A 70,904-nucleotide genomic window follows, 5' to 3' on the forward strand; every position below is an offset into this window, starting at 1 on the left:
AGAAAAAAAAGAAAAAAGGAAAAAATAAACCTTTTCACTTGACCCTATCATCTTGACCTTTATCACTCCTTCCTTTGACATCTCAGTTCTAGGAAAAGCTATTGCTTTTTGCCTCCACTTTCTCATCTCCTATTTAGTTCTTAACTCCAATATGACTTTTGCTCCCACTACTCAATTGAAACTGTTCTTTCCAAGGTCAACAATAATCTATTGCTAAATACAATAGTCTTTTCTCAGTTTACCTCCTTCATGACCTCTCTACAGTAGGTATCTCCATCCAATATTCTCTCCTTCCTGGGTTGTCCTGACCCTGTTTCATCATGGTTCCTATCTGACTACACCTTCTCCTTCAAAGGAAGAACATTCATGTTCTACGCTATGTGTATGAACCCAGCAACCTCTCATATTCTTTCTGTGTGTGTGTGTGTGTCTCTGCTTCCATTGATATCAATTATCTTTTGAAGATGACTCCCAAAGCTATCCACTTAGTTACCATCTCTCTTAGATCAAATTTCATATCTCTAATTGTCTTCTGGGCATCTCCATTTAGTAACCATTTTGTTAGCATCTCAAACTCAACATGTCCAAAACATGTATTCATTATCTGTCCCCTTGGTTTTCTTCAAGTTTCTTTCAAGTTGTTTCTGAGACTGTCTCCAATTTATCCTGCTTGTTTATGTGTATATCTCCTATTTGTACATAGTTGTGCATATGTTGTCTCCCTCATTACACTGTGAGTCCTTAAGAACTGGGGCTGTTCAACAAGATTATGCAATGATCAATTATGATGGTCATAGTTCTTTTCAATAGTGAAGTGAATCAGCACTTATGATGCAGCCAGCCAGCTGCATCCAGAGAAAGGACTATGGGCACTGAGTGTGAATCACAACATAGTATTTTCACATTTTTGTTGTTTGCTTGCATTTAGTTTTCTTTTTTTTTCTTTTTGATCTGATTTTTCTTGTGCAGCAAAATTATGGAAATATATATAAAGAACTGCACATGTTTGACACATATTGGGATTACTTGCTTTCTAAGGGAGGGGTTGAGGGAAGGAAGGGAGAAAAAATTTAGAACAAGGGTTTGCAAGGGTGAATGTTGAAAACTATGCATATATTTTGAAAATAAAAAGCTAAAAATGGTTTAAAGATGAAAAAACAAAAATAAAATAAAATACATGACAAGAAAAAATTAAAAGAGAAAAAACAGGAGAACAACAGAAAGAATATTCTAGTTAGCAAGGAAAGGAATTTTAACAATTAACAATGGAAAAGACAAGTTCCTCATAATTAAGAAGGAAAAAGGGAACATGCTACAAGGTGGGAATACACCATTGACAGGTAGGCTAAAACCACAGAAGGGGTTAGCAAAGGAAGGATATACACCATTGACTAGGAGGCTAACTCTAAAAGGGATTTAAGTACCTTAAAAGAACTCGCTATATGGAGCCTCTGGGTGTCCCCAGTAGAAAGAGTACAAGCCTTTAAGTCAGGAGGAGCTGAGTTCAAATTTGACTTCAGACACTTAACACTTCCTAGCTGTGTGACCCTAGCAAGTCACTTAAGCCCAAATTGTCTCAGAAAAAAAAAAAAAGATATCATGAAGTAGAATACCATAGTGGGCTAAAAAGAGATTTTGGCAAAGAATTGCATAGGCCAGGGCAGATTTATCCCTTTATCAATACTTAATTTATACTAACTTACATGTTTTTAAGACCCTATGGGTTGAGGGCATTTTTTTTTCTTATTGTTGTTTTTGTCTGCAAGAAACTAAAAGAACCAAACCAGTATTCCTCTTAATATTTTAAACATATTTATTAAATAAGCATTTAAATCATTTAAACGTTGAATTGCTGTCTTTTATTGGGCATTTCTTCCTCCAAAATTGAATTCATCCTCTAAAAAAGAAAAATAATTTTAAAAAACCAACAAATATAATTTTTATGTCTGACAACTCATACAACATTCCATCCTGACAGCCCCACCCTTCAGGGCTCCATAGACAGGCAGGAGCCAAGTATCTTTCACCTTCTGGTCCTCAGGCCCATCAGTGATCTTTGAGTTACTCAAAAAGAGTTCAGCTTCCTTTTAGTCACCTCATTTACATTTTATAAAAGTATATACTAAGTATCTGTGATGAGGTTAGTGGCAGTCAAAGAATTGTTAAAATCCCCTTTTGGTTAAGCAGGATTTTCATGAAAGAATTCAGGAAACGCCAAATTATTAATTGGCAAAAATGAAAGTTTATTGTTGGACAGAAAGCCAGTTTTGCTAAGAGATTGACTTCTTTAGTGGCAAAGTCTTGTTAGAGAAATGGAATCTGGCACTGAGAAGAGAATGCCTTTTCAGTGGGCAGGGTCCTAGCAGCTAAACAAGCTACTTTGGGCCTCTGCAAGGAGTAAGTTTAAGAAAACTTGTTATATGGTTAGCTCTTGGTGGGGGGCTGGGACAGCCTGAGCTGATCAGACCAGGATTTCTCAATTGAATGAGAATTAAAATTTCAAAAAGATAAATGGGAGTTGCCCTTAAATAGTGTTGCTTCTCTCATCCTGGGAGGATAGGCCCTCTCTCTAGACAGGATCCTTAGAGCCTGAGAGATCCTGATCTCTCAAATCAAAAAGGGGACACAATTTAATTTTAAAGGGAACAGTTTCTCTCCCCCTTCACCTGCAATTAAATAATATTGTCAGGCAATAATACAAAAAAAAATTTTTTTTAACTCAAGAAGCTTACATTCTATTCAAAGAAAATACATATCCATAAAAATAAATACAAAAAAATATGCAGACACATATACACATATGGAGGAGGGAAGAAGAGAGACCAGGAGGACCAAAACAACCAGAGAGTGAATCAGGAAAAGCCTAACTCCTGTAGGAAGTAACATTCTATCTGGAAGAAAACTGGGGATTAATCATAAATTTGGGCTATGATAATCTGTTCAAGGAAATGGTGGTGGAATGTCTAGAGCACAGTCTCCTCTACCCTCCTCAACCTGAACCTGCTCCATGGACATACTATACACAACTTCCAAACTCATCCAACTCTATTGAAACCAGGAAGGTACTGACCAGAATCAAACTCCCACTTCCACCCCAACTTAGTACAAAAGAATGTTCATTGACCAGCCAACAGAAATTCAGGAGTTCTTGACTTTGACCTTGACAGTGGCTGGGTCAGACTCATGTCCTTTGTAGGTGTTCAGAAAGGCAAGACTGGCTAGGCCCCGCCAGAACATCAAGTCTAAGTCATCCAAGATGTCTGGTTTTCTCTACAATATGGCAGAAGGTGGAATAGAAGGGGTATAAGATGGCTGAGGATGGAGTTGGAGGAGTTTTGGGGGGTTCTTGCCTCTCAGGGTGGATGTAGAGGACATCATGGGGGAAGAAAAACTGGACAGAAACAAGCAGAGCAGAAAACCCTCGTGGGCAGATTTATAAAGGAAATTTAACCTCATGATTTGACATAACAACTTGGCTTTCTGATTGGATATAGTATTATGGGGTTTCCAAAGAGCCCCACAGGGGTGGCACCATAAGGAAACTCCACTTGAACAAAAGATTTACTTAGGGCTGAGATGATCCTATCTGTGCCTTTCCCTACTTGCCTGAGGGAATATTACAATTTTATCAGTGCTTCAGCTTTTCTCTGCTAACTGGACTAGGATCTCTTCACCTATCCTCTCAATTAGTCCTAGACTATTATACTATCATCCTAATTGGCATCCCTTTATCTAGTCTTTGCCCTCTCCTAGCTTTACATAACTATCAAAATGATATTCCTTAATCACACATCTGATGATGTTATTCCCCTGCTCAAGAAACTAGTTTCTCCCCATTGCTTGTAGCATAAAACATAAATTTAATAGGCATTTATAGCCTTACCTACTAAAATATCCATATATTTTGACCCAGAACTTCAATTTGAAGTGGCAACAGGCAATCACAATGTCACAAAACTTGTGTTTCATCACAAGAGAAATTAATATGCATGTAGAACTCAAAGAATTCACAATCAATATGAAAATCTGCATTTTTATAATAGCAGGACAAAGCAAAGAGATGTCCAAAATCTCTACCTAAAGAGGCATGGCTTAGGAAAGGGAAAAGGTGTAATAAAAGTAGGGAAAGGATAAAATCCTTCCCCAAGGGAAGAAGCAAGGTAAAAACAAAAACTAGCATTCTTTTCCTGTAGGAACTGCTAGACTATAAAGATGGGATGGTTTGCTTATCTACAAGGGCCTCAACTGCACAAGCAATTTCTCAGTCTAGTGTAGACTGAATGGCATCTGTCTTGATCCCCAAGATACAAGGGAGTCCAGCTTGGGATGCAAACAAAAATTATGCCATCTAGGGGGGGAGTGCTTCAACCTTGATATATTTAGGGCTTCCTGTATTATTTTAGTCCTGTGTTTCTGGAAAATATGGCATTTCAAAAAAATAAGTTCAGGAGATCCCTTAAACAGTCTCTGAGAACAAAAGATGAACAACAAGCTATGTGCTAGTCACAGCACTCCATGCTGGGGACAAAATACAAAACAAAAACAGTTCTTACCTTTAAGGAACTTATATTCTATAAGAAGATGCAGTATGTTTATGCCAGGGCTTCTTAAACATTGTCTACTCACAACCTCTTTTTGCTCAAGAAATTTTTATCAAAACTAAAAAGAAAATTTTACTGATCCTGGATATATAGGTATTATAAAGTAAATATACAAATGAAACATTAATGATAATCATAATTTCATAATCCTACATTCAGTTATGAGATCCCTACTATGGGACCGAAAACTACAGTTTAAGAAGCTGGGATCTATACTATGGGTAGGGGATGTTAGGTGGTCTAGTGTAAAAAACACTATGTGTAAAAACACCAAGCCTGGAATCAGTAAGACCTGAATTCAAATGTGACTTCAGGTACTTACTAGCTGTGTAATCTTAAGCAAGTCACTTAATCCAGTTTGCCTCAGTTTCCTCATTTGTAAAATGAGTTGGAAAAGAAAATGGCAAACTACTCTGGTATCACTGTCAAAAATAAAAATAAAAAACCCCAACCCTAAAGAGGTCACTGAAGAGTAGAAAACAATAAAACAGTAATACGGGTGTCAATAACTGCTAGTAGCATTCTGTAACATCTTCCCCTCCCCCCTTTTCTCTCCCTTCCTTCCCTCTATCATGGCCATCGCCTAGTTTGAACAAAGTCAATTCAATAGAATTTCAGAACTATAAAGAACCTTAGAATATATGCCACAATATAGCAATGCTAGAAGGGACTTCAAAACTTGCCTAGTCCGGGTCTGTCATTTTACTAAGGAGAAAAAAAAACTTGAAAGGGACACATAGAAATCTATAGCTAGTTGCTAATGGCAAAGTCAAGGCTAGAAGATAAATTCGGTGCCAAGTCATTTACTTGCCTGAACACCAATAACATCCATAGTCATTTGCTGCCCAGCTAGTGGCATTTAGGGCTAGGTTACTTTAAGATCCCTTATGGAAGAGGGGAACTCAGGACTCCACGTGAAAGCTAGAGTAAAAATTCAAGATCTAAATCTTTCTCCTCCAATAGTAAAACCAGTATTGGCTCTAGCAGTAATTCCTGAAAGGACCTAAGAAAAATGAAACTTTTTCTGCCCTGAAAATCCACCCCTTATTCTATAGGATTTGTCTACAAGTTCTTGAAATGCTTTACTTGGCTTCTAAAATATTCATTTAATGTATTTGCTGTCTAGGGGAGGAGGGAAGTAGGGAGGGAGGGAGAAAAATATGCAACACAAAGGTTTACAAGGGTGAATGTTGTAAATTATCTTTGCATGTGTTTTAAAAAATAAAAAGCTATTATAACATTTTTTAAATAAAATGTGTATTTAATGACTGGTCCTGTTAATATTGCCAGTTACTCCACAAATCACTAATATCTTGAACAGATCTTTATGCCTCAAAAGCCTTAACTCTTTTATCTATCAAGCTTCAATTCTGAGAGGATGTGGAAACAAAGCTATTGATAGTGATTATTAATCATGTTATTCGGATAAAGGGCCTTGTCTTCAGTCCCAAAGCTGGCTTACATTAGACTACCAGTGCTGGACAACATTTGCGAGCCTCCATCTCATTTTAGGGGGCAACCAAGCAGGACAGAAAAGGGAAAGGGCTTGCTCAAACCAACCAGGTCTCCTGGCCCAAAGTCCTGGACTTTTTCTGGTGCTCTCCAAGGTATCTTAAAGACCACCTCAAATAACGCTTCATTTACAGAGGAGGACGAAAAGGCCCAGAGACGGAAACGGACTAACTCAAAATCATAAAGCGACGTTTTTATCGGTGGCCGCAGGCGCAGGGGAATTTTAGGGTCTCTCGTTTTCAAACTAACAGACTGCCCCGCAGTTAAAGCTGGAGCCTGGGGATAGGGGTCTCATCAGCCACATCCTCCACGGAAGCCTTTGTCGTGACACCCATCCTATGCTGCTCCGGGTCCCAAAAGCCGCCCTCTCCCTCTCTACTCCTTTTCTCTTGCTCGGCAGCATTCCGTTCCCAGCTGCCAGCCCGACTCACGCCCCGCTCGGTTCCTATGGCAACCCTGCCGCCTACCGCGTCGCTCTTCCGGGGGGTGGTACGGCGCGAACCAATGACGTATGACGGACTCGTTTCCGGCCGGTGGCTGAGGGGCTGGGCTGGACCACCGGCAGTATCTGGGAGAGCGGCTGGCTTGGCGGCGGCGGCCTGGCCGGGCACGGGAGGGAGGGACGATGGGGGCCACTCGGGATCCAGAGCAGCCGCGGGGTCCCAGTGGAGCTGAGCGGGGCGCTCCCGAGCCGGGGGACGAGGGCTCGGCGGGGCAGCTGGTGGTCACGGTGAGAATGGGACTCTTGGGAAGGTGGGCACTGGCCCCTCGGGCTGGGCCAGATCGAGGCCTGCCGGGGCAGGGGGCTAGGTTAGAGTGGGAGGCTAGGACTGAGAAGAGACCCTTGCCCAGCCCCAGCCTCTCCTCTGTCGTCTGGGATCGGGGGTTCAAGGGGCTCACCAGCGCCTTGGTTCCCGCAGAACCCCTGGAACATCATGATCAAGCATCGGCAGGTACAGCGCAGGGGCCGCCGCTCCCAGATGACTACAAGGTGAGCCTGCTGGGCCCGGGAAGGCTGCCCCGGGGCCTCCTGCTGGGAAGACAGGTGGGGGTGAGGGGAGAGGAATGGGGAGTCTTCCCTGTTACAGACTGGAGAGTGACCTTCGAAGAAATCAGGAGGGCAGACCTAAGTCCTTGTATGATGTTTAAAAAAAAAAAAGCACAGGTTTAGAATGAGAAAATCCAGAAAACAAACTGCCTCCGTTTCTAAAAATGCAAAATAAAAGGGATTTCCCTCCCCCAAGGTAACCTCCAAAAATCCTTCTAACGCTAAATTATATAATCCTGTTTGTATCTTTGGACAAGTCCCTTATATTCTCTGGATCTTGGGTTTTTTCCTTTGTAAAATGAAGTTATTTGGAATAAGGTACATATCAGTTTTACAGTCTCTGACTTTAGGCAAGTCAGTTCCCTTACCTAGATCTCTATTTCTTCCTGTGTGAATTGAGAATGACATCTGGGGCATTAGATAGATTCTAAAGACATTTTCTACTTTAACAAGCCCATCTGTCCCCTTTCCCCTACTCCTCAATCAATGTTCCAAAAAATGGAAGATTATAAAGTAAGCAAGCAAGGGTTAGTTGTTGGCTTGCTGGTGAGTTAGCCGAGTTAGTCTTAGTCTTTCCCATGCCAAAATCCTTCACCATACCATAAATCTCCTGGATGTTTCTAAGCTGTTTGTGGTAATGATTGCCTAGTCTTCAGAACTTCACTTGTATATTTGAGGTTTTTTGAGTTTGGGAGAAATCAGAGCCAAACTAGGCTGTAAAGCATAGTTTATTTATATTTTAATACCAGTTCCCTTCGAAGATAGATTCCAGTAACACTAATGAGTTGATAGTTGGATATAAACCCTAGACTAATATAATACATCTGTTTTTTATCTCATAAACCAGATTTTAATTTATTTCAGAGCAAGCACTGTATCTTAAACTAAAAATGCCTTGAATGTCTCTAAATGTTTCTTGATTGAATTTTTAAATGACAGTTTTGGAAGTTTGAAAGGACCTGCTTCTTTTAAAGTTAGATACTTATTTCAGGAATATTTAATGTAAGGAAAGCCATGACAAGAATCATTGACCCTGTTAAGACAAAGATGAATCAAGCATTTGGAATCAGGTTTACATTTTCACCTTTTAAAAATTCAGCTTCACAGACCCTGCCATCTCTATGGACCTGCTTCGAGCTGTCCTACAACCTAGCATCAATGAGGAGATTCAGACAGTCTTCAACAAGTACATGAAAGTAAGTGGTGTTGGAGGGGAAACAGGCAGAGAAATCCTAACAGACTCACCCTGTTTCCTTGGATCTAGTCTTCTACATTAGAATCATGGAATCTTGGTACCCCCAAATCCATCTAATCCAATCCATATAGGTAAAAAAAATTTCTCTATCCACAATCCCAGTAAGTGATTATCAGAAAACATGAGGATATTAACCACTGTCTCACTGGATTAGATTCAAAGTCTGAACCTATTATTACACTATTATACTATATCCCACTATTCTGTTGCTAAAAGCCCTAAGGAATGTTCCATGGGAAGCTTTGGTTGTCTTCTCTGACAACAACCTTAAAAGGGTATCCAATAAAGGTGATGTCCCATACCCTTCTTAGATGATATGTGGAGTACCATATTCAGTTCTAAGTGGATCACATTTTAAGAAGGATATCAACAAATTGGAGCACATCCAAATGAGAACAGTCAAAGTGGTAAAAGGACTGGGATTGTTGTTGTTCATTCATTTCAGTCTTTTCTGACTCTTCGTGTCCCTGTTGATGTTTTCTTGGCAAAGATACTGGAGTGGTTTTCCATTTTCTGCTCCAACGGGACTGGGGACTATGCCATAAAAGAAAAGATAAAAAATCCTGCAATTTTTGCTTGAAGAAGAGAACTCTTTTGAAGTAGCCTGATAGATAGATAGACAGATGTCTTTAATTGTTTGAAGAGTAGTTATGTAGAAGAGAAATGTTATATATTTTGATTAACCCCAGATGGCAGAACTAGGAACATCGTAGAAACTGCAAAAGCAAATTTGGGCTTAATATAAGGGAAAAGTTCATAAACAATAGAGCATTCCACATATACAGTAGACTTCATTAGAAGGTATATAGTGAAATTCGTGTCACTGGAAATCTTGGAGCTATCATAGTGAAGATTCTTATTCAGAAAGAGGTTATTGTGTGAAATGGGATTTAAGATTAGAGAATCTCAGATTTTAGAAGTTGCTGAATCTCAGAATTGAAAGAGACTCAAACTGTCTAGTCTAGTCTATCCCTGAGAAAGAATTTACTCCTAGCTCTCATTTAAGATCTCCATCAAAAAGGAACCCAGTTCCTCCAAGACAGCCATCTTCATTTTTTTTTTTTTTTTGGGGGGGGGGGGGCTTGAAGACACTATCACAGTTACCTAAATCTTTGCTTTTTCAAACTAAATATCCCCCGTTCCTTCAGTGAGTCTTCATGTGGCATGAACTTGAGGTTTTTCACTGTTCTGGTTGCCCTCCTTTGGCAATATCTAGCTAATTAAATTTTCTAAAATACAGTACTCAGAATTATACATAGTATTCCAAATAATATCTGACCAGGATATAGTACATATATATATATATATATATATATATATATATATATATATATGTGAATAAACTCTCTCTTCCTTTGTTCTTTGCCTTTGCCCTTTATCTTAACATCTGGTGTCACTCCCTTGCCCAATGCATAAGTTCCTTCTATGATATCTCTAACCATTCCGCCTAAGCCTGAAGACCTCCAAGAGATGCATCACCCACTGCCTAATGTCAAATTAAAAACGATAATACTCTACATTTTAAGCACAAGACAAGCACAAGAAACAATTTGCTTTATCATTATTCCATATTCATGCCATTGCTAACTTAAAGAGTGCTCCAAAATGACATAACTCCTCATACCTTCTGACATTTTCTCTATGTCAAAATAATTTGAAATTACATTTCTAGGAATCTTGAACAAGGAAAAGATTAAAATGTGATTTGGAGTTAATCTTCCAAAATAGTCAATACTCAGTTCCTTGTTTGACCATTCCCCTTAAATAGTAAAAGGACTTCCTTCCTAGGATCAGTATCTTAATTCCTGAATGAAAAAAATCATCACAGCTTTTAAGTGATTTTAAGATTAGCTTTTCACCTTGATATAATTGCTAGAACCTTTGCCTTTTTTCTTTACCTGTTTTTCTAAAGGGAAAGTCTGGAAAGGGTTTTTGGCTGAAAAAAATATTGTTTTTTAATATTTTCAGTTGAAGTATAAAAAGAAAAATTTTAATATGTGTCCATACTAATAAGGCAACTGGTTCTTCTGTTAGCACATTATCTGAGGGTTATTCAACAAATATTTATAAAGCACCTGATTTGTTCTAGGCTCTGTGCTACAAACTGGAAATATAATGATAAATCTGGTTTAATTATGGTGATGTCAGGGCCCTGAAGGAGTTTGCAGTCTAGCAGATAAGGCAACATGCACATTAATAAATAACAAAATAGTTACAAAATAATTTGAGGGACAGAAAATAGCAGCTGGAGGTTTCAGGGAAGGCCTCTTTTAGGAAGTAGTGTATGGACAGAATTTTGAAAGAAACTTAAGGATTCTGAGAAGTAAAGATGGGAAAAGAGTATATTCTAAGCCTGGGGAATAGCTTATGCAAATGCATAGAAAGAAGAGATGGGAGTGTTATGTGTGAAAAACAACAAAGCTAGTCTGGTTGGATTGTGGAGTCTGGGGTGGAATAATATGTGCTAGGCCTGGAAAAGTTCCTTGGGAATCAGTTGTGAGGGCTTTAAAAAAATTACTAAGAAGTTTGTATTTGATCATAAAGGTAGTAGGAAGTAGCTAGAATTTACATGTTCAGGTCTGTGCTTTAGGAAAAAAATCCCTTTAGTAGCTCCATGGATGATGGATTCAAAGGGAGAGAGACTTGAAATAGGAGAACAATTAGGCTATTGCAAGAGTCCAGGTGATGGCCTTGAGTAGTGAGACTCAACTTGAGTCTTGACCTAGGGTGATGGCCATAAGAGTAATGAGAAGGGAATAGATGCAAGAGATGTAGAGGTAGTATTGACAAGGTTTAGCAACTGAGTGGATATGTGAGGTGAAAGAGAGTGAGAAGCCAAGGAGGACTCCAAGGTTTCAAATCCAGGTGACTAGAAGGATAGTGGGACCCTCAACAGAAACAGGGAAATTTGAAAGAGAGGGAAGTTTGAAGGGAAAGATAATGACTTCTGTTTTAGATGTACTGAGTTTCAGGGCTACCCTACATCTGGCCTAAAACCCACTTTATTATTATTTCCAGGCACTGGTTCTAGTTGCACATTTAGAACTATACAGAATGGCAGTTTCCTTTTTCCCCTTGATAGCCTATTTGGTATTTGAAAAGTTGTCATATACCATCTCACACCTTTCCCTCCCTATGCTTTTTTTTTTAAACTTCCAATTCCAAATTCTCTCCCTCAGTCAAATTGAGAAGGCAAGAAATATGTTCATTATACATATGAAGTCATGCAAAATATATTTCCACGTTAGCCACATTGTCGGGGGCAAAATATATGCTTCAGTTTCTTTTTTTTTTTTTTTTTTAATACTTCATTTCCTTTATTGCGTAGCTTTAGGATACTCCTGGAATTCAATCAATGAACATTATTCTCATTTATAATCCAAGAAAAAGTAATTATTAAAACACTTTGATTGGAAGAATTAAAATTGGGAGATCTACTTATTGTATCTTTTGGATAGAGATAAACATTGCCATGAAAAAAGCCCATTATACTTCTAGTATAGCCTTCCTCTACCTTTGGATAAATTACAGGTAAAATGGGAAAAGTAATGATTGATGAAGTAATCATATTATGCTTCAGTTTCTATCCAGAGTCCACTGGAGTAGGATCTGCACGTTTTATTATGAGTCCTTTGGAATCGTCATGAATGATTGTATTGATCAGAATGGCTAAATCTTTCATAGTTGATTATTGTTACAGTATTGCTCTTGCTATGTCCATGTTCCTATTCTGCTCATTTTACTTTGCATCCCTAATTATAAAACTTCACAAATTTTTCTGAAATCATCCTCTTATAGCAAAATAGTATTCCATCATAATCACATACTACAACTTGTTCAGTCATTCCCCAATTAGTGGATATCTTTTCCATTTCCAGTTCTTTGCCACAACAAAAAGAGCTACTATAGATATTTTTGTACAAATAGATCCTTATCCCCCCTTTTTAAAAAAATCTCTTTAGGGCACAGATCGGGTAGTGGTATTGCTGGGTCAAAAGATATACATAATTTTATAGCCCTGTCAGCCTAGTTACAAATCATTTTGTTGGGCCACTTCACAGCTCTGTCAATAGTGCATTAGTGTCCCTGTTTTTCCATACCTTTTCCAACATTTGTATTACCAATATCAAAAATGAAAAAAGAGAATTTGTTTTAAATGAACAGGAAATAAAATTATTTAAAAGTTTTTAACAAAAAAAATTAATCATTTAAATGGCTCAATCTCAGATAATGAAATTGAACAATTCATAAAGGAACTCCTAAAAGAAAAAAACCCAAAGTCTACTCCACTGTATCTCTGCTTTCTGTCTTCTCATTTTGCTACCAGTTTTGGTTCAAGACCTCATCATTTCTTATTCATTGTTGTAATCTCCTGGCTCATCTTTCTGCCTCCATGTCTCCCCTCTCCTTCATCCTCTATGTAGATGCCAAAATCATCTAGTCTGACTGTATCATTTCTCTACTCAGGAATCTTCATTCAATGTTGAGTATGAAATACCAGTTCCCTTCACACTCTGACCCCAACATCATTCTGTAGCTTTTCTCAGAACTGGATGTGTCATTTTCCACTTCCTAGCATTCAGCAAGGTCAATCAGTCAATAGACATTTGTTAAACACAGTGTGTTAGGTAGTATGCTAGAAATTAGGGACAAAAAAGACAAAAGATAACCCCAGCTCTCAAGGAGCTTACAATGTAATGAGGGAGAAAACATGTAAATAAATATATGAAACAAGCTATGTATATGATAAATAGGTAATTAATAGAAAGCAAGAAGGCTCTACAATTAAGAGGGGTTGGGAGAGCTTTCCGTACAAGGTAGGATTATAGGAGAGAAGTCAATGAAGGCAATAAATACAAATGAAGAAGGAGGACAGCCAGAGAAAGTGCCCTGAGCTCTTTTCAGAAGAGCCAAGAGGTCAGTATGGAAGAGTATATGGGAAGTAAAATGTAAGAATACTGGTAAAGTAGGAAGAGGTTCGGTTATGAAAGTCTCTGAATGCCAAATAGCACTTGTATTTGCTCCTGGGTGCAGTTTATTGAGTAGGACAGTGACCTAATCAGACCTGTGCTTCAGGTAAATCACTTTTTTTTTTTTTTCTGAGGCAATTGGATAAGTGACTTGCCCAGGGTCACACAACTAGGAAGTATTAAGTGTCTGAGACCAGATTTGAACTTAGGTCCTCCTGACTTCAGGGCTGGTGCTGTATCTACTGCAGCCCTCGGTAAATCACTTTTGTGGTTGAACCAACCAATCTCACACATCTTTGTTTGAACAACTTTAAGGCTGATTGCAAATGAACTTATTTTTACCAAAATCCCCAGTAAATCAGAAAAACCCAAAATCACAAATAAAATTACAAATTTGAATAAGTAGTTCAGAAAGATTTTGGTAACATTGGTTAGTCTAAGTACCAGCTGATTACTTCTCCTTTATCCCTGCATCGCTCTCTTTTTGGTATTATGCTGTAACTCAGTTTTCAAGGCTGTTAGTGGACATCACAAATAAAGTTTATTTAAGTCTTCCTATAGAACATTATTATATTTATTATCACATTTGGAATTTCATACTAATGGAATCATGTTCTCCCTTTTACTGAAATATTCATGTTCTCTTTACATATGAAAATGGATATAAACAGATTGTTATCCCACCTTTTACTTATAGTAGGAGCTGCTTTTGGCAGCACAAACATTAAAACTGGAAGTATAGAAAATTATTAAATTGGTCTGGAATGCCCACATCACAATAGGTCACAATTCAGTGTTATGCAAGGTCTCATCTTGTTAGTAAATATGAAGAATAATGAAGAGTCTAAGATGATTCCCAGGTTGTAAGTATTAATAAGGAAGCTAGGAGTTAAGGGGAAATATAATGACTTGTATTTTGAATAAACTGAATTTAAGATGTCCAGTGGACATTCATTTCAGATGTCTGAAAGCAGTAGGAGATTTGAGATTGAAGGTCAGCAAAGAGTTTGGGACAGTATAGAGATGGTGATTAAATCCATGGGAGCGAATGTATTATTATTGTGTATTATTATTCTGTATTATTATACAGAAGGGGGATTGAAAAGGAGGCCCATGACAGAATCCTGAGAGACATTCACAGTTAGAAAGTATGATCTGAAGGAGGATGCAGCAGAGGAGTCTGAGAAAAGCAGTCAGATAGAAGGAAAATGACCAGGAGAGAGAGTAGTGTCCTGAAAAGCTAGCGATCTAGGAGATCAACCACTGAGGAGAGTTCAAGGAGAGTGAGGATTGAGAAAATGACATTGGATTTGGCTACTAGAACATCATTAATCACTTTGGAGGGAGCAATTTCAGTGGAATGATAAAGTTGGAAGGTATATTGTAAAGGATTAAGAAGACATTGAGAGAAGAGAAAGTGGAGGCACCCACTGTAGAGGGTCTTTTTGAGGAATTTAACTACAAAGAGCAGAAGAGATAAAAGACTGATAGCAGGAATGGAAGGATCAAAGGAAGGATTTTTGAGAATGAGGGAGATTTGTGCGTGTATGTAAGCAGTAGGGAATGAGCCAGTAAAGAGGGAGAGATTGAAAATAAGTGAAAGATTGGGTATAACAGAAGGAAGCAATTTGTTGGAGTAGATGGGTTGGAATGGGATCACTTGAACCAGCAGAAAGGTTATGTTTGGTTAAGGAGTAAGGCCATTTCATCATGTGAAATAGGTAAAGGAAGAGAAAGTGGCAGAAGTCATCTGAATGATGGAAAATGACAAAGAGTGGAGAATAGGGAATTCACTGCAAGGCATCAATGTTTTCTGTAAAATATAGAAGGCAAGCTTCTCAGCTGAAAAAATGGTGATAAGGGATGCCATAGGAGCCCCAAGGAGGGATAAAAAGATTTGGGAGAGACACTGTAGAGATAATGAGTTGATAAAGCGGAAGTGTGTAGTAGGATTGTCTAGCAGTACTGAGGGCCCAGTTGATGTTGTGTAACATAAATTTGTAGTGTATCCAGACAGAATGATTGCATGATTTTCTCCACCTTCATTCAATAGCATGTGTGTAGAAGTGAAGGCAACAAGTGGTAGGAGCGGTCTAAGGCTAGGGCTTTGCTGTGCATAATTAGTCTTATGATCAGGGGGCTAGAGAGTCAAAAGAGGAAGCTTGTGCAGAGTTGAATTAGTTCACCAAAGTGTCAAGAAAGAGTGGCTAATGTAGGGGAAAAGGCTTAGGAGAAAATTGAGGGGTAAAGGGATTCTAGGTCACACTACAGACAAAGAATAGGATTTTTGTAAGGAAAGGCAGATTGTGGTAGGACAAGATTATTTCAGAGTTCATTAGCATAGTGGCAGTACATTTGTGGATGATGACAAGACCAAGGATATGACTGTCTTTGTATATGATTGAAATTGCGTGGAGGAGTAGCTCCTGAGAGATGAGCAGGTTGAAGAACTAAGTAGTTAGGATATTTTAGGGAAAATCAGTATGTATGTTGAAGTCCCTTAGTTTGAAGACAGGAGTTGGGAGAAGAGAAAATTTATAAGGTGTTAGGTATCAAACTCATAGAAGAAAGAAGGGCAAGGGGGTGCATGTCTGTAAGATAGTATCTACCAGAATTTTGATTGGGTGGATGGAAGGATGGAGAGAGATTACAAAGTGATAGAAATGGGGGCGGGGGAAGAACCTGAAAATGGTAAGGGAGAACAAGAAGAATTCCAATGCTCCTTCCTCTATTAGTGAGACAGAGAGAATGAGTGAAGGTTCAGTTAGTATTGGAAAGAATGTGTCATCTGGGAAAAGTAAGTTTTCAATAAGAACTAGTAGTTGGAGTGAGAGAAGAAAAGATTGTTGCTTAAGGAATGGCCATTCCTGAGGGAATAGGGGAAGAATTCAGAGTTAGAATGATAATTGGAAGTAAAAGTGTTGAGAGAGATGAGAATGATGAATCAAGAGGTGTGAAATGAGGTTTGGGTAATAATCTGCAGGAATTCAAAGTCACTGAGATGTGAAGAATGTGACCAATTATGAAAATATTCTAAGGACAATTGAATTAGGAGATGGGAAAGCTGCTTTTCCCTGCAATAGATTCTTTACATCCCTCTTGGAATATTGGGATATTGATTACCCCTTATGCCTTTAATGTGCTACTTGATTTTATAATCCTTCTCTTACTTAAGGGCCAGGTCAGGTGCCACTTCTTCCATAAAGCCTTCTTTGAATCCTGAAGCTAAAAGTTCCTCCTAAGATTTTCTTAGAATAGTTTGGCTTTTTCCTTTATTTCCATTATACTCCACCTAGTATTAAATGAAAATCTCTCTCTCTCTCTCTCTCTCTCTCTCTCTCTCTCTCTCTCTCTCTCTCTCTCTCTCTCATCTCTGTCACTATCTCTATAATCACAATGCATAATACTGTAACTTGGTTATAATAATCACTTTAGGGGCAGCTAGATGGCGCAGTGGATAGAGCACCAGCTCTGAAGTCAGGAGGACCCGAGTTCAAATATGGCCTTAGACAGTTAACACCTCTTAGCTGTGTGATCCTGGGCAAGTCACTTAACCCCAATTGCCTCAGGGAGGAAAAAAAATTTCAGAGATTAATAATCACTTTTAAAATATCTTTTGAAATTTGGAGAATCCCAATTTCAATTTGACTTTATAGAAGATCAAGCCTCTTCTGATGTCACATCACCATTCATGACTTTGTTATGTTCTTGAAATAGTTGAACAGAACTGCTCCATCATTTACTGTTGTTAATCTAACTGATGATAGGCAACAAGGTACATAGGTATGATGGCATGGCCTTTGACCTTTTCTTCGGTATTCTCCCTAGTTCTTTCAGAAAGCAGCATTTAATGTCAGAGACAATGTCGGGGAAGATGTTGATGCAGAGCAACTGATTCAAGAAGCCTGCCGAAGTTGTCTGGAACAGGTAAGAGCCTAAGTAGGCAGTGGCTATATGGTCTGAAACCAAAGCTGTCTAGAGACTTTCTGAATGTTGAAATTTCATCTGAGAACTTTGTTAATACCCACCAAAACTTTAATCCAATTCAGAGTTTAAATATTCTGAAACAGCCATCAAAGTACTAAACTTCAACTCAGAATAGCTGAAATCTTTATCATCTTTGCTATTGTTTAGTGAATAAAACTGAGATGGTCACCTACCCTGTCATTGCCTCAATTTCTGCCATGCTGTCATAAAACATTGAGTCTTAGTGGCACCTTGGAAATCATAAGCCAGAATTTTGAAACTAATGTGGGTACCACTAATGTGGAATTGAAAATGTTGAAAAAACAATTTGGACATGCTAGAGATGTAGAATACTCCTGAAATAAAAGTCAGGTGAATGTTGACTCATAATAGAAGAAATTAAGCCAAACTTCATATTGAGAAATTGCCATACAGGATAAATACTTTTGATTTGTGAATAATTTAATTTTAATATATTAAAGAAGAAAATGGTGTCATAAAATTTTCCAGTAAAGCACTTGTTCAGTGTTTTTTCTTTTATTTAAATTTAGTTCTTTTTGTTTTTGTTTAGTTTTTCAACGTAATAGCATTTATTGTTCTTTCCTCGCCTCCTTATTTACAAGTTAAACATGTGCAAGTCTTCTAAATATATTTCCACAATTATCATGCTGCAAAAGAAAAATCAGGTCAAAAGGAGGAAAAAGTAAGGGGGGAAAACAAGCAAACAATACCAACATCAAGAAAATACTATGTTATGCATCGTCATTCAATCCCCATTGTCCTCACTCTGGATTCAGGCAGCTCTGTCCATCACAAGTCTATTGGAATTGCCCTGAATCACCTCATTGTTGAAAAAAGCCAAGTCTATTACATTTATTGATCAGGGTTCTTAGTTCTTAAATGTTTGTTTGATTTTATAGTGTGATGATGATGATGATGATGATGATGATGTAAATTTTTTTCTGGTTCTGTTCACCTTATTTTGTATGATTTTATACAAGTCAATCTAGCTTTTTCTGAAATTGTTCCTTTCATCATTTCTTATGGTGAGATAGTATTCCATTACAATCATAAATCATAATTTTTTAATCATTTCCCAATTATTGAGCACTCTTTTAGTTTCTAGTTCTCTGTCAGAACAAAAAGAGCTGATATAAATATTTTTGTATATATCAGTGCTTTTCCTGTCTTTGATTTCTTTGAGACAGTGCCCTAATATATTGCAAAGAGGGAGTACACAATAGTTACTTTCCAGAATGGCTGGATCATTTTCATAGCTACATAGTGTACTAATGTTCCTTTTTTCTTGTAGTCCTTCCAACAGCTGTCATTTCTCTAATGTTGGTGATTTTAGAACACTTTTTAATATGGTTCTTGATAGCTTGGAATTTTTTCTTTTGAAAATTGCCTATCCATATTCTCTGACCATTCATTTATTGAGGAATAGCTTTTGTTCCTATAAATTTGAATCCATTCCTTATGTATGCTGGAAATGAAAATCATTGCTCTTTAGAACCCTTTAATACACAGTTTAAAAAATACTGATATGGGCCAGTCTGTTTATTTTACAGATGGAGAAACTGAGACACAGATAAAGAAAATAGTTTTCACAAGCCACACAGGTCATGAAACACAGTATAAGGAAGAAGCTAGAGTTAGAATCAGGAATTTGATTAAAGGATTTTAGTCCTGGTTTTTTTCCCCACTAACTGTTTCACATTGGACAAGTTATTTAATCTCATTGAGTTTTTTAATCTGTAAAATAGAATGGTAATACTTGAACTACCTACTTCACAGGATTGTTATGGGGAAAATATCTTCAAAATAGTAACTTGCTATAAAATATGGAATGTTCACAGCAACAAGATTATGTGATGATCAACTGTTAGGATTTAGCTCTTTTCAACAATGAGATGATTCAGGACAATTCCAATAGTTTTGTGATGAAATGAGCCATCTGCATTCAGAGAGAGGGCTATTGGGACTGAGTGTGGATCACAACATAATATTTCATCTTTGTTGTTTGCTTGCTTTTTTTTTTTTCTTTCTCATTTTTTCCCCTTTTGATCTGATTTTTCTTGTGTGACATGACAAATGTGGGGATCTGTTTAGAAGAATTACACATCTGGGGCAGCTAGGTGGTGCAGTGGATAGAGCATCAACTCTGAAATCAGGAGGACCTGAGTTCAAATCTGGCCTTAGACACTTAACACTTCCTAGCTGTGTGACCTGGACAAGTCACTTAACCCCAATTGCTTCAGCAAAAAAAAAAAAAAGAATAATTGCATATCCTATATTGGATTACTTGCTGTATAGGGGAAGGGAAAAAAATTTGGAATATAAGATTTTGCAAGGATGAATGTTGAAAACTATCTTTGCATGTATTTTGAAAAACAAAAAGATATTTTTAAAAAACCTGCAAAAGCAAAACAAAGAACAACAAAAATGCAAAGATCTCAAACACGTCCTTTTTATTCGACTATGGATGAAAATATTTCAGAGATTTTACCTAACTGTACTATTTGGATACTATTTGGCATAAGGTAACAAATACAGTCATAATGAATCATGGCAGGGGGAAGAATGTGTATTGTTGTTATTAATAACAGAATTGAAACTAGAACTATAGGACTCCCAATTCTAATTCAAGAACCTGTTATGCTAAATTTCTTGAGGCCTATAGTTCCCTCCCTTTTCCTCTCTCTTTGGAGTAAAAGATGACATCATGTCTGCAAATCCTTTCATGTTCTTCAGAGAATATTTAATCCTGATATTGTTATTAATAGTAATCAAAGCATCACCTATTTTAGGACATTAGCAGTCAAAAGTAGAGAGTTCCAAAGAGATGAGTGTTAACATCCAAATGCTACAGCATTAGTATAAATCAAACAAGGAGCCAGCTTCCCCCTACCACTTAACCTGCTAGATTTTTTTTTTTTTTAACTTTTGCCATCTCCCTCTTAGGCTAAGCTGCTGTTTTCAGATGGTGAGAAAGTGATACCCAGACTGACTCATGAACTTCCTGGGATGAAGGTCAGAGCTGTTTTATCCTAGGAGCATAAATGGGTTAGGGTGGTCTAATTTGAGGCATGGTTAAGCATCTGGGAATTCAATCTGACCACTCTTTAGAAGCTCTGAAGCTGAGTAGCATAAGATAGACGAGTGAGTGGGTCTTTCTGGGGCCTAGGAAAGATGCCATCCTACTCCTCAAAGAGAAGATCTTGATCATTGACTTATGCTTATGAGATAAATCCTCTGAAGCATTATCCAAATTTCTAGACTTCATGCCTCCCTGACTTTTCACTCTTTTTTCCCAGCGTGGTCGACAAGCAGATGAGGAATGTGCTCATCGTGGAAGCCCCATCCCAAAAAAGGTGAAAAAGAAAATACATACATACACACACATATATTCATAGATTGTTTATATCTCTATTCTGGTGGCCAGGAAGAAATCAGTTAGGCCTAAATGGGAGGTACTAGGCTTCCCAGAAAATCTGGATCTTCTCCTTTTGCTCCACCCTTTTCCCAGTAATAATGTAGTCATACCTTCAGAGATATGACTTCTACCCAGCTCATCACAAACACCATCTAGTTTCTGAAGTTTTAGTTTCTTTTAAAAACAAAACAAATAAATAACTCTAGTATTAGTAGATGACTCAGAGTATGATACTGGGCAAAGGAAATCTCAGCTGACTCAGACTTTAGATCCAACATTCCCTTCTGACAAGCCATTTTCTCTGCAGAGGAAAGGACGGCCTCCAGGACACATCCTTTCAAATGACAGATCAACTTCAGGCATGGTGTAAGTAGTCACTGGGGTCTGGGGCTTTCAGAAATGAGATTAGTGAACAAGAAGGAGCTTACTGTATAAATGAAGGAGAGGGAAACTGTTGTATTCTTAAAAGAGCAGTGGATTTATTTGTGTTTAGGTTCCACCTTTGTCATATACTAGCTGTGTGACCTTGGGCAGATCATTTTATCTGAACTTCAGCTTCCTCTGTTTTCTCTGCCTCACAACATAACTTTGGTGATCGATTCAGATTGTGAATATGAGCCACCTTGCAAATCATCAATAGTAATCACAGTCTGAAGCAAATGAGGGAGATGAGGTGAAGGTTTTTACACAGTTGAATTGGATTCGAGGGGCAGTACTGGTGAGAATCCCAAATGTTTTAATTAACTGGGGAGGAGAGATAATCAAGAAGATTAATATTCACCTTTGACTTTGTGTGATAACATTATTTCAAATAACAAAAAAAATTTATGCAGTATACAAAAACCACTAAACACAGAATTAACCTTTGATTCCCCCAGTTCCTGAAAAGTCATGAAAAACATAATTAAAAAAGAGAGAGAGAGAGAGAGAGATTATTAGTAATGGTACAAATTATGTTACACTTGAATAATTTTCTATTTGATAAAAGAAAGGAAAAATAAATACTTAACTTGAAAAGATTAATAGCAACATTGTCAATTATGTTCGGTGTAAATTTTGTACTGGGATTATACCTCATTTTACAGAAGGGGAAACTGATCGTATACAGCAGTTTAGCCAAGGCAACATGGCTAGATAAGTAATATTGTAACCAGTGGCAGCTAGTCTAACTGCTCTGAGCAAAAATGAAGTCTTGACCACTATCTTGCAACCTCTCTGAACAGTCACTTCTGTCTATTCTCTATCAGGTGGAAACCAAAATCCTGTGAACCGATTCGGAGGGAGGGTCCTAAGGTATAGTATTTGACTATGACAGTGATGGTTGGCTCCCAACGATTCTGAAGAGTTACTTTCTGTCTGCTATACATTAGGAAAAGGAAGGGATCTTGTCTTCCTCTGCGGGTATCCCAATTTCTGAGGTGAATCAACAGTTCGTGTTTTTATTACAAATTGCTTTCTTCAAAAGAAATTTGAGGTATAGGGAGCAGGGGTATTGGTGTAATCATTTTGTAAGTTAGATAGTAAAATCATGAAAGGAGAAGTCAGTTGACTTTCTGTGATTTATTTTAATTCTCATTGATATTCTTTACTTCTGAAGAGGAATGTTATCTCTTACCTTCATCTATAAACTAGGAGTCTTTACATCTAGCTATAAGCTGCCTGCTATTGTTCATCTTTTGTCCACTGAAACTAAATTCCTTGAGGACAAGAAACCAAAATATTTATGAATCCTTATTCACAGAGCTGGGCACATGGTAAATGATCAAAATATACCTGTTGGTTAAGTGGTTGAAAATTTGCCTTCAAATCCCAGCACTTATCTAACCTAAGGAAGATGAGTTAATTGGACTCTATCTATACTTTTTAGTATTAAAAAGAACACTTGATCCACCTTATCTCACATTGTTTTAGAAGCAGTTTTCCTCTTGCCTCTTGAAAGTAGCTTTCAGCTAGAAATATCAAGTATTCACCCCTTCTTTGATTCAAGAAGCCCAAGACTTAATGAAAAGATCACTAGATGTGGATTCCAATTTTCAACTTGGCCACTTCATAGCTGTGTGACTGACCAAATCGTTTCCTGGTTCTGAGCTTCAGTTTCCTCATCCACAAAATGTGGACAGTGATAACTCTTTATACCTTCCTGCTTCACAAACATGTGATAAAAGCAGAGAGTGTTGCAATTAATTAGAGGTCAAGGTGGCATTTGTCCTGCCCAGCCTGCTTACCTTCTACTTTTCTGCTCTTTACACAGTGGGACCCAGCTCGGCTGAATGAATCCACCACCTTTGTGCTGGGCTCTAGGGCCAACAAGTAAGAAGTTGGACCTTGACACTCTGGGGGGGAGGTGAAGGGGGAGAGTGCGGCACAAGGGTCCCACAACCGTCACCCTGCTGGGAAAACCCTGACTCAGTCCTCTATTGATTATTGTTTCAGGGCCCTTGGCATGGGAGGTACCAGAGGGAGGATCTATATCAAGCACCCACATCTTTTTAAGGTAAGTGGCATAACTGCTCCAGAACATTCCCTTCTGGAGTAGCAGGGAACAGTTGTCAGGAAAGGTAGCCTAAGGAGCTGCCCATGGAGTGACTATCCTGTGCTGGCTGTGCAGGGGAGAGAAAACTGAGCGGGAAATAGAGGCATCCAGCTTCTAGGCCTCAGCATGGGGTCTTGGGCAAGCTGGTTCATACTTTGGGCCTCTGTTAACCTTATTTGTGAAATTCAGCATTGGACCTCCAAGGTCCTAGCTCTGATGTGCTAGGATTTCTATGAAAATGTGAAGAATCAGAGCCAACTTTTTCAGTCCACCACATGCCACAGCGGGACACATAGTGCATGCACTTCTCCACTGCGTTCCTGCCTAGTCTCCCTTCATTAAAAGCTCATTCTCAGCCAGACTCATTGTTATTATCTTTTCTCCTCTTTTCCTCCTTTCCTTCCCTCCATCCTCCCAATCCTATCTACAACCTAAAAACCTAGAATTCAGGTGAGAATCTGGTGCCATCAGAAATGTGGGACAAAGGAAGAACTTAATTGTTTAGAAAATCTTTGTTATTTTGCTTTACTCTAATTGGGTTTTGTTTTGTTGTGAGTGGGATTATAAAAGGCTGAGGGGATCCTAGGGAAAGAATGAAAAAGATCAAGAGCTACAGGGTTGGCACTAGCATCACCTCATAGGAGATACACTCACCAGTACATGGTAAGTTCATGTTCCCATAGAAATCTAGCAAGAATGGATGAAAAGGCAGCCTAGCCTGATGATGTAAAAAGAAAAATGTGGAATTAAGAGATGAGTTTAGATCCTACTTCCCACCTTAGCTATGTAGCTTTTTTATATTTGAGCATCAGTTTCCTTATCACTAAAAATAGATTAATCATACCTACTCCGGCCATGTCATAGAGTTGTAAGCTTTTTATGAAACTTCATACTATAGAAATAAGAATTTTTAAAAGCTAAGCATATTCCCCTTTTTAACCCTCTCCCCCAAACTATTTTTCCTCTAAATTTATTTCAAAGTTTCCTGTTTGGCCAAATGACTTTAGAAGAACACTTTACAAAGATAACAGTAAGGATTTGTTTGGACTTGGCATTGCTTAAGCATGGCAATCCAACCCACCTAGCCCTGAACACACCCTCAAAGAGACACAGCCCATGACTTCACCCTACCCCAATAGCCTGGTCTTGAGACCACCTGTGCTTTAAAAAGTTAGGAGGGCTGAGGGAAGGATGTAGCCTTGCCCCTGGGAGATTCTCTGCTTAAGAGGAGTTGATGGGAACTACTGATGTAAAAGACCCAAGGATTGCCTGTGGCTACCTGAGACCAGAACAAGGCTATCTTTCTCCATGAGATCTGCCAGAGAGAAAATAGCTTGGGGACATGGATCAGGAAAAGGTCAGACCAGGCTGAACTCTCTATCCTGTCGTTCCTTTCCTTACAGTATGCCGCTGACCCACAGGACAAGCACTGGCTAGCAGAACAGCATCACATGAGAGCCACTGGTGGCAAAATGGTGAGTATCCTCTCCATAGGTTGCTGAGAAAGGGTCCCTTGGGATCAGGGGTCAGGCTTTGTGGTGTTGAAAGAAAAGCTCATTTGTCAGGTATGGTATGGAGGATGTTAGGGAAGGGCTTCTGACCCTGACAAAGAAACACACATATCTTCAGCTTCCATACTGTAAATCTGCAGGTCATCAATCTATAACTAAAATTATCTCATCCCCTCCTTTTACGTTTACTAAAGCACAAAATAATCAGAAGTGGGATTGGAACTCAGATCTTTTGTCTCTAGAGTTAGTGCTCTTTTAACTGTTGCATAAATGGTTTAATTCCACTCTTAAATTGTGGTTCTTTGTTGCTGGAAAGCTTTGGACAGGTCACTTAACTTCCTGGAACCTCAGTTTCTTCGACTATAAAATATACTTCCTATTTCATAAGATTGTTAGAAGGAAAGCTCGTTAAAAATTTTAAAATACTAAAGACCTACTTCATACTGTTTCATAAGTGTGTTAGGAAGAAAGCTCTTTGAAAACCTCAAAATACTAAAGAAATGAGAGCAGGAACACCTGCTATTTTCTTGATATTGTGTTCAAGACAGGGACAGAAAATGAAAGTACCTTTGCCATTGAGGAATTTAAATTCTTTTGAGGAAAACATCCTTATATAAGAGAATAGCAATAAAAATAATGATAGTGCCAGGCACTGTGCTGAGTGTTTTACTAATATAATCTCATTTGGTCTTCACAACAACCCTTCTGAGATGCTATTATTATCTCCATTTTACAATTAAGAAAATCAAGTCAGAAGGTAAATGAGCTGTCCAAGATCATTCAGCTAATAAATATCTGAGGCTAGATTTGAACTCAGGTCTTTCTGACTATAGATTCATTATCCTATTTCCCACACCTAACTGCCCTTAATACAGAAAATGCAGTTTGTATACCCGAAGTATCAGAAGAGAATTCACATAGGAATAGTAGCACATGACATTCATGTTGAAGGGTGCTAGGAATTCTAAGGGACTCATAGGAGGGGGAATGTTTTAGCCATTGGTACCTAGCTACCTTTGTAAAGACATAGAACTGGAGATAAAGAGTGTTATGTGGAGCATAACAAGCAAGTCAATTTGGCTGAAGTTTCAAGTGTGTCAGCACAAACCCAGAAAGAGTAAAATCAGACCGTAAAAGGGTCTGAATGCTGGATGGAGGGGTTTGTGTTTGATCCTAGGGATAAGGTGGAATCACCAGTGCTTGTTCATCAAAAATCTGTGTTTTGGCAAGATCACTATGGCAACTGTGTAGCAGCTTTTAGAGAGAAGAGACTGGCAGCAAGGAGACCCGTAAGAAAGCAGTAATTTTAGGTGAGAGACAATGGAGATCCAAAATAGGGTAATAGAGATAAGAGAATGAGTGTGTAAGACTTGGAAGGAAAATTAAGATCAGTAACTGGATATGGAAGTCTGAAGAAAAGTGAACTATCAAGGGTGATTCTAAAGTTGTGAGCCCAGGAGATTAGAAGAATGACAGCACTCTTTTGGAAAATTGAAAAGTAAGAAAGAAGCGGTTTGGGAGGGGGAAAATATTGAGTTTTCTTTTACAGCTGTTGAATTTAAAATGCTTATAACCAGGGCAAATAGTCACGACTAGAATTCAAGAAAGATACTGGGGCTGGATATTTCCATCTCGGAGTCATCTGCATCACAATAATATTGGAAACCAGAGAAGCTGTTAAGATCACCTCTAGAGAGCAGGAAGCATAGAGAGACTAAGAAAAGGCCTAGCTTGTGATGGAGAAAGCCGTCTGCACCCAGAGAGAGGACTACGGGGACTGAATGTGGATCACAACATAGTATTTTCACCTTTGTTGTTGTTTGCTTGCTTGTTTTTTCTTTCTCAATTTTTTTCCTTTTTGATTTGATTTTTCTTTTGTAGCATGATTTATGTGGAGATATGTATAGAATAATCACACATGTTAAACCTCTGTTGGATTACTTACTGTCTTAGGGGAAGGAGAGAGAAAAATATGGAGGTTTGGCAAAGATGAATGTTGAAAACTATTTTTGCGTGTGTTTTGAAAAATAAAAAGCTATTATAGAGAAAAAAAAAAGGTCAAGGACTGAGTGTTGAGCTACACATATTGTTAAGGGGTGAGATATGGGTGATGATCCAATAAAGGAGACTGAGAAGAGGTAACTGAGAAGTGTCAAGAAAATTCAGCTATGTGGTACAATGGATAGAGCACCAGTCCTAAAGTCAGGAGGACCTGAGTTCGAATCTGGCCTCAGACACTTAATACTTCCTAGTTGTGTGACCCTGGGCAAGTCACTTAACCCCAATTGCCTCAGCAAAAAAAAAACAAAAAAACTCAGGAAGGAGGGGAGAGTGGTCAGTGTTACATTTTACAAAGAGATCAAGTTGGATGACTACTGAGGAAAGACCATCAGATTGCTGGTGAAGAGATATTTTGTAAGTTTGGAGAGAGCAGTTTCAGTTGGTTGATGTCAGAAGCCAAATTGCAAATAGTTAAGAAGTGAATGAGGAGAGGAAATGAAGTTAGCAAGTATAGCTAACTTGATCTGGGAGTTAAGCCGTGAGAGAACGGAGAAAAATAAGATATAGCTTGAGCGGGTAGCAGAGTCAGGTAAGGACATGTTACAGTTTGGAGAGAAGAATCTAATAAATAGGGAAAGACTTGAAAATTAGAGAAAGGGGGATACCCTAGTTCTCTTAGCTTTTCCTAATTCTTCTAGACTCTTAGGGTTAGAAGGGACCTTAGAATTCCAGCCCCTGTCTGAAGCACATCCTGAACAAGTAGTAGCTTAAAATCCCTCCAATTGCAGGAAAGTTGCTACCTTTGGGAGAAACATTTCACTTTCAAATAGCTACAGTATGTTAGAAAATATTCTTTATATTGAACCAACATGGACCTCTAATACTCCACATTGATATTATTGTTCCTTCTGGGATCAAGAAGAATAAATCTAATTCCTCTTCCATGTAACAGCCCATGTGACTTTTCTGTCCCCCAGTCTACTTGTTTTTGAGACTGGGCACATCACTGGACTAAAATTTCTCCCAAGCCTCCCTCTCCCATTCTGGAAGCAGTGAAGGAAGCTCAAGACCCCTGATAGCTTTGACCATTCTCCTTTCTTCTGTATTTATAGGCCTATCTCCTCATTGAAGAGGACATTCGAGACCTAGCTGCTAGTGATGACTACAGGTGAGAAATCCTTAGTCCCAGCCACAGAATCCTCTTGGTGTTGTTCCCAGTGGCAAATCCCCTTTAAACGTGGCCCCTCATCTTTACTATCCTGTTCTTCTGTCCCTTTCCCTCTCACCCCCAACCCTTTCCTCCCCAGGGGCTGCCTGGATCTGAAAATGGAAGAATTAAAGCCCTTTGTCCCTCCTTCCTGGATGGCAGAGAAGATGAGGAAATACATGGAAACACTGAGGACTGAGAATGAACAGCGTCCTAATGAAGTGCCTCCTGAGACATGATGCCTAGCTCCTTGGTTGTCCCTGAAACCTTCAAGTGTCCCTCAGACAGGACTCAAGGCCAGGTGCCCCGTCTTCTGACTTTTGGTACCTGCCTGGGGGAAGCTACACCGCTGCTCCTGAGCCTGTTCTCCAAGAACATCTTTTACACAGGGCCCAACCTGGTTTGCAGCTGGTCACTGTTCAGCGCCCCTAAAGAGTCATACTTGGTTTTGTGTTTTTGTGAATTTATTGGGTTGGAAAGCAGTTGAATGCTTTGTAATAAATACAGATGGTAGAACCTGCTATGGAGACTAGTATGTCTAAATGAGAGCAGCCAAGTGCTCTGGAGAAAAGGTGGGTGTTGAAGGCTTAGGAGGCCCTAAGCTCTCCAGACTGAGACTAGTAACAATAGTAATAACAACTTACATTTCTATATTGCTTTACATTCATTCAATAAATATTTCTTAAGCACTCCCTATTTGCAGAACACTGTAAGAGTTAGAGAAGATATATTTTTAAAATGCTCATTCTTTATAATCTTTATCTTACTTCAAGACTTAAAGTATCACCTTATCCATAGAGCCTTCCTTGATCCCCACCCTAAATCCCCCAGTTAATTTGGTGATTTTTCCCTCCTCAAATTATATGCTTTTCTATGTAGCATGATACAATGAAGTGACTACTAGATTTGGAATCATCAAGAACTAGGACTTAATACTTTACTAAATCATAGATAGGTCTCAGCACTTACCCACACTGTATTGATATCAAAGATCCATCATTATTCATATGCATCTCCCCAGAGAGTGTCTAAAGTCTTTTAAGGCAGGGGTTTGGTTTTTTTGCTCTTTGTACCCCAGCATATTTCCTCAACCATAATTGTTTAATTCATACACAGATAAAATCAAATTACAGCTAATACTTAAAACATACAAAAGTCAAGAGCTGTGTCAGGTTGAATATCCTTTGTGAAGTAGGTAGTAGAAGTAGCATGTATTTCCATTTTACAGATGAGGAAGCAGGTTTGGAAAGACATAACTTGAAAGTGATAAATGGGACTCACATATCCTGGCTCAGATATTTTATGCTTTTTGCACTGTTCCAAACTGCAATTAAGGAATGGCCTACTTTGTCTCTTCTCACTTCTATGAGAATGCAAGCTCAAGAGGGAGGGCAAATGGTGTGCTTTCTTACCCTTAGCAACCCTTTGTAACCTATATACCCCAGACATTGGACAAACGATTTCTAATTCTTCCAATAGAGGACAGATACAGGACATCCAGATGCCGGAACTTGATGGTCACATAGGTCCATGGAATAATTGTGGGTATCGTGATGGGCTGCCCCACATTCTAACAAGAGGGTGATTCTGTGTTATTAGAAATGGTAAATGAAGATGAGATGTTGCCTTTATAAAGAGCTATGAGCCCCTTTTGCCCCTCTTCTTCCCTCCCCTTTTCTATCTCCATCCTTTTTCCTTCCTCACTTCTATGGCCTAGACAGTGCAGTGATGGAGGCAGCCAAGGAGGCCATGGACATGACTGTGCCAAGAGATGTTCTCCCAAATGGCCACATGGCTAACCGCCACCAGTGAAGACACAAAACTTTTGGGAGATATGAACAATCTAACATCTGAAATATTTAGAAATTAAAGATATTGTATTATACATAAGTAGAAACCTAAAGGACTTAAACCAGAAATAGTACTTCAGCCTTACTGAATCAGATCACTTTAATTGAGGAGTAAGCAGCCTACAAATTGGATGCACATTAAAAAAAAAAAAAAAATTAGCAAAGTACAAGAAATTAGAGGCAATGAATTCTTTTTTTTTTAATTTTTTAATAATTTTTTATTGATAGAACGCATGCCAGGGTAATTTTTTACAGCATTATCCCTTGCATTCACTTCTGTTCCGATTTTTCCCCTCCCTCCCTCCACCCCTTCCCCCAGATGGCAAGAGTCCTTTACATGTTGAATGGGTTGCAGTATATCCTAGATACAATATATGTGTGCAGAACCAAACAGTTTTCTTGTTGCACAGGGAGAATTGAATTCAGAAGGTATAAATAACCCGGGAAGAAAAACATAAATGCAAGCAGTTTATATTCATTTCCAGTGTTCTTTCTCTGGGTGTAGCTGCTTCTGTCCATCTTTGATCAATTAAGGCTCTCTTTATCAAAGAGGTCCACTTCCATCAGAATACATCCTCAAACAGTATCGTTGTTGAGGTATATAATGATCTCCTGGTTCTGCTCATTTCACTCAGCATCAGTTCATGTAAGTCTCGCCAGTCCTCTCTGTATTCATCCTGCTGGTCGTTCCTTACAGAACAATAATATTCCATAACGTTCATATATCACAATTTACTCAACCATTCTCCAATTGATAGACATCGTTTCATTTTCCAGCTTCTAGCCACTACAAACAGGGCTGCCACAAACATTTTGGCACATACAGGTCCCTTTCCTTTCTTTAGTATCTCTTTGGGGTATAAGCCCAGTAGAAACACTGCTGGATCAAAGGGTATGCACAGCTTGATAACTTTTTGAGCATAATTCCAAATCACTCTCCAGAATGGCTGGATGTGTTCACAATTCCACCAACAATGTATCAGTGTCCCTGTTTTCCCACATCCCCCTCCAACATTCCCCATTATCTTTCCCTGTCATTCTAGCCAATCTGACAGGTGTGTAGTGGTATCTCAGAGTTGTCTTAATTTGCATTTCTCTGATTAATAATGATTTGGAGCATATTTTCATATGTCTATAAATAGTTTCAATTTCTTCGTCTGAGAATTGTCTGTTCATATCCTTTGACCATTTATCAATTGGAGAATGGTTTGATTTCTTATAGATTAGGGTCAATTCTCTATATATTTTGGAAATGAGGCCTTTATCAGAACCTTTGATTGTAAACATGTTTTCCCAGTTTATTGTTTCCCTTCTAATCTTGTTTGCATTTGTTTTGTTTGTACAAAAACTTTTCAATTTGATATAATCAAAATTTTCTATGTTGTGGTCAATAGTGATCTCCAGTTCTTCTTTGGTCATAAATTCCTCCCTCTTCCACAGGTCTGAGAGGTAAACTATCCTATGCTCTTCCAATTTATTTATCATCTCATTCTTTAGAGGCAATGAATTCTTTAGCACAGACTTTACAAGAATATTTCATAAGAGCTGAAATGCATGGGACGGAATTTATCAAACTTCGATGCTTCAGTTCTATAAAAGCATGTGCTACTAATCTAAGGAGAATCCCAGCCCCCAACTTTGGTTGGATGTGTAACTTGGACCACCTCATGATGCTTTGCTAAAACTACCTCCTGTAGCTTCATCTTATGTGTCCTGAACCAAGGCCCAGAAAACAGGATCAACCCTGTCTAGAGCAGACGCAGGTGACAGGCTCTGTTCTTTCTGCCTCCTCCCCCAGGGCTCCATCTTTGTTCTAAATGTGCTCTCACTCCCTTCATAACCTGTTCTTGAACTTGAGTAATAAAGGCTGGTTTGTACCCAAAAAGAAGCTCTGAAAAGGAGTCAGGGAACTAGAAAGACAAGACCTGATCTCATCCTTATTTCTGGAAACCTAGCTCAAAGTAAATTTTCTGTTTACTGAATCAGCTTCAGAGAGTCACCACAGCAGGACATCCAGATTCCATTCTTGGCAGTTTATTGTGTATGTGTGTGTCATTTGACAAGTCACTTGTTCCCATCTATATGAGAATAGTTTGGATGATCTCTTAAGTCCCTTTTAAGTATGATGTTCAATGTTTCTACAGGATGACCCTAAACATACTGAATATAGATAGTAGATGAGAAACAGTTTACTCCTGCCATTAACTGACTATATAACTGAATGAGTTACCTTTCTTCTGGACATCATTTAGTGTTCTCATCTGTAAGATGAGTTACTTACCTATCACTAGAATTTTTCAAAAGGAGTTCAAATGACCGAATGCTACACTTTTTTTTTTTTTTTTTGGGGGGGGGGATGGGGAGCTGCGCAGTGAGCTGATCTATGATCCCTTACCACTACCCTTCGGCAATGGTAAGGGGTCTTTAAAATCTCAATGCATATTTATATAATTCTTTTTTAAAATTTGTAAGGCACTTTCCTCACAACTCCTGTGAAGTAGTATGATTGACAGTTTACAAATGAGAAAAGTTCAAAGACATATCACAGATTACATAGTTTGTAAGTAAATAAGGCAAACTAGGAAACCGAGTCTTTTGACTCCAGTTTCAGCAGTCCTCTCCAGCTTAAAATCTAGGAATCACAACTCTGGCAATGAAAGTGTTGGGACTTTTCTAAGTGTTAAGAATGACACTCAGTCTAAAGGGAGAGACCCCTTGCAAACAGCTATGTGCAAATAAACTAAGTACAGAATAAAGTGTAAGTGATCAGAGAGAAGGCACTAAAGAGGGATTTGGAAACGCCTCCGGTAGAAGGCGAGATTTTAGGTGAGACTTAAGCCCAGGGGCCTTGATGAGGAGGGAGAGAATTTCACGAATGACAGACAACCAAAAAAAAAAAAAAAAAAAAAATCCAGAGCCGAAATGGACCGTCTTGTCCCGCGAACAGAAAGGAGGTCAGTGTCTCCGGATGGAAGAGGTGGGACATGCTACAAGATCCTCCGTTCTGTTGGGAGTTCCAGGCTCTGCCGAGTGAGCATATCTAGAACGGGGAGGGCTGAGCAGGGCTTTCTTCCTCCCCCACCCCCGCAACCCCACCGGGGGTCCCAGCAGTCTCCAGAATTAGTAACGATTTCGGACAGTGGGCTGGGCCTGCTGAGCACGCAGCCTTAGATGACCATTTAGGTCTTGGAAGAGAGCTTCCAATTTCCTTTATTCCAGCTTCTCGGTAGTAGACTTAGGAGCCCAACCCCAGGAAGTGTCCCGGCAAGACTTGTTTGAATTCACAGCTTTCCCACGTGTACTTTTCAGTAGCCCTTTAAGGATTGCTTTCCCCGAAGGCCACCAATCATCTACAAATTCGTTACTTAATGGACAGTTCTAGCAACCAATCGGCTTCTCAGGAACGAGCCTCTGCTGGCCAGTCCTGTTGTTCTAGTTGGGTGGGTTTACAAGTTTCTAGGTTACGAGGCACGTCGGAGTGATCCATTGGCTGGATCAAACCCAAGCGTGTCCCCGATTGGTTGATACCGCCGGAGAGTTACAATTCAAACGCGGGCGGCGGGCCTGGAGCCCCGCAGTTGCCGCCCGGGAGTTTCTCTTCTTTTATCTCCGGTCCCCCATGGCTTCGCAGAACCGCGACCCCGCTGCTGCCAGCGCTGCCGCCGCCTCCCGTAAGGGGACCGAGCCTGGGGCGGGCGCGGCTCGCGGGTCCGTGGGCAAGAGGTGAGAGTTCCCGAAGCTCGGGGCCGAGGAAGCCGGAGAGCCCTCGGCCGGGAAGGGAGGGCAGCTGGGGAATGGACTGCCCCTCAGAGGGAGCCTGGGGGAGGGGGAGCGCTCGAGGGGGAGGAGGTTGGGGTAAGGCCGGTCTGCCCCCAGTTCTCAGTAACCGAAACCTTCCCCTGCCCCTTCTCTGCAGGTTACAGCAGGAGTTGATGACCCTAATGGTGAGTAGGCACTCACTGTGTCAGCCCCGGCAGCCAGGGCCCCGCCGAGCTTCCTGCCTCCAGCTCAGCCCTTCTTGCCCCTGCCCCTCGAGGCAAAGACTCGGCTGAAAAGCGACCTCGGGTTCCACACTCCCATGTTTTGTTTTTTTACAAAGGGCCACCTGGGAAGAATGTGGAATTTTACAACTCCACCGCTAACCATTAGCCTTCCCCCAGAGGACTGGTTGCTGAACCTCACACCCCCAGCTCCGCTCGTTTCCCTCTCCCACCCCCCAAAAAGCCAAACCCGAATAGGCCAGGTTGTATTTTATTGGGGTCAGTTATCATTAAAACAGTATGGCTTTAGTCTGCATCCCTTTCACCCACGTATTCTCCCTCCCCTTTAGAGATGCAAGGTCTTGGAAGGGAGCTTAGGGATCATCTAAGGCCACATACTCAGCAACCCACCCCAGAAAAAGCTTATTCTTCCTCTACAGATGTCGGGAGACAAAGGAATTTCTGCCTTCCCAGAGTCAGACAATCTCTTCAAATGGGTTGGAACTATCCATGGGGCAGCTGGGACGGTGAGCATCTAGGACTGGAAATGGGTGGGACCTGTGGAATTTGCTTTGTATAGCTGAACTAAGGGATTGGGTGAGAGGAGTACCTTAAGGGGTAGAGGAGAAAACCCCAACCCCCAAAAGCGATGATCTGATATTTGTAATTCTGAGGCTTTCACATCTTTTGACTAGATTGATCATCTCAACGCCCAGTGAACTAGGTAGGGTAAATGGTGATAACACTGCTGTGTAGATAAAAACTGAAGTGTACAGACTTGCCTGTGTACAAGGGCAAAAGAGAGACTAAAATTCAGGCATTTTGACTCCTATCTTTTTTCCTTTTGAACCAAAGTGTCTTATGTAGCTTAGATGTCCCCTCAAGCTCAATCGTGTTCCGCTCACTAATTTATTTGGGTGTTTCTTCCTCAGGTATATGAAGACCTAAGGTACAAGCTGTCCTTGGAGTTTCCCAGCGGTTACCCATATAATGCTCCCACTGTGAAATTTGTCACACCTTGTTACCATCCTAATGTGGACACCCAAGGCAATATCTGTTTGGATATCCTCAAGGACAAGTGGTCAGCTCTGTATGATGTCAGGACCATCCTATTATCCATCCAGAGCCTGCTGGGAGGTAATGCCTATTGTCTCTTTAGGATTTCTTCTCTTTCCCAGGTCTCCCCTCATCTTCCCTCTAAGGGTTAAGATTATTACCCTTTACTCTCCTTTCACCGTCTTTTAACTCACAGAATGTCAGAAACCATCTAGCTTAACCATTACTACACTTCTGAGCCTGATTTTTACAGAGCTCCAATTTCCTAGACAGTTGTTTTTCTGGACTTCCCTTCCTAACATGTTGTCTCCACCTACAGAACCCAACATTGATAGCCCCTTGAACACACATGCTGCTGAACTTTGGACAAACCCCACAGGTAAATCCTCTGCTAAAACAAGAACAACAAATTTTTCCTTAGATGATTTAAAATGAAAAATTCTGTCCTGCATAGATTAAACTCTTAGGCCTTGAGAACATTTAGGCAAATAGTGCCTTGGGTAAAATGATAAATCTCACCATAGTGGTATTCGAAGAATAGCTATTGCAAAAATCCCAAGAGAGCTTTTAACTAAAATATGTTCTTAAGTGAATGGAATAGAAGGAACCTTAGCAGAGGGAGCTTGCTGTGTATGGGAACAAACATTGGACTTTAGTTAGGAAGAGAATGAATTCTGCTAGCTTCTAGTTTGCCAGATTTGGAGCAAAAGCATTTCCCCTAGAAATGATTAGAGGGAAAAGGGGTGATCTAGGATCAAGGAAGAAATGGGAGAAAAAAATTAAAGGCAGGCGAGGCTACCTCATTTTCTAAAATTATTAGACTTAATGTTAACCCTTTGGAGTTTTGCCAAAACACTGACATGTCCCTGGAAACCCTCAGGCCAGTTGCTTACCTATTTATCTTCTCTCCCCAGCCTTTAAAAAGTACCTGCTGGAAACCTACATGAAGCAGGTGACTAGCCAAGAGCCCTGACCCTGGCTGCCCAGTCTGCCTTCCCTTCATCTTGTGTGTATGTGTATGTGTGTGTGTGTGTATCTTTTTCCCTTCCTCATAATGTCTTCTATCTCTTTTCTTCTGTACAGGACTCTGTATCATAGACTCTTCTTTTTTTTTCTCTTAAACTCTAGACTAGCCCTCAATATTAATGTATAAATAAATTTTGGGTTGTTTTTTTTTTTTTTAAAGCTGTTGCTGTGTTGTTTGGCTCTCTGGAGGAAGGATGGGGAACTGATGAGCTGTAAGCTGAGCCTCATTCTAGAGGAAACAATTCCCTGGGGTCTGAGCTAGTCTCTCTAGCAAGCAGTGTACAATGTTAGAGCTAGATAGGACATTAGAACATAGGCCATGGAATGTTTTGAATTGGAAGCAATCCTGGAACTGGATCAGCTAGCTGGTCCAAACCACTCTTCTGTCACAGATGGGAAAATGGAGAACTAGACATAGCTAAATCAGTGGGCCCAAAAATTGGCCCTTTTGCAATGTAGTTTTGTTTCTTCATTATTATCCTACCTTGCAGCTGTTTTATATTTGTAGTTGCACTTGAGCCTTATTTTTGAGACTTAGTTCTCTCTTATAATGCCCCCTCCTTTGCCTTCCTGGGATTTGAACTGGGAAAGAACATGACTTAGCAACCTTACATTGAAATGGTTCCCTGGTGTAAAAGATTAACATCTGCTGATCTCTCAAGGGGAAAGGGGAGAGATGTCCCTGTAGTAGGCCTACATTCAGCTTCATGCTACTATACAATGAGATTGAAGCCTGTCGGGAGCCCGAGCACAGCATCCCCGAGGACTTCTCCCAGCTGAGCTCTCAGGGCTGTGCTCTAATGCTTCGGGATCTCCCACTGTGGCCTCCACACTCCATACAGGTACATTGACCTTGGTCTCCATCTCCAAAAGCATCTCTTCCAGGCGATGCCCCCATTGGGCCAGTTCTTCAGGCAGCTCCCCAGCTCTTTCAGAGGTCTTCCCACTGGGCCGTCTCAGACTCCAGCCCTTGGGCCCAAAGGATATAACCCCAGTATTAACCAACTGGGTCCCTGAAGCCGGAGATGGCAGGGGGAAAATCCTGCTGAGGTCATGGGCCCGACCCAGATCCTGCAGGAAAATTTCCAGGGCAGACATACAGAGCACCCAGATCCGCTCCAGCTCCATTTTCACCTCTTCCTCCTGTCTGCCCCCTGGTTCTGTGAGCTCGGCCAAAAGCTGGTTCCGAAGGCCTGTTGGGGGGGAGGGAAAGAAGGCAAAGAACAGGGGCAGCCACGGGGGAGAACAAACGGGGCATTAGATCTCAGTGGCTACAGTGAGAACTTTAAGAGCTCCGGGCCTCACTTTGACAGATTGAAATAATTCCTAAGCTCCTGGAATCTAGAGCAAGTGTGACCGGGTAGCCTCGGAGGGCTACTTGGCCCACCTCCCTTTACAGAAAGGAATGCCGGGCAATAAAGCAGAAGCGGAATTCGAACTCGGTGTCTGCTCCAAACGCCGTGCTCTTCCCACTCCGCGGCTTGGAAGCCCCCGGCCTTCCCGCGCCTAACGGACTCCTGCCCCTTCCATAAGCACCGCCCCCGGCCCCCGGCCCCCTTCTCCCCTCCCCTCGGTACCTGTCTGCTCACCCAGACTCAACTCGAAGCCCCGGCGGCCGCTCTCCTCCAGAGCCCGGCGCAGCCTCCTCCCGTCGGCCGAGCTGCCCACTCCCAGCACCAACTGCCTGTAGCTGGCAGTGAACCTGTTGAGCGCTTCGTACGCCGCCCGGCACTCGGCCACAGCCTCCCGGGCTTCCCGGGCCCTCTCCCCCGACCCCGCGCCCCGCATGCCTCCCTCAGTTTGGGCGATCTCGGCCGCAGCCTGGAGTAGCAGAGCTCGGGCTCTTTCTCTTCCAGCCTCCGCCCTTGCCAGCGGCCACCCCCCTCCCCACCCCTCCGGGACCCGGAGAAGGCGGAGACAGCCCGAAAGCTCCGGCCCACCAGCTCCCTCTACGCTAGCTGCGTGGTCTGACTAGCCTGCTTTTCCCTTTTTCCACCTTCCAGCTACCCTAGCCCTCTAGGGTTTGATCCTCGCCTCTCACACCAATTGTATGACCACCAGCGAAGCACAGACGTAGCCCTCGCTATATGGGCAACCCTCCCCCCTTCCCCAACCCGAACCAGACTGCCCTCCACAAGCTCCTATAGATAATCGATTATCTCGGTCTTATATGAAGACTTTAAAGATGAAGAGAACCCCTGATCTCCTGAAATGGCCCATTCCACTTTGGAATGCCCAAGGTCAGACTTTGAGATACCTTAAATCATTAAGTTTTTTTTTTTTTTTTCCCTCGCACCAAACCTAAATTGCAATACTATTTAGAAACAAAGCTTTTAGGGTTTGCAAAGGACTTTACATTATCCTCACAACAACTCTGCGACTAAAGATTGTCATATAAACCCAGTGTTCTCTACATCTAAGTGATGGAGCAGCCCAGACCCTGAGGCCCAGTCCATTTGAGTTTTTTTTTTTTCCTTTATTAGTGACATTTACACATTCCTGGCCCAGGAAAAGGAGAGGGGGGAGGGAGAAGAGGGGGAATATTACAATTAGGGAGGGACAGGGCAGGAGAACAGGGTGACAGTCCTGAATGGTTTCAGGGGGACAGAAGCCAGTTGAATTTCAGAGTGAACCCTTGGGTGTGAAGAGTAGGGTGAGGCAATACAAGACTGAGCTGTGCTGGATTCTTACTGCACACCCTCCATCATCTTCAGGAACTCTGCAAGGATAAAAGAAGGAGAGGAATCAGAAAAGGGATAGGGAGGAGGTGGAGACTACATCTGCACCACATGGCCCACACAGGCCTGGCTTATTCAGATTTATTGATCCGTGCAATTAAGACCTGGAAAGGAATTCGGAGACCGAGGACTAAAGTCCTTCAATTGATAGAAAAACTAAATGATTTGCTAACTTAGGGTGCTTAGCTAGTAAGTGGCAGTGCCCAGCTCAGGCTCACATTAGTTTCAGATACCTTGACACAACACCCTCTGGCACCCATTTCTAGGCTGGAAACTTCTTGAAAGAGGGACAAGATTATTTGTATTTTTGCATCTCTGCACCAGGGCAAAGTGCCACCTCTGCTTTAGTGCTTAGTGGAAAAGTTTGTTTATATATGTTACAATATATCACATCTGGAAGGGACCTTAGAAATAGTCAAACTTCTCACTTTGCAAAAAAAGAAAAAAGCCTCAAGAAAGAAAATGACTCATCAAACGCCATATAGCAAGTTGGGAGGCTGGACTAGATTCGGTAGCAGGGTCTCGGAGCTCCCCATCCCTTGCCGAGGCTCCTCGAAAAGCCCCTTCCCACAGAAGGTGCCTATTCATGCCCCCTCCCCAACTTCTCCTCTCTCCACGGGCCCGCCCACTTTTCCGGCGGCATCCTCCGCGCTCACCATCAAAGTCAATTCGACCGTCATTGTTTTTGTCTCCATCCTTCATCAAGGACTCAATCTCTTCGTCAGTCACGTGCTCTCCGGAAGCACGGAAGATCTCCACTAGCTCTTCAGCATCAATATAGCCATCAGCATTCCTGGGGGGTGGGGGGAGGGGAAGGGAAGAGACCAGACACTTTTCAGGTAGCCCCTCAAAAGGAGACTGCCCCACATAGGCACTGCAATGAACCTAAGGAAGCAGTGTGGAAAGGGTCCTTACAGATCCTTTAGTTCACATCCCCCAAGGGCGGAGAACAGGGCCCAATCACGGGGCCCAATCGGGCTTACTTCCTCTCCAACCCTTCTTCTCCCCAGCCGCTCCTCACTCCCACACACGCAAAGCTTCCCCAGCCCTCCTGGGGCTGAGTCCGAACTCCAGGATTCCTGGAGCAGCTCATCTCCCCCCAGGCCCTGGCCGACACCTTCCCGGGGAATCAGCCCCGCGGGCACCAGGCCTGACCTGTCAAAGATACGGAAACACTCGGCCAGCTCCTCCTCACTCTTTCCCTTCGCATCCTCCTTCATCTGCCGCACCATCATGACCAAGAACTCTTCGAAGTCGATGGTGCCGCTGCCTGGGTGGGGAGAGGGAGCCTTAGAGGCCCTGCTCAGATGCGGCCGCCCTCCCCTCCCAGCTGGCCGCAACCCGCAGCTCACCATCTTCATCCACCTCCTCTATGATGGCGTCCAACTCCTCCTTGGTGGGGGTCTGGCCCAGCATCCGCATCACTGTGCCCAGCTCCTTGGTGCTGATGTCACCGCCACCATCAGCATCAAACATGTCGAAGGCGGCTTTGAACTCTGAGAGGGAGGCGCGGAGGAATGACAAGGGTAACCTGCCAAGAGCCCTGAGTCCACTCCCCTACCCCTGCCCACAAAAATACATACTCACCAGCGATCATTTCCTCGCTGAGGAAGGACCGGGCTTCTGCCTGCTGGTCCGTCTGCAACACACAAGAGAAGTCAGGTACCAGGTGCCAGGTCTCAGGGAAGGAGAAGGGAAAGAGAAAAGGGGACCCCCCAGGAGAGAGCCAAGCGCTCCCCCGCTGTTAAAGAGCAGTTCAGTTCCTGTTTTACTACTCACATAATCTTGGACAAGTCATTCGTTCACTTTCAGGGTCCTTAATGAGGAGACTGGTCCAGATAGTCTCTGAGGTTCCTTCTAAATCTAAACTCTAAGACTGTCTCTCTGTCTCTGTCTGTTTGTCTGTCTGTCTCTCTCTCTCTCACACACACACACGCACACACACACACACACACACACACACATACACACCACACTCTCCAAAGCACCATCTGGTGGCCAATCTTTTGATGATAAATTTCTTCTTAGTAGTTAGACCAAGTCTTTGGACAACAGGTATACAATCTCTCTCTATGCTCAAACTCTTCTTGATTAGGCAGCATTTGAATGTGGTTCTGCCATGTCTTTAAAGTTCAAGGAGTAGAGAATCTGCATAAAAATTCACCACCACTACTATTCCCCCAAAACTAATGCCATTTAAAAACTAAGAGGACTTAGTTGAAGAAAGGGTACATAGGGTATTATCATGGGACCATCCTTATTCCTTAACATAGCAGACAATAGAAAGGGAACTAACTGATGGTCTCATCCCTACCACTCCTCATTCATCAGGTTGAGGGCCCCAGTATAGATTAGAACTGATAGTGAAGATAAGAGACCTCAGCCACTAACTGTTGGACAGAATATTAGAGATGAAAGGATCCTTAGAGATCATTTAATCCAATTCCCTTATTTTATCGAAAAGGAAACTGAGGACCTGAGGGATTAAGTGATTTGAACAAAGCCATAGAGAAGTGTATGGAAGAGTTGGAATTTGAGCCCAGGACTTTGGATTTCAGTACACCATCAACTACCCCATCTTGCCTTAGTGGAGTATATGAAACTGCTTACAATGCTTAACATTTCTGAGCTTCAGATAATTCCTCTGCCAAATGGGGGTGATCCCATATCCCTGCCAGGTTTTTGTGAGGTAGTGTAATCCAGTGGGGAAAGTCCCAGGTTAGCCGTGTCCAGACTTCTCCAATCCCACAGTCTGGAATCTGAAGTCCAGTCCAGAGAAGTCTGAAGACATCTGACTTGGGACTTTCCACACTGGTATTGATTTTATGTGGTACTGTAGGCAAATTACTCCCCTTCTCTGACCTCAGTTCTTTCATCTATAAAAATGAAGGAAATGAACTAGATGATCTTCTAAGTCCTTTCTGGCTCTAGGAATTTTTGAATATATTCCTCTTGCTTATGAAAGGGATTTGAAAAGTCTAACCTTAAGGCCCAAACCCAGAATCTCCACAGGCTTCTTTCCAATAGGAGAGAACATAGGACCTCTTCCTGTCTCTCCACATCCCCTCCCCCCTTCCATGTCCCACCTCAGGCCAGAGGACTTGGCTATTCTTAGGCCGAGGCTGTGAGAACAGCTGGACCCAGGCTCTAGTTACTCCTCAAAGAAGGAATAGCAGAACAAGAAGGGAGGGGCTGGGAGTGGGGATGGGGGTAGAGATATTGAAAACTAAAGAATGCCTCCTTCACAGGCTTGTAGAGTGTAAAACTGAACAAATCCTTAAAGACTAACTGAGCCCGCTACTTTAGTTCCCCTGTTTTGTAGATTAGGGAAATACAATAATAAGAATAAGCAGTGATGAAATTTGATCCTAGTGCCCTTCATCCAAGTCTTCCCTCTCTAGCAAAAACTATGCCCTTTGGTACCCCAGAACCCCCGTTCAAAGGTCAAAGAAGGTGCTCTGGCTCTGGCTCCTTCTTCCTATTCCTTGGCAGTCTTTCTGCTCTCTAGCTTCAGTTGTAAGATGACCCTAAGTTTTTGGGATTCCTTGAATAAAAATAGTAAAAGCTAAAGAGGGAAGCAATTGGGGCAGAGAGACTCCATGCTGCCCTGATGCCCACAAAAGGTAGAAGATGGGAGATGGCAGATGCTCCAGGATCCTCTCTTTTCTGTGGTCAAAGGAGACCCCTAACCCCTCATTCCAAGAAAATTTCCAGAGAAAGAATCACAGGAAGTCACTCATGTTGTAGATGCCAAAGCTAAAGGATGAACTTATATCCCTCATTTCCAATTCCAACACTTCTCATCACATTATCCTGTTTCTGTGTTAGAGAGGGTAAGTGAGAGTGGAGGGCATTTTGGAGAAATTGCTCCTTCTCCTTGGACGACCATGTTCCTAATGACTCCACTAATCCATAAAGCTTAGAGCTAAAAAGGACTTTAAAAAGACATATTTCTCATTTTGCAATTGAAGAAAGAGATTAAATGACTTGGGTTGGGGAAGAAGGGACAGAGGCATAGTAAGTTGGTGGCTGAGTCAAGATTTGTACCGAGGATTCTAAATCTGTGCTTTCCTCTACCTCATATTGCCTCTCACATCTGGGCCAGCAGCCTTGGGTTGCCTGGGCTTCCTGGCCTCTTGTGGGGACATGTTTTCCCAAAGTCCAAGGAGAAGGGGATGAGGGTTGGTTCTCTCCTCAGGAGGGTGATTGGGGATGGGGAAGAGAGGCCTACTTACCATGGTGACTGGTCACACACACTGCCCCACTGCTGCTCAGTCCAAACTCCTCTGCACTCCACACCCAAAGGCTCACTCCAATCCCAGTCCCCAATATTTGTAGAGGCTCCTGCTTTTCCTCCCTCCCCTACTCCCTGGGATTGGACACCCTTATACCCCAGCCTTCCCCAATCCAATTAGCTTCCAGAGTTTAGTTGCACCCGCCCCTCCCCAAGTCTGATCCTATTACCTAATTTAGCCAAGGCGCCCTGGGTAAACTTAAACCTTCAAGCAGGTGCCTGCCTTGATGTTCCAAGACCCTTATGGGGAGGTCCCACCCCTCCTCCCACTCCAAGAGTCTTTACATTGGACCCTTGATCTGTCCCAAGATGGGCCATAACAAGCAATGAGAAGAATGACTGTGGCTAGACAGAGGAATAAAGCAGTGACAAAAAGAACTTTGTCCTAGAAAGAGAGAAAGAAGAAGACACCAGAAGTAAGGGATCCTTCTCTTTTGCCTGAATAGAAGTCTGTTGTTGACTTCCCGGACACTAGTAATGGCTGGTAGTTTTTAAGGAGGAGTTGGGGAGGGAGAATGATAGAGATAAAAGCAAATTTCAGCACATCAGAAATGGAAAGCATTACAAAGAACAGAGCTTGAGAGTTGAGAGGGATTTTAGAGATCATTTGGTCCAACCCTCCTCATTCTATAATGGAGAAAACGAAAGCCCCAAAAGGGGAGATCCCAGATCACACTGGAGCTATGGGGTATCAGAAATCAGTCCTGCCCTAGGCTGAGAGCCAGAGAGCAGCCCTAACAATTTCACCATCATCCCTACACCGCCTGGAACATGACCAGCCTCTGATTTGAGAAAACGTGTCCCCAGCCAAGCTGGGAACAAGACAGTTGGAGAGAAAAATGAAGATGGTTAAGAGAACCCCATACAGCAGCTGATCGGAGGGTAAGGGGAGATGGGGGTGGGGAAGGGACCAGGGGATTCAAATGCCAAGGAGAGGGCAGGATGGACAGCAGCAAATGGCACCAGCTTCTTCCCCTATATATAGACATTCCCAAGAAAAGCATGAGCACTCCAGCCAGACTAAATAAGGTATCAGCCAGGCTGGAGCATAGGAAAGGGGCCTGGGTAAGTTCTCTTGGAACCATTTACACCTTGGAAAAGCCAAGGCCCAGAAAAGATTTTAAAATTACCCACAAGGACAAGGGCAGTGGTCCTGAGGCACAAAGACAATCATCTCATTTTTGCATTCTTACAATATTCCCTAGCTTATGTTGGGCTTTCCTCATAACAACCATATGAAACAGGTGGTTTAAGTATATAATATCCCCATTTTGTAGATGAGGAAACAGGCCCAGAGATAGAAACAGCTTGCCTCTGGTCCCATAGCAGTTTTCGGTCATGTCCCACTCTGTGACCCTATTTGGTGTTATCTTGGCAAAGATACTAGAGTGGTTCACCATTTCCTTCTCCAGACCATTTTACAGCTGAGGAAACTGAGGCAAACAGGGTTGACTTGCCCAAAATCACACAACTAGAAAGTGTCTGAGGCCTGACTCCAATTCTTCCTGATTTCAGGACTAGTGCTCTATCCATTGTGCACACAGCTATCCAAGGAGCGGGATTCCAAGGCCAGTCTTCATTTATTCATTCAATAGATTATTTCTTGAGTACTACTATATGCTCAGCCCAGTCTTGAATGCTCAACTGTTCTACAGAGGATGACAGAATATAAGATATGGTGCCCTACCCCTTCAGGGAGCTCACATTCTAGACTGAAAGAAAACCATATTAATGAGGATGAGGATGAGGATGACATCTTAGTATCCTTGTAAAGACTGATGTTTATGTGTTTTTTAATGAATAATAAAGTTTTAAAATTATCATTTAAAAAATTTAATAATAGCTTTTTATTTTCAAAATGCATGCAAAGACAGTTTTCAACATTTACACCTGTAAAATCTCACATTACAAATTCCTCTCTTTCCTTTTCCCCTTTCCCCTCCTATAGACTGCAAATAATCCAATATATGTTAAACATGTGAAATTCCTCCATATATATTTCCACATTTATCATGCTGCACAAGAAAAATCAGAACAAAAAGGGGGGGGGGGGAGAAAAAAGAAAGCAAACAACAAAAAAGGTGAAAATACTATGTTGTGATCCATATTCTATCCCCATAGTCCTCTCTTTGAATACAGATGTCTCTCTCCATCACAAGTCTATTGGAATTGGCCTGAATTACCTCATAATTCATCATCTTATTTGATAACAAGGCATTTCATTTTTATTTAAGAAATGAGAAAACTAAGACCCAGAGAAATAAGTACTGATCCCTGGCATTAATATCACTCTTTACAAGCATCACATCTGATTCTTACCTATGACATAGCTACTATGGATACTGTAACCTTCCATGTACAGATAAAGAAACACACAAATGGAGAGGTAAAATGACTTGCCCATGGTCATAAAGCAAAGATGTGTTAAAGGTCAGGTTTAAATACAGGTCTTCCTGATTTCAAGTTTAGTATTCCAAATTCCACAAGGACAAGGGCAATGATCCTGAGGCATAAAGACAATCACCATCAGTCTCCCATGAAATGACTTGTCACAAGTCACAAAACACTCATATTAAAAGATAATTTGATAGTGGAGTTGTGAACTGATCCAACTATTCTGGAAAGCATTTTGGAACTATCCTGAAAGGACCAGTTAATCATGAATATCCTTGGATTCAGCATTGTATCTGTATTTCAAAGAGATTATAAAAGAGAGAAAAGGAGCAAAAATGTTTGTAGCAGCCCTTTTTATGGTGGCAAGGAACTGGAAACTGAGGGGATGACCATCAATTAGGGAATGGCTGAATAAATTAAGGTATATGAAGGTAATGGAATATGATTATTCTATAAGAAATGAAGAGTAACTGATTTCAGAATAGCCTGTTTTGAACCAATGTTGAATGAAGTGACCAGAACCAGGAGAACATTGTACACAGTAACGACAAGGTTATGTAACAATCAATTGTGAAGGATTTGACTCTTTTTAGCAATACAGTGATTAAAGATGATTCCAATAGACTTGGGATAGAAAATGCCAGTTATAACCAGAGAGAGAACTGTGGAGTATAAGAGCAGATTGAAGCATTCTATTTTCACCTTTTAAAAAAACTTGTTTTTTCTTTCTCATTGTTTTCCCTTTAATTCTGATTCTTCTTCTACAACACAAATATGTTTAATATCCATGTATAGCTTATATCAGATTGCTTGCTGTCTTAGGGATAGAGGAGGAAAGAAAGGAAGAGAAAAAAAATTAGAATTCAAAATCTCACAAAAATGAATGTTGAAAAATATCTTTATATGTAATTGGAAAAAAATACTACTAAGTACAAAAAATAATAATAATTTGACACCTTTGAGCTTTTTGTCCTTTTTTAATGTACTTTATGTAATACTAGGAATATTTTAATAGTGCAAGCCCAAATTATCTCATACTTACGCTGCCTTCTTTTAGCCTACAGAATATATATACATATATGTACATACATATGTATATGTGATATTATTTACTGGGTAATATATTTGAATTGTCCACTAGATGGTGCTTTTCTGAATCAACAACCAAAGTTTCTCATCAGGTTCTCTAGTGAAAGAAAACCTTATAAAAGGTTTCAGCCTCCTCACTGGCCATAAGGGGGCACTCAGTCTACAAAAACTTAGATTATTACCCTTCCCTTCCCTAATGCCATTGGTGAAATTCAATACTGATCTAAAGGAGGGTTTATTAATCTTTTTTTTTTTTAATGGATGTCTTCTACAATATGATGAAGTCTATAGACCCCTTCTAAGGATAATATTCTAAATATATAAAATAATATTAACAGCTTACATGGTGCTTTAAAGTTCTTTTGATCCTCACTACAATCCTAGGAAGTAAGCTAGATCACATAGCTAGTCTGAGATCACATTTGATCTCAGGTCTTCCTGACTTTTTAAGTCCATTATGCAACATTAGCTCCCCAATTACAAATTCAATCATAATGAAGTTTATATATTAACTTCATTAACACCAGACTAAGAATCCCTGATCTAGGACATAATATGAAATATTTATTTTAAAATGTATTTAAAAGACCAAGAGATTAATTTATCCTATTCTACTCCATATCTGAATCCAATCAATGATCCCCACATTTGTTGGACATAGACAATCAACATATATTGACCATTCTATTAATTCATCATAGCAAAAATATAATGAAAATTGTTTAAAAGCCCTAACTGAGTTCTCTGCCTAATTATTTCCTCAAACTTGTTCTGATTGTCCTCTTCTTTATGGCCATGGAAATTTCAGAGTCACACACCACAGCAGAGGTGGAGAGGAACTAAGTAAGGATGTATATGTGTCTAAAATTCTAGCTCTGGATCTCAAGAGTATAAACCTCTAGACCTCAGAATATAAGAAAGGCAGGGCAAAGCATGAGGACTGGTCTTCCTACCCCTAGCTCACTCATTCACAAGACTTTGTAATAGCTGATAATTTCTGGTCTTGGTCACAGTTCTAAGCAGGTAATATTATGATCAAATTCTATTGATGGTCTTTTTTTTTAAATCTCATCTTTTTTCTCTCCCTTTCTCCATCCCCCTAGTCCCACAACACAGCCTTTCCTTATAACAAATAAATATAGTTAAGTAAAATGAAGTGGGATAGGAGATTGAGAGAGCATAGTTATTTTGTTGGAAAGCAGTTTTATACTGTTAGAGAGTAATGGTTTGCAACATGAAGAAATCATGACAGACATCTATCTAGCTCACAGGTTCAACTAAATAGGACTAAGCAAGGCAGAAGCATAGATGACTAAGCACTATGATTTCATGTTGGGGGACCTTTTAAAGCCTCAGGAAGAGGAGGAGCAAGGGCAGTGTCTGGGGAGAAAGGGAAGGAACAGGGAGGAGTTGGGAAGAGTCCAGGGAGGGATCAAGGAAGAGCCAGGCTATGCTAATCAAGATGAAGACAGGATGGATGGATTTGTGGTCTTGACTATGGAAGCAAGATGAGCTGATTAAGAGTTCTGGCTTCACTTGATAAAACACTTTGGATATGTTGGGAAAATGTATCTTTTATTTCATACCTCTAATCCAGCATTCTCAATTAAGTGGTTAAGATAAATTTCATCATCAGTGCTCTGAAATCCTAACTGATGACTGCCTTAAATAGAGTTATGAAGTTCTTCTGTTCCAATTAGGGGTGTTGGACTCTAAAAGTATACTGGGGTTGTGGGGCAGTGGCTGAGGTTTCGCCAAAGAATTTGTAGGCTTAGCAAAACAAGCAGAACCGGGAATACATTGCACAAAATAACAGCAAGAATGTGCAATGTGCAATAATCAACTACGAAAGACTTGGTTCTTCTCAGTGGTTTAAGTAATCCAAAGCAATCCCAATACACAGAAAATGCTATTTGCATTCAGAAAAAAAGAACTATGGAAATTGAATGTAAATCAACACATGCTATGTTCACATCTTTTTTCTGTATGTTTCCTTCCCCATGGTTTTTCCCCTTTTGTTCTGATTTTTCTCTCCCAACATGATTCATAAAGCAATGTGGATTAAAAATTAATAAATTATTTTTAAAAAATAATTTTTAGGCTTAGACCTCCAAATCAAAAGACAAAGATTTTATTACACTACTAACAATGAGATAACTCCTTAAGTGTTTTAGCAAAGAATAGGGGTTTTAGCAGTTAACAAGTGAAAAGATAAGTTCCCTTGTAGAACTCATAATTAAACTAAGGAAGATGGCATTAAGGAGAAAGACACCAAAGGTGTGGCCTGGACTCCATAAAATCCTAAAAAGGATTAAGGAAGTTAGCCATTATGATACTTAGCAAATAAACTAACTGAAAAGGAGTTATCTCAAGTTAGTGATATTCAGATAGGTTCTTTTATATAGGAAATAATATTGACTAAGAACAAATGGCCTACTTAAGAACAAAAGATTCACTTATGGCTCTGTTGATCTTATCTGTACTCCTCCCCTTTTGCCTAGGAGAGTAACTAAACTTCCAGATTGTTTACTTATTTCAGGCTGTCTCTCGGATGCTACTTCCTGCTACCTAGCTCCTATCAAAGATCTGGGCTTCCACCTTCATCCCTTTTTTCCTTCACAAAAGTATACAAATGGTTCTCCTGCTTCTCTTCATGCTAATTAGCATGACTTCATATAAATCTTCCAAGGTTTTCTAGCCCCCAAAACTGTGTGGTTCAGAAATGGTGAGGGGGTCACCATTTAATTAAAAAAAAAAAAAATGGAGAGATCTCTAGAAGCAAAGCAAAGTTTATTATATGTTCTCGAGATAAGGGCGTCCCACCTGTGGAGCAGAATATCTAAGGGAGAAAGCACCTTATGGGGTAAGGTTAACACTTTTACTCCCTAATGCAAATACCCCCTCCCACTACTGACCCTCATCCTCACTGGCTGAGGATCTCACTGAAATGGACAAATAGCCCTCCTCTCCCCTCCTTTCCGCCTCGGGCCAGCAGAAGAAAGTTTGCTTAGTTAGATTGGGGATTTCTTTTGTATTTCAAAAGGCCGGCTCAACAATGCCCTTAAGGGTATCTGTTCCAGGTAGGTGGTACTCGGAGGTACTCGATACTGATCTATCTATGTTAAAATCTGCCTCCATCCTCCTGTTGTAAAATGCTAATCACAGATTACAATGTAACAAGCCGAACAAAAAATGTTTATAAGGCTGTCTTTAGTTCTGTAAAGCACAGAATTCGATCATTCCATCCCGAGCCCGGTACCAAATAAATTCTAAATTTTCCTCATTGCGGCTGTCTTGAATTTTATTGCCTGGGCTATTTCACTCACATTCTAAACTTGGGAAATACCCAAGAAACTGAACTTAACCAATAAGTACATAGTTGTCTATATTTGATTGAAATAGGGAGAAAATGATGTCATGGAAGGATAGCAGGAAGGGGATTGAGGTATGATCTTGGATCAATGCTCAAAGTCCTCAGGCCTACTCAAACTCTGAAGTAGATGAAGCCTTACTCGATTTTTACAACTATCTTGAAAGATCTCCCCTCATCTCGTTCACTCATATCTCATTTCTTCCCATAGAATAATAGGAGACTTTCTAGAGGAAGTGTCTCTAAGAAAGCTGAACATCTCCCCCCCCCCCCCAACCAAGGAGACACATGGCCATTCTGGGGACCCCACCCCTCTCAGGGGTCCAAGACCAGCACTCTCTTTGATCTGTCCTGGGGAGATAAATGGAGAAACTTAAGCCTTGCTTGAGCCCTTCTCCCACTCCACTATTACATACAGTCTCTGAGGTCTTTAATGATCGGGCTGTAGCCATGAGGAGAAAGGGGACTGAATTAAAGTGAGCTTTGGAGACATTTCCTTACGCTTGGCTGCTACTCTTGGGGACTATAGGGATTGAGCTTGGTCAGCTCCCCCTCCCTCAAATGCCATCATGGAATCCACAGCGGAGCCCTCGCTATTGGGGAAGCAGGAGGGTAAGAACATTGCATTTCTTTCTCCCTCATGCTCACTCTGCACCTCTGGTCTTTCCTCCCCCTTCCCCAAAGAGTGGGGAATCACAGAGGAACCCAAGACCTGTTTCAGACATCTCTGGTATGGCTTGGTAACCTGTCATTTAAATGCTCCTCTCCTGTCCCCTTCTTGGGGTACTGTAGAGTGGGGAGATTGGGGACTCAATCTTAATCTTCTCAAATCTCCCGAAAAGTTTTCACCAACTTTTAAATTAACAGAAGTTTACCAGCATTCTGGACAAGTGGGCCACGCTCCTCCCAGAACTTTTGTTTGGCTTTTGAAGGAGCCGCAGCTTCCAGCCCCCTCAGGAAGCATGTTTGTCCCATACATTTTAAAATCGGACTTGGTTTCCCTGATTTGGTCATCCTGCCTTAGAGCAGTGCCTCCCCTCACAGCCTTTTAACTAAAGAAACCTCAAAACGATGCTTTTGCCTGCCCATGGGGCTGTCTACAAAGATAGGGGATTCCAAATGGCTCTTGGGTTTTTTTTCCCTAGCCTCGGCACACTTGCTTAAAGCCCACTTCTTCAGCCCCTTGTGGAGAGATGGATGGCCTAGCTTTCAAAATGAACACACTGGGGAAAGCGGCCTATGTCCGTTCTCTCGCTTTCCTACCCAACTTTATAGGTGGGTATGTTTCGCTCCTAACTCCTAATTTTCTCAGTCCCAAGAACTTTTGCTTTTAGCATATTCTTTCCTATTTTTCTGGATTGGCATTCTATACCAATTATAGCCAGCCATTAAAGGTTTCCTTCCTGTACACTCCAACCCAGGCCAGGTTGCAGCTTTAAGAAAGTTCTTTGGAATGATGGTTGGGGAATAAAATTCCAAAGCAATTTAATTAAATTGTTAAGAGAATGAAGATAGCTTCTTTTTTTCTTTTCTCTTCTCATTCCCTGACTGCAGCAGGAAAATGAGAAGTGAGAGGGAGAGACTGAAACTATTTGAAAACACCTTTAGGCTCTTTAAAAAAAAAAAAAAAAGTCTTTCCTGTTACTTTTTATCTAGCTTGAAGAATTCCCTTGTGGGGATTCCTGTGGTATCTCTCTCTAGACTTGCTCTGTATTCTGTAGTTAGTCTTTGACAAATTCTCTCTTGCTCAGGGAGCGTTTTGTTGCTCTCCTTCTCTAGGGAAGGACAAGGGGCTATAGCAGGGGTCCTTAAATTTTTTAAATAGGAGGCCAGTTCACTGTCCCTCAGACTGTTGGAGGGCCAGATTATAGTAAAAACAAAAATTATGAACAAATTCCTATGCACGCTGCATATATCTTATTTTGAAGTGAAGAAACAAAACGGGGACAAATATAATATTTAAAATGAAGTAAAGTTAAATCAACAACTTACCAGTATTTCAATGGGAACTATGGGCTTGCTTTTGGCTAATGAGATGGTCAATGTCTGGTTCCCTATTTGTCACTGCTAGTCGTAACAAGTGACACAAGTGTGCATCTGTTGGTCTTGATCTGGTTGGAGATTTCAAATGTTTCATTCTAGAAAAAGTCTGTTCACAGACATAAGTGCTGCCAAAGATGGTTGCCATTTTGAGTGCATGGTTCCTGAGATGAGGATATGTCTCAGAGGGAAGAGATGCATAGAAATTATGAAAGCAGCTTGACTTGAATACATCTTTCAGAGAGTCACAGTTCTGCAGTTCAGCCAGTTCCATTTGGTAAATTGTATCCACATTTTCAATGCCAATAGAAAATGGGTTACAGAAAAGTTGTATGTCCTGTTCATGGAGATGAAGCTCTTTAAATCTAAATTGGAACTCCTTTTGCATTTTTTCCAATGAATCCACACATGTTTTATTTGGGAATGCAATCAGCAGTTTTTCTGCTAACAGATTTTGAGTTGTGGGGAGATGGCAGAAATTTTCGTCCTTCACTTGATTGATGAGGAGGCCTAATTTTACTTCAAATGCTTTGGCATGTGATTGCATATCACAGACGAACTTCCCCTTTCCTTGAAGGTGCATATTGAAATTGTTGACTAGCTCTGTTTCTGTCAGAAAGGCAAGGTGCCATTTCTATTCTGCATCATTGAGCTCTGGTACTTCTTTGTTTTTTGAAAGCAGAAAAGTTGTAATCTGTGGAAGTAAGTCATAAAAATGTTTCAAAACTCTCCCTCAAGTCAGCCAATGTACTTCTGTGTGATATAGAACATCTTCATACTCAACATTTAGCTCACACAGAAATTCCTTTTTTTTTTTTTTAATAACTTTTTAATGACAGAATCCATGCCAGGGTAATTTTTTACAGCATTATCCCTTGCACTCACTTCTGTTCCAATTTTTACCCTACCTCCCTTCACCCCTTCCCCCAGATGGCAAGCAGTCCTTTACATGTTAAATAGGTTACAGAATATCCTAGATACAATATTTGTGTGCAGAACCGAACAGTTCTCTTGTTGCACAGGGAGAATTGGATTCAGAAGGTAAAAATAACCCGGGAAGAAAAATAAAAATGCAAGCAGTTTATATTCATTTCCCAGTGTTCTTTCTTTGGGTGTAGCTGCTTCTATCCATCCTTGATCAATTGAAACTGAAAGAGATCCACTTCCATCAGAATACAGCCTCAAACAGTATCGTTGTTGAGGTATATAATGATCTCCTGGTTCTGCTCATTTTATTTAGCATCAGTTCATGTAAGTCTCTTCAAGCCTCTCTGTATTCATCCTGCTGGTCATTTCTTACAGAACAATAATCTTCCATATGTTCATATACCATAATTTACTCAACCATTCTCCAATTGATGGGCATCCATTCATTTTCCAGCTTCTAGCCACTACAAACAGGACTGCCGTAAACATTTTGGCACATACAGGTCTCTTTCCCTTCTTTAGTATCTCTTTGAGGTATAAGCCCAATAATAACACTGCTGGATCAAAGGATATGCACAGTTTGATAACTTTTTGAGCAAAGTTCAAAATTGCTCTCCAGAATGGCTGGATGTATTCACAATTCCACCAACAATGTATCAGTGTCCCTGTTTTCCCACATCCCCTCCAACATTCCGCATTATCTTTCCCTCAGTCAGAAATTCCTGAAATTGTCTAGGATTTAGTGCATTAGCTCTAATGAAGTTAACACAAGATACCACAATTTTCATAACAGAGTCCCACTTCAGTGATTTACTACACAGTGCTTGTTGGTGGATGAGGCAGTGTATGGCTATTGGATGAGAATGGTTATGTTTGTCCATCTCTTGGTTAATGCGAACAATTACTCCTTTCTTAGACCCCACCATGCTAGGAGCACCATCAGTTGTCACGCTGGCTAGTTTAGCCCAGTCCAGCTCCAAACCATTCATAGTTTGGCAAACCTTTTCATAGATATCCTCTCCTGTAGTTGTTCCTTTAACACTTTGCAGTGCAGCAAGCTCTTCTGTGACTTCAAAATAATCGTTCTTCCCACGAATAAAAATGACAAGTTGTGCAGAATCACAAACATCATTGCTTTGGTCGAGTGCCAAGGAAAAATATGAAATTTTTTTATGGAGTTTTGCAAATGCTGATGCAGATTGTCTCCCATTTCTTCAATCCTCCGTGTAATTGTAGGTCCTGAAAGACTCACTGTACTAAATAAATCGGCCTTCTCTGGATACATCTCTAACAAATTCTCCCTCCACAAATAGCCAGTGCATGCTATTAGCTTGGAAACTTGAAAACTTGCTCGCAGTGATGAACTATTTAGCTGCTTTTGCTTCACAAAAGTATTTTGCTAAGTTCTCAATGTGTTTTTCAGCTTTAATATTTTATCTTTTCTCACTTCTCAAAACAATCATATTTATCTTTATGTTGAGTTTCATAGTGTCAATGCAAAGTATATTCTTTGAACACAGACACTATATTCTGGCATATCAGAACAGCTTTTTCCTTGTACTGCATGAAAAAGTAATCATAAGTCTTTGAATATCCCACACTCTGAGACATTTTTTCTTTTTCTTGACATCATTATTTCCTAGGGATTCCAAATTGCTATTAGTAAAATACCAATATATATAGACAGTGCTACAAAAACAATATACCAGCAATAACTTTGCCCACACAGAGACATACAGACTGCAATGCCCAACTTCCTCCAAGCTGCCTCTGCGCTGATGCCTCCGCTTCCCTCACACTCTCTCTCGATCTTCGCGCTCCTGCTTCCGACCTTCACTGCTGCAGTGAATTCCCCCTGCAGCAGCCGTGACATACGCAGCATGCACTGCACATCCCCCGCGCCTGTCTGTTGTGGTGGCTGCCGTTATTGTACAAGGCCGCGGGCCATCAGTTCTCTGTCTTCTGCATCTCTCTGCCTTCCCCATATCACACACCCCAGCCTGGGAACTCACCTCCCCTCGGTATCGCCTCACGCTCTCTCTCCGCTGCCTCAGCCCAAGGCCAGAAGTGTGCGTTGTTAACACGAGTTTAGGTCGAAAGTCACTTCCACTCTGATTTTGCCATAACCCAGGCCACATAAACGTCCTCAGTGGACCACAGCTGGCCCACAGGCTGTAGTTTGAGGACCCCTGGGCTGTAGTATCGGGGACACTGTCTAGGGTGAAACAAGGGGCTATTGAATCGAGAACACTAAAGCTTTTTTTTCCCCTAGAAGTCAAGGATTTCAGGCTTTCTAGTGATGGCTGATTTCCCATTTGGTGACTGTTCACAAGGTTTTTTCCAGTAAGCCACCACCCATCCTTTCTATAGCAGGGAGGGACCACTCTACACCCTGGGACATGGTCTGGAGCTTCTACTCTCAGCAGAGTTTTGGCTTGGAAACACTTATGGCATAAACTCCTGTGAATTGACAAGAATTAAAGTTTTTGTCATATCTTTATCTCTCTGAGGGACACCTATAGAGAATGAAAAAGTTATAGAATTTGGAAAGCTTGGAGCCTGTTCCTATCTTAGGCTGCCTTTAGGCTGTCTCTTAATGCAGAGACATTCACTTGAAAAATACCTCAACCTCAAAATTTGAAAACTTGAACTCTGATTAGATTAGCTGAATTGGGATCCAGTCTCCCTCCATCCATCATTATCTCAGTGCAGGCAGAAGCTGCTGTGGAAGTGTCTCCTTTGAAGTGGAAACCCCTCCCAATCTAAGGAGAAACCTGGCTACTCTGGGGACCCATCCCCCCAACTTTTTCAGGAGTCCAAGGCCAATATACTAAGGCCAAAACTGGAGGAGCCTATTTTGAGCTTTCAATGTTTCTCCCACTCTGCTGTTACAAACAGCTGTTGTCGTTTTTTTTAATTCTCTCTCATCTGAACTAAAACCTGAAACTCCCAGCTCTTTTCTCCTCTGGGCAACTCCTGCCTCCTGGGAAGACACCCAGAGCAGAGGTGCCTTTTTAATGCAAATCCCTCCCAGACTTAGGCCCAGAACCTCAGAACCCCAGACGTTTGTGCTGTAAGTGTCAAGGAAACTGTCAGAGGTGACCCCAGTCCCTGTCCTGAGTTCAAGCAGGAGGAGCACTGGAGGAACTGCCTTTCCACCATGACAGCAAACACCCCAGGGGTTGAATTGCATCCCTCAATGTCCTGTTCTCTGGTAGGAATTTGGGGTTTGGCCCAGTTTCCCTTCCACCAGACAGCTGAACACATTGTAGCCAATAGGCTGCGTAGGAATGCTATTTGCTCTTGCTCTAGCCCCCTGGTTTCTTCCACCCTTCCCCCATAAAGAGTGGGGATAGTAGAGGGGAGCTCAGGATCTTTGCCTAAATCATCTTGGTGATTTTATGGTGAGATTGAGGAACCAACTCTCTCTTCTCAAACTCCCAAAAAGATTTTTTTAAAAAGCACAAACCTTTAGCACAGTTAAGAGATTTGGAAAAGCTTAAATTGCCAAATCACTATTGATCAGAGAAATGCAAATTAAAACAACTCTGAGATACCACTACACACCTGTCAGATTGGCTAAGATGACAGGAAAAAATAATGATGAATGTTGGAGAGGATACGGGAAAACTGGGACACTGATGCATTGTTGGTGGAATTGTGAATGAATCCAACTATTCTGGAGAGCAATCTGGAATTATGCCCAAAAATTATCAACCTGTGCAACCCCTTTGATCCAGCAGTGTTTCTACTGGGCTTATACCCCAAAGAGATACTAAAGAAGGGAAAGGGACCTGTATGTGCCAAAATGTTTGTGGCAGCCCTGTTTGTAGTGGCTAGAAGCTGGAAAATGAAAGGATGCCCATCAATTGGAGAATGGTTGGGTAAATTGTGGTATATGAACGTTATGGAATATTATTGTTCTGTAAGGAATGACCAGCAGGATGAATACAGAGAGGTTTGGAGAGACTTACATGAACTGATGCAGTGAAATGAGCAGAACCAGGAGATCATTATACACTTCGACAACGATATTGTATGAGGATGTATTCTGATGGAAGTGTATTTCTTTGACAAAGAGACCTAACTCAGTTTCAATTGATAAATGATGGACAGAAGCAGCTATATCCAAAGAAAGAACACTGGGAAATGAATGTGAACTATTTGCATTTTTGTTTTTCTTCCCGGGTTATTTTTACCTTCTGAATCCAATTCTCCCTGTGCAACAAGAGAATTGTTCTGTTCTGCAACCATATATTATATCTAGGATATACTGTAACATATCTAACATATATAGGACTGCTTGCCATCTAGGGGAGGGGGTGGAGGGAAGGAGGGGAAAAATCGGAACAGAAGGGAGTACAAGGGATAATGTTGTAAAAAAATTACCCTGGCATGGATTCTGTCAATAAAAAGTTATTATAAAATAAAATAAAAAGAATCTTTAAAAAAAATTTAAAAATTTTTTTAAAAATTAAAAAAGAAAAAAAAAAAGCTTAAATTGCATTCTTATCTTAATCTGCAGCCCTGACAGTCAGGGACACGCCCATTCCCCAGACCCTGCCTCACAAAAAGATCAGTGGCTGTTTTTAAATCAAAAGCCTCTTAACTGAAGAGGTCTAAAATTAACCCTGGGATAGTCATTAACCCAGATTTAGAGCATTAAAAAAAAAAGAAAGAAAGAAAAGAAAAGCCAATAGGGCTATAATGACAGGGAAAGATAATGCGGAACATTGGAGGGGATGTGGGAAAATAGGGACACTGTTGGTGGAATTGTGAATACATCCAACCATTCTGGAGAGCAATTTGGAACTATGCTCAAAAACTTATCAAACTGTGCATACCCTTTGATCCAGATATTTCTACTGGGCTTATATCCCAAGAGATCTTAAAGGAGGGAAAGGGACCCACATGTGCAAGAAATGTTTGTGACAGCTTTCTTTGTGGCCAGAAATTGGAAACTGAGTGGATGCCCATTGATTGGAGAATGGCTGAATAAATTGTGTGATATGAATATTATGGAATATTATTGCTCTGTAAGAAATGACCAGCAGGATGATTTCAGAGAGGCCTAGAGAGATTTATATGAACTGATGCTGAGTGAAATGAGCAGGACCAGGAGATCATTATATACTTCAACAACAATACTATATGAGGATCAATTCTGATGGATGTGGCCCTCTTCAACAATGAGATGACTCAAATCAGTTCCAATAGAGCAGTAATGAATTGAATCAGCTACACCCAGTGAAAGAACTTTGGCGAATGACTATGACCCACTACATAGAATTCCCAATCCCTCTATTTTTATCTGCCTGCATTTTTTATTTCCTTCACAGATTAATTGTACACTATTTCAAAGTCCGATTCTTCTTGTGCAGCAAAATAACTGTATGGACATCTATACGTATATTGTATTTAACATATATTTAACATATTTAACATGTATTGGTCTACCTGCCATCTGGGGGAGAAGATTGAGGGAAGGAGGGGAAAAATTAGAACTAAGGTTTTGCAATTATCAATGCTGAAAAATTACCCATGCATATATCTTGTAAATAAACAGCGATAATAATAAAAAAAAATTGCCTTTCAACTCAAAAAAAAAAAAAACAAACAAAAACAAAAACAAAAAAAAAAAACCAATGGACATCAATGGCTTATTAATCCTAAACCTATCAAGGCCTGACTCCATCCCAGGAGGAATTAGCTTTCTTGGAAATTGGAGTGAAAGAGCTAAACTCTAGGTTACTTAACACTCTTACTATAGACAAACAATCTTTTGGTCCTAGCATTTTTTCTCTTACTTTTCTTTGGCATTCGGTATTGTTAGATGGGCCATCAGCATTCTTAAAGTCACCCACAGAATAGACCTGATATATTTTCTGCAAAAAGGCCCCATTCCTAAAGATCCTCATTTCCACACTAGAGGATCCTACTTTTAATCTGCTCCTGAGATCTGTTTTCTCTAGGCTTCAAACTTTGGATTTTCAACTGCCCTTCAACCGGGAGAACCATTGACTGGTGACAATGGACTGGGACAAACATCCCTTAGATGCCCTGCTGCTGTTTTCAGACCCCACACCTTACGCCTCACCTCCTGGTATGAACTCCGCAAAATCTCTATGACCCTTGCCAGCTTTAAGCAGTTACATGAAGAAGAGATCTTCACCCTTTTATCCCAAATGTATTTGGAGGTGACTGCTTGAAGAGGGAATGAAGAAGGGGCCCTAAAACTAAAAATACTTGAAGGAGAAAATCTCCTTCAACTCTGACTCAGTGAAGGACTCCGCCCTAGGGAAAGCAAAGAAACTCTTCATAACCAGTCCCTTTCTATCTTTCCAGTCTTCTCACACTTTCCTCTCTACCACATACTGTAAGTTCCAGGAAGATGTATACATTCTTGCAGTTCAGTGATCTTGATCTTTTCTGTTATCTAGAAGGGATCAGTTCAATCCTGAAACTCATTGAATTCTATTCAAATTCCAGCCCAAGCTGAAACCCAGTTTATAGAACTCTATGCACTAGCTCCCTTCAGCTTGTAGCCAAAGCTCCTATTATAAAAGAGCCGATCTAAAATCCTCTCTTTGCAGAGGTTCCAAACATGCCATGCTATGCTATGCCATGCCAAGGAAACCTCTTCCCACTGGAATATTCTTTCCAGTGCCACCCTCTCTTTACCCTCATCTATTTCCCTAATGAGACTTTATGCCTCTCTATCAGGATTTCTAACCTTACTTCCCAATCCCTATAAATAAACCCTTTTATCAATCTAGGTTTTTGGATCTGTAAATTCCTTTACAGAAAATCTCTGCACTGCCAGAAGGGAGTCCCCAAAACTCTCTACCCTTGTGCTGAATCCCAAGGGGGTACAGGGGAGCAAAAGCTCTCTATTCAGTTCCCTGAACCCCGAACCTGACATTTAACTCCCTGATCACCAAAAACCCTAATCTCATTTTGGTTCCCTAAATCTAGACCTTATTATTTGGTTCCCTAATAAAGGGAACCCCAAAATCTAAACCTCATCAAGACTTCTTTCTAAAAAGATTAGTCATGAATCTAATCTTCAGCTAGTAATACTAATCTAAGGGCCAATAACTCTCCCTTGTAAACAATGTTTTTGTTAGGAACTCAAAAATATGTTTAATGAAGTTAAATGAACTTTAATGAATTGGGAAATAAATAAATCAAGAATATGTCTAAGACATTTATTTAGCTGTCCCCCAATCGATGGGTATCCAATTGATTTCTCATTCTTTGATATCACTGTAAGTGTTTCTGGCACTCTCCGCCTGATCACATAATAAAATTTGTTATATGTTTTCATTCAGTCAGTCTATAAATATTTTTCTACATAGATCTTTTCAGGTGTCTGTTTTCATTGGGCAAAACCATTTTATAGAGGACAATATAAGATTAAAAATAACTTGTCAAAATCACAGAGTGAATTTATGTTAGAGCAAGAACACAGGGTGCTCCTCTTGCCTTCTGTCACCCAGGCTTGAGCTTTTTCCACTACGTCAGCTGCCTCATGAAAGCAATGCTGGCAATCGTGTGCGCCGAGGGTACAGAACAGACTGAAAAGAATCTTTGCCAATCTAGGCTGTCCTCTCCTGTAAAAGGAATTGGGATTAAAGCCCTGCCAGCTCCATGGTTATATGACACTCCATGGATAGCCACCTCTTCCAGAATTAGTTCCTAAGAACAGCCTCTGCCCCACCCAATCCAAGAGAATGCAGAGCAGATACCATCAGAGCCTTCTTTAAAGGAAATTCTTCATAACCTCCCCCCTTTCTACCTTTCCAGTCTTCTCACACTTTGCTCTCTACCACATACTCTAAGTTCCAGGAAGATGTACATTCTTGCAGTTCAGTGATCTTGATACTGTTTCTCTGACTTTATACTGACTGTCACCCATTCCTGGTTCTTTGATTTGCCCAGTTTCTTTCAAAACCCAACTCGCATCCCTGCTTCTTCAGGTCTCTGTCCCCTCAGCTGCTGAGGTCTCCCTCTCAGATTGACTTCTGCTTCTTCTGCACATGCTGTTACCCACCTAATCCTCTGTATGTTGTCTTCTCCCTTGAGAATACACAGTGGTTCTGACGTCTTTTGCCTTTCTTTGTAGCTTCAAGGCTTAGGACAATGTTTGGTACATAGCAAGAAGCTTCACAATTATTTGTTATGAAGTGCCAGGAACTGTGCTAGGTGCTAGGGATACGAGAATATGAAACAGTGAACAAGGAACTTACATTCAAATAGGAAAGAATGTAAGGACACACAAACTGTATACAACACAAATATAGAGTCAGACAATTAACAAGTATTTATTGTGAGCATTTACTACCCAGCAAGGCTGTGAGAACTACATGCAATGAAACAATAGACAGAATAAATTGGAGATAATTAATAGAGGGAAGGTATTAGCATTAAGGGAGATTGGGAAAGACTTCTTCTAGAAAGTAGAATTTTAACTGAGATCTGAAAGAAGCCTGAGAAGTCAAGAGGCTGAGATGAGAAGAGAGCTCCAGGTATGGGGAATAGCCAGTGAAAAATATCTTGAGTATGGAATTGAAAGTTGAGTATGAGTAGTAAGAAGGCCAATGTTAGTAGACCTCAAGAGTAGTGAGGGGCAGATTGGCTAAGATGACAGGAAAAGATAATGACAAATGTTGGAGGGGATTTAGGAAAACTGGGACACTGATAGATAGATACATTGTTAGTGGAGTTGTGAATGAATCCAAAAAATTCTAGAGAGCAATTTGGAACTATGATAAAAAAAGTTATCAAACTGTGCATACCCTTTGACCCAGTTATTACTGGGTTTATATCCCAAAGAGATCTTAAAGGAGGGAAAGGGACCTGTATGTACCAAAATGTTCATGGCAGGCCTCTTTGTAGTGGCCAGAAACTGGAAACTGAGTGGATGCCCATCAATTGGAGAATGGTTGGATAAATTGTGGTGTATGAATGTTATGTAATATTATTGCTCTGTAACAAATGACGAGCAGGAGGATTTCAGAAAGGCCTGGAGAGACTTAAATCGAACTGATGCTAAGTGAAATAAACAGAACCAGGAGATCATTGTTCATGGCAACAAGAAGACTATATGATGATAAATTCTGCTGGACGTGGTTCTTTTCAACAATGAGATGATTCACATCAGTTCCAATTGTTCAGTAATGAAGAGAGCCATCTACACCCAGAGAGAGTATCATGGGAAATGAGTGTGGACCACAAATAGCATTTGCACTCTTTCTGTTATTGTCCGCTTGCATTTTTGTTTTCCTTTTCAGGTTTTTTCTTTCTTTCTAGATCCATTTTTTCTTGTGCAGCAAGATAAATGTATAAATATATATACATATATTGGATTTAACATACACTTTAACATATTTAACATATGTTGGACTATCTGCTCTCTAGGGGAGGAGATGGAGGGAAGGAGGGGAAAAGTTGGAATAGAAGGTTTTGCAAGGATCAATGTTGAAAAATTACCCATGCATATGTTTTGTAAATAAAAGCTATAATAATAATAATTTTTAAAAAGAGTAGTGAGGGGGTTTGCTGAAGCTAAAACAATCTACTTTTCTCATTTTTTGGTGGAGTTGTTGAGGAGAAGGATCTCAACAAAATTAGGGTCAGTGTGGTGGGTTTGGCAAAAGAATTCACACACTCAGTTTCTTTTCTTTTTTTTTTTAATAACTTTTTATTGATAGAACGCATGCCAGGGTAATTTTTTACAGCATTATCCCTTGCATTCACTTCTGTTCCGATTTTTCCACTCCCTCCCTCCACCCCTTCCCCCAGATGGCAAGAGTCCTTTACATGTTGAATGGGTTGCAGTATATCCTAGATACAATATATGTGTGCAGAACCGAACAGTTTTCTTGTTGCACAGGGAGAATTGAATTCAGAAGGTATAAATAACCCGGGAAGAAAAACAAAAATGCAAGCAATTTATATTCATTTCCCAGTGTTCTTTCTTTGGGTGTAGCTGCTTCTGTCCATCTTTGATCAATTAAGCCTCTCTTTATCGAAGAGATCCACTTCCATCAGAATACATCCTCAAACAGTATCGTTGTTGAGGTATATAATGATCTCCTGGTTCTGCTCATTTCACTCAGCATCAGTTCGTGTAAGTCTCGCCAGTCCTCTCTGTATTCATCCTGCTGGTCATTCCTTACAGAACAATAATATTCCATAACGTTCATATACCACAATTTACTCAACCATTCTCCAATTGATGGGCATCCTTTCATTTTCCAGCTTCTAGCCACTACAAACAGGGCTGCCACAAACATTTTGGCACATACAGGTCCTTTTCCCTTCTTTAGTATCTCTTTGGGGTATAAGCCCAGTAGAAACACTGCTGGATCAAAGGGTATGCACAGTCTGATAACTTTTTGAGCATAGTTGCAAATTGCTCTCCAGAATGGCTGGATGTCACACACTCAGTTTCCAAGTTAAGGGGCAAAGATTTATATGCTGTGGGCTAAAGTTCCAAAAGAGAAGGAATCAGGGAGATAATTGTGCCACCAAATAAAGTGGGCTAAAGATCCAAGGGAATCTAGCAAAGATGCAGAAGCAAGAAGGTAACTTTATAGGAAAGAGAAATAAAGACTAGGTTGATTTGCTAATATTATGGTTTAGAGATACAATTGCAGAGTGATAGGGGTGGAGTAGTTCCCATCTTTGAGTTACTGACCAACAGAATCAGTATTGAATTATTGCTATTAGCCAGCATTGTTTGTGTACTCCCAAGGCCCCTCAGCCTCAGAGTTTCTCAGGCCTTGACACTTTCTCATATCTCATCATTCCCCCCTCAAGCAATTCAAACCCAAATTCTTTTTGGGCAAAGAGATAGAGCTCATCTTCTGGAGCTGCTTCAGGCTGACAAGAGATATAGAGCTGGCCCTGCACAGCTGAGTCTAGATTGAGGAGGGGAGGCTCCATGGTAGCAGCAGCATAAAAGGCTATTGGGTTTTAAGATTAAGAAACTAGTGGTGATTCAGGTTAGGAAATTCATGGCCTGGAGTCTGGAAGATACAAACCTCCCCAGTGGTAGGGAAGAAAACAATAATCTCCGAAAAAGTGGAGGATAACGTCAAACAACACAAAGAAAGCTGGGATGAGGCAGATCCGTCTAATTGTTTGACCAATGAAGATAAATTTGACCAGGGATTGGGGATGTTCTTTCCCAAGTGACTAGTTTAGTGTGGACCAGAGAGAAATTTCCATTGTCTGGCCTCTGGGATTAGCCTGAGGGTGTTTGAAACCACCCAGAAGGAGAAAGGGAGCATCCTCTTTCTTTAGAACAATGGCTTATTCCTGGGAGTTTGAGGGAGTATAGGAATTGGGGAATCAAAGGTGCCATGGCCAGAGGCACTTGGGCAGAGCAGGAGAATCTGCAAGCCTGTCTCCCTTGGAATGAAGTGAATCCCCGTTTTGGTGCCCTTTCCTGGAGAGGGCCAGTTTTGAATAAGTCCATGTCAAGATGAGTCCAGTTCAGGTATTACTTGAAACTTGCTCTTTGTAAGGGCAAACAATTCAAAATATTGCCTTACCACCTCCCTTAACAATGAATGAAAGACATACTCGAGATAAATTTAGGATAATCTTTTTTTTTTTTTTTTTTTTTTTTTTGCTGAGGCCATTGGGGTTAAGTGACTTGCCCAGGGTCCCACAGCTAGGAATGTTAAGTGACTTGAGGCCACATTTGAATTCAGGTCCTCCTGACTTCAGGGCTGGTGCTCTATCCACAAATTTAGGAGAATCTTGATGGAGAATGTGGGTGATAGGAACAAAGAAGTATCACAACTATGCTATTTACAACTCTGTTTTGACAAATACCTTGTTATTGTTAGTTACTGTTATTTATGACCCTGTTAACAATGGATATTGTTATTGCTAATTATTGCTAGTTAAAGTAGAACTAAACTGTCAAAGTATAATGGTTTATGCATTAATCCTGGACTGTATATGGTGTTACCTGGAAGTAACTGCTGTTAAAGCAATACTAGCTTAAAGAGTATATAAACCCTGACTCTCAGATTAATAAATAAAAATTGCAAATCATATCTTGAATATCATGAAGATATTCAATTCAAATTCACACTCTCAGTATTTATTGGAGCTGGACGAAACATAACAGAACTCTGTCTAGGTCCATGGACAGCTTGCAGTAATTGTTTCCCTGCATACTTAATGGAGGAAAAGTTTGATTGTCAAAAATTCCCTTTCTTTCCATTACTCCATAAGCACAATCATGAAAGGCATATTTGGTGTCAGTACAGATGTTCACTCTCATTCCTTTCCCCAATTCTAAAAATTATCTGTTTTATTTTCCCTGTTTAAATCAGGTAGGGCCAATGCTGGGGCAGAGATCCGTTTAGGTTTCTTTGAGGTAAGTTCAGGGAGTGACAAGATCACCTGCTTCCTCACCTCTGAGAGTGAAAGGAAGGTGGGAATTAATTCATAGTCCAAATACTTAACAGACTAACAGGCAATGTGAGCCCTAGACAAACTTTATAGCCTCTGCAGCTAGAAAGTTAAGGGTTTTTATAGCAGTATAGTACAGCCTCTCAGATTGGGCTACAGATAATGAGACTGTAATTAAGAGCTCTAGGTTTCTTAAATCATTAGCCAATACCAGTCCAAATACACCTGGAGGTCTGAGAAGAGAAAGCTGGGTTCCCAATTTCACCATTGAATCACGTCCCTAACAAGGAAGCAGCACATGATAAGAAAAGAATGTTTGAATAACAGGCCATCAAACTGACAATGCAGAGAGGTCTAAAAATAGTTCCCTTCAGTTCCCATCACCTTAAGCAAGAAGGGGTGGGTAGAGCTAGAATACAAGGGCAGGACAGAAAACCAAGCTCCCATAAAGTCAAAGAGAAATTCAAGAGGCTGATCTGCCATATGCAAAGTTACTTTGGGTTCAGCCATCTTGATAAACTAAGGGGAAGCCTGGTCAGACCCCGGACACCATTGCTCCTGGTCCTGAGTAGACCAGAGAACTGGGAAGAGATGGCTAGACGCCACTATGAGCAGTCTTTCTTCCTCTGCACTTAGGGTATGGGTGTGGGGTTTTCCCCAAAAAAACAGTCATCAAACCAGTGGTATCTGAGGTATGAACTCCCAAGATTCCCAGATATGGCCGCAGCAACAATTTGATGCTACTTTCTGATCCTCACCTTGCCTCTGCCTTTGTTCTTTGCCTCAGTTTGTACCCTCTTACTGAAACTATAAAAGTTATGTCTGGGAAATTTGAGTACCCAGAGCTAGCTCGCAAACAGTTTTCTCTAAATAGCTGGGGTAGACTAATAAAATACATGCTGAGGACAGTGGTACCCTTTGGAGAAGTTGGGTCCAGGTTGGTATATTAGAGCCTCTACAAGGTGCCCCTGAAAGAATATTTTCCTCAGTTCTTCGGGCAAACTTCCTTAAGTTTTTTCATAATTAACCTGCTTCTTAATTCCCCTCTTTATGCCTTATGTGAGGCAGATTAGAAAATGATCTCTTCTCTCTGTTTCTGCTTCCTTCATGATAATCCCTCCTAGAGTCTGAGACTGCAACAACAATAGCCCCTGGTAGGTATTTATCAGAGTAGGAGGATTTAGCTATACTGTCCCCAAACTTCTGGGCTAGATGCCAGATTTTCTTTCTCCTGTATGGTGCAACATAACAAGATACACCTGGAGGTAATGATGTTAGCATCTCCCCAGATTAGATCAAATTGGAGGGAAATAAAGCCCTCAATACATCTATAAGGTCATCAAGAGTAACAGCCAAGTTTTTCCTTAATTTGGGAAAGGTCTGACACTGAAAAAAGCACATGCAAGCTGAGTGTCTCACCCCAGGAATTTGTTAACAACAAAAAGAAAGCTACTTTTTTCAATGGATAGTTTAGAAGGGGTGGCTGAATCAGTATCCTAAGGGACAGAAAAAGAGATATCGTTTTCTTAGTATGGGAGGGACTGAGAATCTAGGGCAGGGCAGTTTCAAACTCCAGCTGAAAAAGTGAGGGTTCAGGGGAAGGGTACTGAGTTGAAACATTGCTGAACATAGGGACCAGATCTTGATAAGGGGGTGGTCTCAGAAGGGACTCTTGGACTTCTGATTCCAATTGCCCTTCAGTATGTGTGGGACAGTGACTCTTATCTAAATTAAAATCAGAGACTCTCAAGGTAAAAAGTTTAAAAAAAAAAAAAAAAAGGATTTATTACTATCTCATGAGAAAGGGCAACTCCCAACAGACAGGTGTCAGGAGAGGAGTGAGTGTAATGGGAAATTGAGGACTTCTCAGAATATTCATTTGATAATTCCAGACCCAGTTTCAAAGGTCTGTTAGTCATTAAGGTTCTGGGAAAGAGAACAAAAGGCTTGCTCTTCTAGTAGAAATATCTGAGATAAATTTACTTAATTGCTTAGAAAAGAATCTAACTATTTAATGACCTGGAGATATTCTGAGAAGTCCATAAACTGGCTAATCTCTATTTGTTGATTGAGGAAGCCTGAGGTAAACTAAATCTCCTTGGTTATTTTGGCTTAATGGACTACTTACTTCTAAACAAATCTTCTTATGGGGAGGTGTGGGGAGGAGGAGGATTATATGGGTTTTTTTAATAAAATTATTAACTAAAGTGTTATACCACAGTTCTCTTGTATTGTCCTGACTCAGTTTCCCTAAATTGTTCTGCCTCAATTTATAATTGTTCTGCTCAATCCTGCTCAACCATTCCTCCCTCCTAATCATGATGATATAGATAAGGAGAAAGACCTTCTATTTTAGGCATCATCAGAATGTTAGGTGCCTCTCCCTATTCTGTAATGCCAATTATCAGATATCTCCCTGCCTCTCCTCACCCTGTCAGAACCAGATTGTTAGTCCCACGTCTGCCCCTGCCTCAATCTACCCCCTATCTGAACCCCATGTATATAAGTTATTGAGAACGCACATTGTTTGCTGAATTCTTGGAGAAGATAATCTCATTCAGCCCTGGGACCAAACCATGGATCTATTTGGTCCCAGCAAATCTCTCCCTTTTAAATAAATTATTAAATATTCTCTAATCTCTATCTTGCCTCAGTCTCTCCAGCATTACAAAAGTAGATTGAATTTATAACTTAGATTCAGTTTATCTGGGGAATTTGGGGAAATGAAATAGGGTGCTCATACTGGCTCAAGTAAACAGTTGTAAACCTTGCAAAACTGACCATCATAAATTCATAAATTTAGGAAAACACACCTGCAAACAGTAAGACTGACCATATGGCCTGACCAGAATTTGGCAAATTTGTGCCACTAAGTGGGGAAGTGAGAATTGATCCATAAGGGGAGAAGGGGTGTCATGGATTCTTGTAGTCACGACTATATAACTTACTTCAATCTCTGTGGAAATTAACCTCTCTCCACTGGAGTTCCACCAGTGGAGAAATGTCACTTCTTGCAAGATTCTAAAATAAACACTTCTATTCTTCACTTGAGATATCTCTGAGTATTTGTAAATTGGATTTGCCATACTACATAGGAGTGTCAAGCACAAGCTGCAAACACAGGATTATATAGACCCTAACACAGAAGCTCCCACCCCACCTTCTTTTTCTCCCATTGGCTAATGAGTTCTAGTTTACCCAGAGACTAAATATAGACCTCAGAACATACTTTACCTATTAGATACTTAAATGCTAATGAAAAGGGGTGAAGGGAAGGAGGAAAATGTTTATCTAAAATAATTGAACACCTGTAGCTTTTAGTTATAGCTCAACTTGTTATTGCAAAGTCTTAAGTCACAGGGCATAATGGGTCAAGGCCACATTCTTATGAGAAGCTTCATTCTGTTTATCCCATCCAAGTAGATTTAGGGATAGAAGTGAACTGTCCTATCTTTGCCACAATTCTTATAATTCCAGGCCTATAGCCTTCCTCACCTCTCTGGCATCCCAGAGAGGGTGAAAAAAGGTGGCAAAGTTTCCTTAGGCAAGAAGGAACTTTGCTGAGAAATGGCAAGAGATTCCAAATCAGGTGTCCCTGGCAAGGAGAATTTGCAGAGCTCAGACAACCTAGGCAAACTTCCTAGGAACTTGGGGTATTCCTTCAGCTATAGGATTGGTGTGAAAGGGTTTACTGTAACAAAGCGGGCATAAAATTGAGGAGCCTGGGGCTCCACTTTGGGTGCCATAATGTTAAAGATACCCCAAAAAGGTTGGAGTTCTCCCTGGTTGGTGTCATGAGTTTGGAGAAACAATCCACACATTCAGTCTCCAAGTTGAGGGGCAAAGATTGATTATGCTGCTTAACATCGGGCTAAAGTTCCTAGGGAATCTAGCAAAAGAGGCAAAAAAGCAAGAAGATAACTTTGTGGGAAAGAGAAACAAAGATTTGGTTGATTTGCTAATATTATGGTTTAGAGATACAATTGCAGAATGATAGGGGTGGAGTAGTTTCCATCTTTGAGTTACCAACAGAATTAGTATTGAATTATTGCTATTGGCCAGCATTATTTGTGCCACTTCCAAGGCACAAGCCTTAGGGTTTCTCAGGCCTTGCCATTTTTTCACACCTCTTCAGGGTGACATTTTCCATTCTTAACCAATCTGGGCCTTAGCTGAATATAAGCAAAGTGTGCCTGAATTATTATAATGATATGCTGCAGGGGGTAAAGAAGGAGAAGGGTCTTCCTGCCTCAAGTCTCTCCCAAATTCAATCCATCTTTTCTTCCATCACTAAAGTGATGTCCCTAAAGTCTAGTTCTGATCAAGTTACTCCTCCCACTCAATAAGCTCCAGAGGCTTCCTATTTTTTTTCTGGCGCAAAACAAAATGCTTTGTTTGGCATTCAAAGCCATATTTAGCCCCTCCTACCTTTCCATTTTTCTAACACCTCACTCCTTAATATATATTCTTTGAGCCAGTGACCCTGAGCAGATTTTGGCACAGGAACAAGGCAATCCATCTCCTATTTCTAGGCATTTGATCTGACAATCCCCTATGCCTAGAATATTTTATCTTCTCTCCTGTGACTGACAAATCCCTTCCCCATTCCATCTTAATTCTAATCTTTTCTATTAATTATTTCCTATTTATCCTATTTATTCCTATTTCTTATTAATTATTTCCCATTTATCCCATATATAATTTGCTATATTTGTTTTTATGTTAGATTGTAAGTTCCTTGAGGACAGGGACTGCTTTTGACTCTTTTTGTATACTCAGTCCTTAGTTCAGTGTGTATGTGATAGACACTTAATAAGTGTTGATTGATAGGTACTGGGGATTCAAAGACGGCCCCTGTCTTATAATAGTAATATTTACTATTATCCTGTAGTGTAAAAAAAAAAAATCAACCTCTTTATATATACAAAATAAATACAAAGTAATTGATGCAGTTAGGGGAAAGAGTAACCAAGAGGATCAGTAATAATTTCATCATGTTAGAAACAAGTTGAGACTGAAAGTCAGGTATCAAGGAAAATTTATTGAGAAAGTCCAGAGAAATTAGAAGCAGGTTCTGCCTTTCTAACAGAAAGAGGGAGCACTAGGCAAAAAAGCAGAGAAGGTTTATGCTGTTAGTTCCCTCCCTCCAGAGAATGGATTACTTGGTTACCTTTAGGGTATAACATGTTACATGCTTCCCCTAAGCAAGTTGCCCCTTCCCCATCGTACATCCCATGTTCGTTAATGAGGTTCTAATTCTGTGAGGGGTGTGTCAGCTTATATGCACGAGGTTTATTAAACAAGTGCCTTTTCTAGATCATTGACTCTGGTCAGTTTAAACTACTTTCTAGCCTAGACACCTTTATCAAAAATTTGGAGCCAAGTGAGTCTCTTCTTCTGAAAGTTCACTGATCAGTAATACTTACTATCTTACCATTACCTTGAGGCTCTCAGGATTCTGTGGAAACTTAACTTTTCATTATTCTCATTGTCTGCTCAACATTTCAGAGGAATCAAAATTTAACTGTTCTGTGGAAACTTGCCTTCAGGTTGTCTCTCACAATCAGAAACCATTCACCTGGGCAGAGCCTTCAAAAAAGGCTAAGGACTGATTCTAAGAGAAGAAAGCCAAGAAGGAAGTCATGACCTTGATGAGGTTTGGCGC

The 70,904-nt window shown here is 40.6% G+C and overlaps 4 protein-coding genes and 1 pseudogene across 4 annotated transcripts; 3 read left to right on the top strand and 2 right to left on the bottom strand.

The window, feature by feature from the left end:
* Nucleotides 1-6,658: 6,658 nt before the first annotated feature.
* DNTTIP1 (deoxynucleotidyltransferase terminal interacting protein 1) lies at nt 6,659-28,561 on the top strand. The gene is made up of 13 exons (XM_051979919.1): nt 6,659-6,843; nt 7,034-7,104; nt 8,261-8,357; nt 17,215-17,313; nt 20,317-20,385; nt 20,670-20,726; nt 21,096-21,154; nt 22,036-22,081; nt 23,040-23,098; nt 23,222-23,282; nt 24,725-24,796; nt 27,946-28,001; nt 28,141-28,561. The coding sequence occupies exons 1-13, from the start codon at nt 6,739-6,741 to the stop codon at nt 28,277-28,279; spliced, it is 990 nt and encodes a 329-aa protein (XP_051835879.1). The 5' UTR covers nt 6,659-6,738; the 3' UTR covers nt 28,280-28,561.
* A 90-nt stretch (nt 28,562-28,651) lies between these two features.
* LOC127550759 (biogenesis of lysosome-related organelles complex 1 subunit 2-like) lies at nt 28,652-32,071 on the top strand (annotated as a pseudogene).
* A 1,376-nt stretch (nt 32,072-33,447) lies between these two features.
* Nucleotides 33,448-36,111, top strand: UBE2C (ubiquitin conjugating enzyme E2 C). The gene is made up of 6 exons (XM_051979922.1): nt 33,448-33,613; nt 33,807-33,834; nt 34,311-34,397; nt 34,803-35,007; nt 35,246-35,305; nt 35,841-36,111. Exons 1-6 carry the CDS (start codon nt 33,510-33,512, stop codon nt 35,897-35,899), a joined length of 543 nt encoding a protein of 180 aa, XP_051835882.1. The 5' UTR covers nt 33,448-33,509; the 3' UTR covers nt 35,900-36,111.
* On the bottom strand, nt 36,092-38,314 carry LOC127550760 (regulator of G-protein signaling 9-binding protein-like). Its single transcript, XM_051979920.1, has 2 exons — nt 37,542-38,314; nt 36,092-37,145 (listed from the first exon to the last, which is right to left on the bottom strand). Exons 1-2 carry the CDS (start codon nt 37,738-37,740, stop codon nt 36,658-36,660), a joined length of 687 nt encoding a protein of 228 aa, XP_051835880.1. The 5' UTR covers nt 37,741-38,314; the 3' UTR covers nt 36,092-36,657.
* Nucleotides 38,315-38,407: 93 nt separating this feature from the next.
* On the bottom strand, nt 38,408-43,040 carry TNNC2 (troponin C2, fast skeletal type). Its single transcript, XM_051979921.1, has 6 exons — nt 42,926-43,040; nt 40,278-40,329; nt 40,043-40,186; nt 39,846-39,960; nt 39,347-39,483; nt 38,408-38,671 (listed from the first exon to the last, which is right to left on the bottom strand). The coding sequence occupies exons 1-6, from the start codon at nt 42,926-42,928 to the stop codon at nt 38,640-38,642; spliced, it is 483 nt and encodes a 160-aa protein (XP_051835881.1). The 5' UTR covers nt 42,929-43,040; the 3' UTR covers nt 38,408-38,639.
* Nucleotides 43,041-70,904: the final 27,864 nt, after the last annotated feature.

This window comes from Antechinus flavipes, chromosome 2 (assembly GCF_016432865.1).
Source record: "Antechinus flavipes isolate AdamAnt ecotype Samford, QLD, Australia chromosome 2, AdamAnt_v2, whole genome shotgun sequence".
In the NCBI taxonomy this organism is placed as follows: Eukaryota; Metazoa; Chordata; class Mammalia; order Dasyuromorphia; family Dasyuridae; genus Antechinus; species Antechinus flavipes.

Bases quoted from the DNA above. Each gene is read 5' to 3' on its own strand.
- DNTTIP1 (XM_051979919.1), top strand. From the start codon at position 6,739: ATGGGGGCCACTCGGGATCCAGAGCAGCCGCGGGGTCCCAGTGGAGCT. The intron at 17,314-20,316 runs GTAAGAGCCTAA...TCTCCCTCTTAG, and splicing joins GCCGAAGTTGTCTGGAACAG to GCTAAGCTGCTGTTTTCAGA. The intron at 24,797-27,945 runs GTGAGTATCCTC...CTGTATTTATAG, and splicing joins GAGCCACTGGTGGCAAAATG to GCCTATCTCCTCATTGAAGA.
- UBE2C (XM_051979922.1), top strand. From the start codon at position 33,510: ATGGCTTCGCAGAACCGCGACCCCGCTGCTGCCAGCGCTGCCGCCGCC. The intron at 33,835-34,310 runs GTGAGTAGGCAC...CTTCCTCTACAG, and splicing joins AGGAGTTGATGACCCTAATG to ATGTCGGGAGACAAAGGAAT. The intron at 34,398-34,802 runs GTGAGCATCTAG...TTTCTTCCTCAG, and splicing joins TCCATGGGGCAGCTGGGACG to GTATATGAAGACCTAAGGTA.
- LOC127550760 (XM_051979920.1), bottom strand. From the start codon at position 37,740: ATGCGGGGCGCGGGGTCGGGGGAGAGGGCCCGGGAAGCCCGGGAGGCT. The intron at 37,146-37,541 runs GTGAGCAGACAG...CCCCCCCAACAG, and splicing joins GGGCTTCGAGTTGAGTCTGG to GCCTTCGGAACCAGCTTTTG.
- TNNC2 (XM_051979921.1), bottom strand. The intron at 40,187-40,277 runs GTGAGTATGTAT...CCTCCCTCTCAG, and splicing joins CAGCGAGGAAATGATCGCTG to AGTTCAAAGCCGCCTTCGAC. The intron at 39,484-39,845 runs GTCAGGCCTGGT...CCCACCCCCCAG, and splicing joins TGTTTCCGTATCTTTGACAG to GAATGCTGATGGCTATATTG.